Source organism: Numenius arquata, chromosome 7 (assembly GCF_964106895.1).
Source record: "Numenius arquata chromosome 7, bNumArq3.hap1.1, whole genome shotgun sequence".
Classification (NCBI taxonomy): Eukaryota; Metazoa; Chordata; class Aves; order Charadriiformes; family Scolopacidae; genus Numenius; species Numenius arquata.
The window spans coordinates 32987811-33059067 of NC_133582.1; the positions used below are offsets into that span (position 1 = coordinate 32987811).

At 41.5% G+C, this 71257-nt stretch overlaps 2 protein-coding genes across 3 annotated transcripts; both read left to right on the forward strand.

Moving 5' to 3' along the window:
* The first annotated feature begins 3736 nt into the window (after positions 1 to 3736).
* GPCPD1 (glycerophosphocholine phosphodiesterase 1) lies at positions 3737 to 44594 on the forward strand. Of its 2 annotated transcripts, XM_074150400.1 has the most exons (20): positions 3737 to 3822; positions 8649 to 8733; positions 9615 to 9699; positions 16036 to 16111; positions 17949 to 17990; positions 21220 to 21343; positions 24084 to 24330; positions 25427 to 25589; positions 25680 to 25812; positions 26016 to 26070; positions 27995 to 28087; positions 29901 to 29978; positions 31114 to 31153; positions 31924 to 31985; positions 33384 to 33449; positions 34425 to 34561; positions 35803 to 35938; positions 36246 to 36406; positions 39108 to 39208; positions 42821 to 44588. In XM_074150400.1, the coding sequence occupies exons 1-19, from the start codon at positions 3774 to 3776 to the stop codon at positions 39160 to 39162; spliced, it is 1887 nt and encodes a 628-aa protein (XP_074006501.1). In that variant the 5' UTR covers positions 3737 to 3773; the 3' UTR covers positions 39163 to 39208; positions 42821 to 44588. The 2 variants fall into 2 exon arrangements, with proteins under 2 accessions (XP_074006501.1, XP_074006500.1); XM_074150399.1 differs by lacking the exon at positions 39108 to 39208 and having other exon boundaries at positions 3774 to 3822; positions 42821 to 44594.
* Positions 44595 to 47601: 3007 nt separating this feature from the next.
* On the forward strand, positions 47602 to 60041 carry THUMPD2 (THUMP domain 2 tRNA and snRNA guanosine methyltransferase). Its single transcript, XM_074150685.1, has 10 exons — positions 47602 to 47697; positions 49039 to 49171; positions 50439 to 50857; positions 52634 to 52711; positions 54056 to 54108; positions 54420 to 54507; positions 55529 to 55600; positions 56215 to 56329; positions 58048 to 58165; positions 59723 to 60041. Exons 1-10 carry the CDS (start codon positions 47602 to 47604, stop codon positions 60039 to 60041), a joined length of 1491 nt encoding a protein of 496 aa, XP_074006786.1.
* Positions 60042 to 71257: the final 11216 nt, after the last annotated feature.

Below are 71257 nucleotides of genomic sequence, written 5' to 3' on the forward strand. Positions count from 1 at the left end.
TTTGTTTTGGAGTGTATGAAGGCAAGTAAGTGGGTTTCGGAAATTGCAAGATTCCCAGTTGCTTTTCTTCCTGTCTAAAGCCATGAGGAGAGCTTTGTCTTGTGGCAGGGCAACCAAGATTGCAATGACCCTACCTACCAGGCAGTTGATCTTGCCCCTGCTCTGGAAGCATTGCAGCCAGCCTGTTTTATACAGTGAGATGAGTTGATGGGCAGGGTTACCTGAGTCAAGCTTTTGAAGGCAGGTCAGTACAGCCCCAGGACTCAGAGTGCTGCCGCTGCTCTGCGGTCACCATCTCCTTGAGAAGTCTCCAGAGACTGTGACGGGTAAGGGTTTGCTTTGCGAAAGGAGGAGAGTGTGAGAGACTTGAACTGTGACATGGTGGGGGAAAGAACATGTTTCTGTTGTAAAACCAAGTATCTTTAGGTAGAGAAACACCTTTTTTTTTTTTTTTTTAAGTGCTGATACCATTGTGTGAATGTCTACCTGGGTGAGACCTCTCTTTCCCCATGAATAAGGACTGAGATCAAGTGTTCATTGCTTGCTTGCTTGCATGTAGTTGCAGTCCACAAAAGCTGACCCGAGGGAGGAGGTGGGACATAGGATGAAGGGCAATTGTTTGCACCCCAGGCTACCATTTGGATGCATGTAGTTGCAGCAGGTGTGAATTCAGCTTTAATATTTAGAACTCAAAGGTCGCTTAAAATTGGTCATCGCACAAGGACTTCTAATTCGTAAATCTGCTCGGTTGACTTGGTTAATACTTGCTGATTAGGAAGCGTTTAACATTTTTAATGTAACTGTTCTAACTGTTTTCAGTTCCCCTGAGCAGAGAATTATTACCCCTCTGAGCTGAGGGTTCTTTACTTTCTCCCAAAGAGTCCATCTTTACAGGTGTGGGTAGGTGAGGATTTTGTTAATTCTTTGTCAGCTTCTTTGGTGAGGTGGTGCTGGAAATCTGAAGGAGGGAACATAGTGTTTAAAAGATCGCCTGACACCTACTGGTCAGAGGATTTGATTGTCTAGGGTTTCTTGCCGTTTCCCTCTGGTAATTAAACTACTCCTTCTTCTCGGGAACTATCAGCAACTAGAGAGCTAAACTTGTGCTTTTTCCCCCTAAATGAAGGATTTTTTGTGTTGTGAGAGTAAAGAATGCTTTATAAGTGCATGATAAAATACAACATAGGCTTGATTCATTAACAAAAAGCAGACCTAGCTTTTCCTTGCCTGTGTTTAAATACAGTGCTCTGCCAGAAAAGGGGTTCCTTCAAAATGAGGGGTAGTATGTTCACCCTGAACGTGAATGTAAGTGCAATACCTATAGCTGCCTTTCTGCTAGAAAAATCATGCCTTTACATCGTGTTTGGTGATGTAAACTAGAGTTTTTCTTCTCCTGATATACATCCCTTGTAGGATGTAGAGTAGGTCTTTGAGATAAAATGCCTTTTGAACCGAATTTTGACAACTTTACAAAATCAGTTTATCAATCTCCTTACAATTAGCTACTGTTACATAGAAAAGTAATACCCTCTTGCTAGGCGGTTTAGAAAAGCCCACAAATGTCTTGCAAGTAGGCACATAGAATTTTTACAAGACTGGCTAAAAGCTTTATAGATTTAGCAGGACTTGAGACTTTTCTCTAGGAACGAATGGATAGTTAATTAATTTGGAGTAAGACGGACATGCTGGTTTTTGTCAAGTTTCATTTTGAGTCATGTTGCATTGGCTTTGGAAATAGCTCTTTTTTTTTTTTTTTTTTTTTAATACAAGGCAAAAGCCTGTTCTTGCTTTGGAGAACTAGGTTCAGGCTTTTGGCAAGGCTTTTTTCCCTAACGTTTTCCGTTAAAGGGTGTACAGGCAAGGACAGTTGGTGAACACAGCCATGGCTCTGAACTATTCAGTGTAATCATAAATGCACACTAGTTGTTTATTTTATTTGTTTTATTTGTTGTTATCTTTTTGTGTCATACTGGGCCAGTTTCACAAGTCCAATTTTAGTTTCAGCACTGAAACGTGCTGTGCTTCTGTGTCTATAAATAGCTGCTAAAAATAAATACTAGAATGTGTCACTGTTAACACACAGACCACCTAATGACATACAGGTGATGAAGTTCATAAAAGATGTGCGCTTCATGGAATTCCTGTTTATTAAGTGTGCTTATTTCTAGCTTCAGTAGTTTGGGATTTTATCATTTACAGATATTTTATTTGTAAAAGACAACGTGCAGAATTGGAATATATGACCAGAAACATCTATATTGCTACCATTTTCTTGCTCTCATTTTACCTCTGAAAAGTCATCTCCCTTGACTTGGAAGGAGGGAAATAAGGAAGGAGAAAAAGGAATGTAAAGTAAAGGCAGCAATAGTTAGAAAAGGAATAGATTAAGAGAGGAGGAGAAGGTCCAGAAGAAAAATTGTAGGTGTTTAAACTTCAGACCTTAACTAACTGCCTGGGAGGAATGAGGATTGACCATGAGCTTTTTCTTTTCTCCCTACTTGATATCTGACTTTAGATTTTTCTTGTTTTCAAGCATCTGTTAAAACTGTCCTGTGCCCTTTGAAGGCAAGGGCTTGTAGTAGAGCTAATGAAAGGTAGATTACTCTCTAATGCCGTTAGTTCTTCTTGTCATCAATCCTTCAGTAACAGCTTCAATAATAATGGCCGACATTGTACTGAAATAAACTGCTTTTGTCCAGTTCAAAAAAAGCAATAAAAACCACTTTACTTGCTTGGTTTAAAAAAACAAACACCACACATCACAGTAATATAAAGAAATGAATTAGTTGAGAACGTTGCAAAGTTAATTCTGCATATAATTAGTATGATGATTTTGCACCTACGTCCAAGGGAATATGCTTGAGTGATGACAGCTAGTCTAGTAAGATCTGGACTTGGACTTTGATATGACTACTACTTTCATAAATAATATAAAAGGCTATTTTATATCTATGGAGTTTATGCTGTAATGGGGAGAGTGGGATTCTGCCAGCTTTTTTTGCATTGAGTTATTGTGCATTGGAAGAGGGTAGAAAATTGAAGCAGGGTCAATCCTCCAACTCCTGTCCTGGCTACAGAGGCTGTTGGCAGTCCCCTCCTGCTCTGGTGGTTCCAGGTCTGCTGGTGCTCTGTGTGAAAGGCTGGAAGTGTCAGTGGGGATGCAGAGTCCGAGGTCACAGACAACTCACTGTCTGTAACAGTAGAGAGTTGTCATCTGTCATGGGTTCTTCCCCTTTTTCCTTCAGGGTGGTAGTGCTCATCTAGAAAACCTTTCTTGCGTTTTGAAGAGGATGCTGAAGAACAGCATAGGGAGACAGTCAGAAGTACTGCTTGCCAAAGGTCATAATCTTCAGTGTCTTCTAATAAAACTTCCAGTGGCCTCTTTGGGAGCGAAATTAGTCGAAAGAAGGCTTTTTGAAAAATCTCGCCTTAAGACTGATGAATGCTGCATGATACTGATATTTGCATATGCTATTTGATTTAGGAGTCTTTTTTTCTTGTGCCAGTGTTGCCAGAGTGTCTTCTGCAGCTGGATGCTATTTTCTGGATCTGCTGCTGGTTTTAAAGAGCTCTGCTCACTCTGACAGTAACATCACTAGTGGCTTGCTTCCTTATAAATGGCTATATATATATATATATTATATATATATAAATGGATACATGTTTCCTCTTACAACAGCAACACATGTAGCGTATTGTTCCTGAAATGTAGCATCTTTTTTTTTTTTTCCCACAGCAGATTTCAGCTATTCTAGGACAAAAGTTCTGCAAGTATGACCTCTTCTCAAGTCACTTTTGAAGTAAGAGGACCATCAGTACCAGGTACTCAAATCATGCTTTCTCCTTTTTGTATGGTTTAACTAGAAGAATGTTCAGAGACTGTCTTGTCTGTTTTCTTCTGAGGTAAAAAAACATGTCAGTTCAAATATTAAAATGATAAGGCATTGTAAAATGTGTTAATTAAGAAATTTCATGTAAGAATTTGAAAATGAGATTTGGGAACTAACTCTTACTTTTTTTTCTTCAAACAACAATTTCATGCTGTGCTGCAGATTTTCATGTGAACTGAAATGGTTATGATTGTTTTAAAACCAGTCTTCTGTCTCTACTAACTTTTTATTCCATGGGAATGAGTATTTACGTTCTGGACCCTCACAGTCAGGCACGTATTACTGTGTGTGTTCTGGTTTTTGATTTCTCTGCATCCCTGATGAAAGTTCTCCGTAACAACGTGACCTCTACTATAAGCAGCTTAATTCAATATTCTATCTGTGCAAAAATGTGTAAAATAACTTCTGTAATCTAAATAAGGAACACAAGGTGTCGGGTCATGTAGAACACCAAGATTTAGTGCTGATAAATTGTGCTTATTACTTTGACCTTTGTCTTTAGAAACTTTGAAGGAAGGTCACCAAAAAAAATAATTGGTGATTGCCTAACAGAAGCAGATGAATGTGGGAGCACATACAGATTGGCAGAATTCCTGTTACAAACAAATACCAGATGGCATAAGGGTCTGATGTAGTTAGGGGGAAAAATGGTGAAAACATTTATAAAGTTTTGACATCTGCCCCGTTTTAGACCTCTCTTGTGTTTCTCCCATTTGATATGGAATTTGGGAACTGAACATTGACGCACAATATGGACATAAAGCCTTTAGTAAGGAGTAGTGTTTTTGTAGCATTCTGGAGAAAACTTTGAAGGATAATTCAACCTTAGCTCACGTGCGTCTGTAAAGCGCTGGTGTAGCCATACAATGGAGCCATGCTCTTTTGCCCTGTTTACAGTGTTGCTTCCACTGTTGTGATGGCACCGTCACGAGCGAAACTGAAACTGTCTCTGTACCTTTGACTGGTAATATCTGCAGCAAAAATTAGGATTGGGGAGAACTAGATCCTGCCTCAGTGGCTGGTTACAGCATAAAGAGGTGACACAGAAGGCTGCTTCTGCTTATGGCAATACTGATGCTGTTGGTTTTGACGGGGGAGAAGAGCTTTGAGATGCAGCAGTGGCAAAATGCAGCCCTGTGAAAGAAGAGAGGTAGGTTTTTAGAGCTATCAGCAGTTCTACAAACAGCAAAATTTCCAGTTTATTTAGAAACGTCACGTACAGATGCTGCCAGATCACCACGGTGAGTACTTGGTGAGACAGGAATCCTCACCTTGAGCGCTAACGTGTTCCCTGTGTCTTCATCATTGTCCTTTCCTGTCAGTGTCAAAGCCAGTGGTTCTAGGCTTAACTGGCAGGACTTTTTCTGCTGCTTTCCCTCACTCCCTCTTGCCAAACCACTTCTGGAATTAACACTGGTGATAAAGCCTGATGCATTGACATCGGCTTTTACACATTTGTAACGTGGAGTGCTTTGTTTTTGCCTCATCCTAGCAGAAGGGAGTCACTGGCTGCGACTCCTTTAGATCTTCATCAGAACACAGTCCTGTACCAAGAGACTGCTAGGTGGCCAAAGATTAGCAATTAGGAAATTAAAAAACGGAGCTTCTGGCTCCCAACTGAGCTGGCCCAAGCAGAGAGATTACAACACTGGTGAGGCTGTTGCAAGCTTTGAGGCTGGGCAGAAGGTCTGGGGTAGGTTCCTCTCTGCTGTGGCTGGAGGAGCTCTGCCCATAGCAGCATTGGATTCCCCGTCAAGGGACGGGGGGAGAAGTTGGTAAGAACCCTGAGCTTAAAACACAAAACCAAACCCCACTGAGTTTGAAAAGGCGGTCCCAGTTTATCATGTTACACTCGTGCCTTTCCTGGGATAATTTAAACAGCGTTTTACAAGTCCTCATTCAGGCCTGCAGTTTAATCATTGAAGTGAGTTTAAGGGTTACTGTGCATCTTGTTCAAGTGTTGCCTTTTGTGTGTTGTACCTTCTTGAGTGATAAGTATTCACTGACTGCACACATTTGCTTTTAAAAAGAAAAAAAAAGGCTGCTACTAAGAGGCTGCTACTACTTCACCTACTCTGAAGATGGCACTTCAGAGACTGGCTGGCGTGTACACTAGGACGTACTAAATGCTGCTGTTTTAGGGAATTTTAGCTTCTCTTTAATATTTCTAGTCAGAAAGTTGAACTGTGTGGTATTTGGGTGGTCTTCCCTCCCCGCCCCGTTATCTCCTGCCTGCAAAACCAGCCACAGTGTGCCTTGGTACAGAGTGGCAAAGGCAAAGCACCTGACCCAGGCGGTTGTGTGTACTAATTCCATAGTAAGGATACTCCTACAGCTGATTTTTTCCTGCATTTATATGCTTACAGTGGGCATGCAAAAAACTTGATTATTTTTTTTTTTTAAATGAATGGGAACAAAAGCTTTTATAAGGAAAAAAAAAGAGTTGTAGCTCAAGATGTTGGATGAGAAGCTTGACATGAGCCAGCAGTGCACGCTGGCAGCCCAGAAAGCCAGCCGCGTTCTGGGCTGCATCAAAAGAAGCGTGGCCAGCAAGGTGAGGGAGGGGGGTTCTGCCCTTCTGCTCTTGTGAGACCCCACCTGGAGCACTGTGTCCAGCTCTGGAGTCCTCAACACAGGAAGGACACGGACCTGTTGGAACGGGGCCAGCGGAAGGCCATAAAAATGATGAGAGGGCTGGAGCACCTCTCCTATGAAGACAGGCTGGGAGAGCTGGGGTTGTTCAGCCTGGAGAAGAGAAGGCTCCAGGCAGACCTTATAATGGCCTTCCAGTACCTGAAGGGAGCCTACAGGAGAGATGGGGAGGGACTCTTGATCAGGGAATGTAATGATAGGACGAGGGGTAGTGGTTTTAAATTGGAAGAGGGAAGATTTAGGTTAGATACCAGAAAGAAGTCCTTTGCTGTGAGGGTGGTGAGACCCTGGCCCAGGTTGCCCCGAGAAGCTGTGGCTGCCCCATCCCTGGAGGGGTTCAAGGCCAGGCTGGAGGGGGCTTTGAGCAACCTGGTCTGGTGGGAGGTGTCCCTGTCCAGGGCAGGGGGTTGGAATGAGATGATCTTTAAGGTCCCTTCCAACTCTAACCTTTCTATGATTCTATGTTCTCTAAAATTATTTCAGTAATCTGTTTTTAGAAACAAATTGTCTTATTAATTCCTGGGTTTTGTAGATTTGTTTGCAATTCCTGGGTCTGCAGGTTTTTTTTTTTTTTTTCATAAACAATCCTGGTGGTATCTCTTACTAGATTAATCTGTAATCGCTGGAAAAAAGGACACAGTTTGAGCCATAAGGACTTCCTCAAAACTGTTATTTCAGACTTTAATGTTCCGGCTATAATATTTGCCTTAGTAAAAGGCAGTGTATCTGCTATCCCTAGCTTGCCTCTTTCTATCTTCAGGTTACTGTGGCTCTAACACTATTGCTACTGCTCTCTCAGTTTGAGGACAGGAAGTCCCCATCATCAGTACTTGTATCTAGCTTTTGTTATGACTCATACTTTTTCTCTCTGACTTCCCTCCCCCCCCCCCCGAATTAGGGAACAGATTTGACTTTAGCTAAATGTCTTCCTTACGTCTGCTTTGGTCTAAGGGTGACTTTGTTTGAAACATTACGTTTAGGTATTTCAGGTTAGAGGCTGAAGTAAATATCAGTATTTTTTTAGTTACATTTTATTTAAAAGTTGCTGAAATGCTCTGGTAGTTCTTACATTTTTCATAGCAAGATTAAAAGGTTAAGCATACTAACTATACTTTAAAACTTCACGTTTTCTCCTTCTGCAACAGTGTTGTTTTTTTTTTCCTTGCATCTAAAAATACTACTGAAATACTAATTTAGTATTAGCAAAATACTAATTTGTCCTTTCCATTTGTATTTACCATTGTTGTTCTTACAGCCATATACATATGAGACATGGTCTAGAGGTGGGCTTGGCACTATTAGATTAATGGTTGGACTTGATGATCTTAAAGTTCCAACCTAAACGATTCTATGGTTCTATATAGATTTTATATCAAGGATAAGTTGCAGTGTTAACTTTTAATTCCTGGATATCCCAGAATCAAGCATTCTTATATTTGGCTTCTTTCTATATGTATGCATGCATTAAGGTAGACAGCACATGAGTTTCATGGGGGTTTTGTGTAGCACTGTTATGTTTTTACGTCCAATAAAAAACTGAAAGCATAGCAGCAAAAATAAAATTATTTCTTAGGAATAAAATGAAATGGATGTGTTACCTTGGGAATAATACTACAACCTCCAATTTGTCTGTGCTTTCTAGACTGGTGGTGTGAATTTTAGAGAACTCCAGTTTTAGATGTTTATGCTACTCAGTAGTGTGTGTGTTTATCTACATTAAAAAAATACACAGTATATAAGAAAAAACTTGTTCATCTCTACAATAAGCATTTTACAGTGAAAGTTTGCCTGCTGCATTTCCAGAGATTTTTGAACAGTATTAGTGCAGGACGATTTGGAAGCCAACTCTTCAAAGGCTGGGGTTGTCAGTAGTCCCAGTCTCAGTGAGATTCTTATGATGGCAAAGAAAATGTTGTTGTAGTTTTGGATGAGGGAAAAATTCCTTCCTCAACCAAAAAGAGAGAGTTGAGATGGGTGATTCTGGTGTATCTGTTTAAAATACTTGAAGGTTTGACAGTGTAGGCTGTAATTATTAATTCCATATAGGCTTGAGTAATGATGATTGTGGGGTTGGTTTTTTTTTCTGTTTGTTTGGGTGTTTCTTAGGAGAGGTTTTTGCAATATGCGGGAGCTGCAGTGCTTTGGGAAATTGGAATCCACAAGTTGCAGTGGTCCTCCAAACTGACGATCGGTAAGTTGAATTTTTTTGTTTTTTATTTGTTCCCTTTGAAGTAGCTGGAGTTCTGGAGCAGGAAATTTATTCTGGCTCTGAGCTTGTAAACTATTGACCTACATGTACTGTTGGTAAAACTCTCCAGAACTTCTTGTGTTGCCCTTGAACATTTTGAATGCTTAGGAATGTGTCTATGAAAATGTTTAACTTGGGTATGCTTTTCTAGTTACAAATGATGCTTCAGCCATTGTGGTTGGCACGTTTCAGGAGTTTGGTTGTGGACATTTTGGATAAGAAACTGCTAGGGATAATTCTTAGTCCCATGACTATACAACAAGTTATAGGACAGGTTTATAGTGTTTACCTTTTAACCGATACAAGTTGTTATTATGGCTATAAAGAGGTGGGGAGAAGATTATTTCAAATGAGACCCCCATTAAAACTCCTTAAGTGGTTTGAGTGTATATAAACATGTAGTTTACATGTGTAAATGAAAAAAGTTTAAAAGCAGCTGAGGAATTCCTTGTTTTTTTTAAATGGTGCTGTTCCTATTGCTGTTTGTATGATGCAGGAAAATAGGGGTTGCAGGATGTATTTCTAATTCTGTCAGTGACTTGCTGTGTGATCTTGGATGAGTATCTGAATTATTTCATCCTGTTTTCCTGATCTGTTAAACAAGAATGAGAATTCTTGCTGCATTAGAACACTTCTGTAGATTAGAAAGTAGAATTTCACTTCTAAGTATTTATTGTGCTTTGTGTGTGTTTGGCTGAGTTACCTTGTGAAAACCTTTCTTGCAGCAATACAGAGCTTTATTTTAGAGTATCTTTTAGGACAGACATATGTCTGAGGTGGCTGTATTCTGAAACTGGTGGGTTGTTTTTTTTTTTTCCCCACAGTCAGTTATGGAAAGCTACCGTAGAGCTTCCTCGAGGAGTTCCTGTTCGGTATCGGTATTTTAAAGGATACTTCCTAGAACCGAAGGTATGTATGACCTTTTCTATTTCAAGTTGGCTCATCCTTAGTAAAAAAAACCACAAACACATATTTGAGGTAAAAAGGATTTTCTGAGTTAAACTTGAGTTTTTAGAAATAAATTGCAACATATGAAACATTAAAATACTGTGGAAATACAAGCAGTTCAGTTCTGCTAGTACGGGACCATATGCTGTTAACTTCAGTTATTTTTGTTAAAGTCTTCTCTCTTTTTACTGGTGTTAGTGTTTTAAAAAATCCAGTGATAGTGAAATGCCTGACATAACAAAGCTTAAATGATTTAGTGAAGTTCTTGTTAGTTATAGTGGAGATGCAACAACTTCTACACTTAAAATTGAATATGGACTTCAGTAGGGCAAGTATCTCTAGCATGGAAGCAGGTGATAGAAGGAGAAAAATGATTAGTGTGAGCAGGTGTAGTTAATTTTGCCTAATCTACTAGAGTTTTTAAAATTACTGCAGATTTTTTTTTTGGTGAAGCATAAGAAGTATTTAGCATTTGTGCTGCATACTTAACATGTGTTGATCTCTTGGAGTGAAAAGGTAAAACCAAGGAATGGGGCATCCCAGTGTTTTCTCTGGATTTATATAGGTATTTGCATGACTTGGGGGTGGGGAGGAACCCAAGAGACACAGAGATGTGTTTTTACAGGTATTGATGTCAAAGCTGCATGCGAGTGGAATGTAGGTGGCAGTATACTGGTCTGTAGAAATTGTACTGGGGTAAGGGGGAAGTTCTTCAGACTGGGGATGAGACTGCATCCAGAGAACAGTTGGACTAATTTGGGAAAATAAGGAGCTACTCTTTAACTGGTTTTCTTAATAACAAGTAATAACTGAAAGAAATAACCCATTTAAAGCTATCTTTGCTGTCTCTCTTACTCTATTAATTATCCTGTAGCTATTTACCCTAGGCTGTAGTTCTTCATTGAAATTGGGATTATGAAGGCTGTAGCTAAACGTGTAAAGGAGTTAGAGAATCAGCTGGTATATGCCTTTTAAATATTTTAAATTACTGTCAAGAGCATGTAAGGCTTTTTTGTCAGCCTTTCTTTCACTGAAAAAATATTTGACAGATGTATCATCTCAGTGAAGGATGCTAATTTTAAATGAAACTCAAGAGACTGCATTCTGTTTTTTCATTACAGGATGTGAAATAGTCTAATCTGAAACTGATGTTGAAGTTATTATTTTGAGGCAAAAGAAGGGAAGGCAATAATAGATTTCTTCTGAGCTCAAAAACAGAGGCCAGAAGTAGATCAGTTCTTAGAGCCTAGCAGTTCTGATGGGACTCATATATTTTTTTTTGCAAATGCCCATAAATTTAAAATGTAAGCAACAGCACACTAGAAAAAGCACACTTAGTGAGAACAGACTGGCAGAAAAGGTGCTCGTAGACAACACAATTTCCGTTTTAACATTTGAAAAAAAGTTTACAATGTGTATTGGTGAGTGTGTTTCTTTAAGTAGGTGCTCTGTATCGTGCACGCTTTATGTACCGTGTGATGCAGAGTCTGCCAAGGTAAGTGTAAATTTTATGGAATACCAGCATAATGAGCTACTGTATATAGAAAGGAGGAAAAAAGAAAACCACCCTCCAAAACAAAGTACGTGAATTGCCAGGCTACATCGTTATCCACTTAATGGTCTCTAGCCTGTACATGGTACGTGCACAGTACTTTATTTCTTAAAACATTGAAGTCTTTTGAAGAAAAGAATTCCAGCTACAATATTTTCTTCCTCTTCCTGTAAGTTTTGTGAAGAACAACATAAAATCGAGCTCCCCTCATTCTAATAGGATTATAATGCACAGTTTATTGCAAATGAGATAGTATGTGGAGGACTGGGGCAGTTACAGCTCTTGATAAGGAAGAGATATTTCTAAATTAAATTATTCTGAATATAAATAAATTCAATAATTTTTTTTATTAGGCATTACATGTGATTAATCTCCTAAATTTGATAGGCTTGCAATGTATGATGCACTGTAAATTTTTTATATCAGTGCAGTTTTGTGTGTCATGGTCTGTAGTAGGATAACTTAAATATATGTGCAGTCTTAAATATATGTTAAAGTCGGAACATACGAATTTGACACCACATCACTGAGTAAATTGTGCTGAAGACAGATTCAGCTGAAGTTACAGTTCCCTTCCCGTATCAGCTACATCTTTGAAGATGCTGGGGTTGGACATGGTGGCAAAGCTGGGGGTGATACATGTTTTTACAGAGAAATGATAGATCTCATCCAGAATATTGCCACAGACTAGATGCGAAAATAGATAAAATAATTCACATTTTGGAATAAAACAAATAGGAAAGTTTTTTTTTCTCGCCTCCCTTAAAAAAAAAAAAGTCATCATCATTTGATCTCTGTTAAATTATTTTGCTTGAAAGATAGTATGGTGTCATGGGAAGTTTGGCTTGTTTGCACTGAAGCATTTTGCTGTTAATGTGATTGCGGTTACATAAATAGTGTGTGTGTGGGGTTTATACTTAATATATTGAAATTTATAGAATAATTGTAGGGCTACAAATAAATGAATGTATATACAAAGAACATTTTACTATAAAATTGGTGCAACTCTTGGCTCCAGTATATCAAGAGCTTTTGCTGTGTTGTAAAAACGTAATGATAATGAGTCATCTTAAGCATTTTAAAAGAGAAGTAAATACGTACATTTCATGAAATAAGACAGTAATTTAAACTATTTTGCTCCAGGTTTGTTCTTGTCTTAAACATAACCCAATACCAGTTACTTTGAGGATCTTCCCCTGTTTTATTCTACACTCGCCTGCTGTTCGTTGGGGGTTTTGGTGTGTTGTCGTCCCCCTTGTCTGGAATTTAAGTTTCATGCACATCGTATGTTTTAGGAGAATGCTCTGATACGTATTGTTTGCACGATGCATATTTGAAAACCTTAGTAAGGTAAATACATACCTTATTCTGTTAAGTTATGCTGAGTATTTGTTTTTCCAACAGTAAATAAGCATGTGAGGTTAGGGTTATTACTTCCAAGGAAAGTGTGGAATAACTAAGCTATCTGTGCATGTAGCAGGACTCTTAAAACTGGGTTGGTGAACGTTTTTCACACTTCTGAGAATATCGCTTAATTATCGAGGTTTCAAATGAGACTTAAGTTTATTTTTCTAAAACAAATCAGATCCATTTAGTGCCTGGATTATGGAAGTAAATGTGAAGCTTAGGTCTAGGCTCAGTCATTTCTTGAATATCAGAGTGCCTTAGAAAAGCTTTTGCTAGACTAATAACCCCTGGTTAATCAGATAACAGCAAAGGTGCAGCTCTGCTGTGACCGCACTGAGATAGCAGGTTGTGTGTTGAGCTGTTACTGGAAATACTAGGGCTAAAAAATCTCCATTTAGTGACTCACATGTGCTCGTCTTGCAAAGTTAGTTACAATGTCTGAATGGGTTGGGTTGATTGATTGGTTTTGTGCTTAATTATTGTTTGTTACGTAGTACAGAAATCAGTGACAGCAGCGAAGTCTAATTCATTTAGCTGTTTCATGTTCTTCAAGTAGATTAATATCCTTGAAACATAGTTATAAGAAGTAAAGTGCGGTTGGATAAATGTAGTTATTTGTAGTGTTTTTAAGATTTTTTTGTTTTGTTTTGTTTTTCTAATGCCTCCTCTGTTGTGTTGCCTTGGATCAGGAAGCTTGGAACTGGCCTCCTAAATAATAATTTGAACATCCACAGAAGTGCTTTCAGTTTTTAATTATACTGAGCACCCAAGCACTTCACGCAGAGTACTTCATGCTGCTTTGAACCTCTGGAGTGTTGTGCCATGCAGGCATTTTACCCTTGTGTCTAATGACTGCTGGGGGACCCTCCAGCTTCTGACAATGTTAAGAGGACTTGATTTTTTTTTTTTTTTTTTTTTTTTTTTTTTTTTTTAGAAAGTGCTTGAGCGTCCTTTAAGAGCTTTAAAATTGCATCAGATGTTCAGCTAAATATAAATCAAGCAACATAATTCTTATGTATTTGCTTTTTTTAAAAAAAAATAATTCTCTAGTAGAGGGGGACCCATGCCATATAGTGTCACTTAGAGAAATCTTGGTGTGCTGCCTGCTGGGATGCCTGATGGATGTTTGGGTTGGTGGCCTTTTACCACTGTCCTGGCAGAGGCTGACTCGTTAGGTAACAGTACCATACTATGAATGTTGATGACACATCATTAACTTCCACTACAGCCTGATCTGAACTGGGCTGTTGTTCAAATGTCATTTCAGTGGCGTATACTGACCACATCAGTATTTTAAGCTCATTGTAACAATAACTTCTGTCAGATGTAATTAAAACATCTTGGCTGCTGATTATTTGGATGCCTATAAACACAAAGCCGGTCTGAGCAGGGATTGTGAGAAGGCTCTCAATCATGTCCATGCCTGATCTCTAATCTGTTGCCCCTTTTTTCCCAGATAGCTTTTTTTGGCTCTTCTTAGTACAGAAATCGTTGAGGGTTCCTGGGATTAATTGCGTAATCAGCTCACTTTATTCCTTCTGGGGGATGCAGTTCTGCTGAATGTATCCAGTGTATTGTGCTTACTGTTATTGTTACTCAAATTCTCATTCTTAATTCTAGAACCTAGAATTAAAATGCACAATTACAGTAGTAGAAATAAATTGGGATTGTTATTTTAATATAATATGTTGGGAGTTCCTCCAAGGAAAAACCTTTGCTTACCCTTTGAAGAAAACAGCTTAATCCATGTTGGGACAGGCTTGTGTTCCCCGGGTTCATGAGCTACAAGTTGTGTATGTGTTCATGCAGTCGCTGGTGGAAACCTTGCAGGGTGTATTATTTACTTTTCTGGAAGTCCATAAGAAGGATTATTGTGGCAGAAGACGGGAATTAAAACTGCCCTACAACAGGATTAAACTGCAAAAAAAGTATCATCTTATTTTATTAATATTTACATATATTCTATCTTCAAATCATAACTTTGAGCATATGTATTTTATTCTGACATGACTTAAGTATAGACGCCTCTTAATTCGTTAGAAAAATTTAATTGCTTTCAGCTGACTCACAGAGCAAACCCGTCTTTACTGAGCGCTTTTTAAATATTTGGTGTTTGCTGTTAAGTCATCCAAAGCATAGTAGATTAAATGTGTTTGAGATGTCAAGTAATCCCATCTGCCGCTAAAGAATTTATTCAGTGAGCTGTAAGATAACAAAGCAAATTGTGTAATTACATCGCTGAGTTTCAAGCTTGTCAGGATGTCCCTGTTGAGCTGAAATCTATTTAAACAAGAACCTGAAGTACTGGGAGAAGTTGGTGTTGAAGCTTATGTGGCTCTGGCAATAGCAGCAAGTCTTCTTGGAACTAAGAGTTCCTTATGACTGAACCATCCAGATGTCACACTCTGCAATCGTTTGACAGCGGCTCTTGACGACTGAGAGTAAGAACCACCCAGTGTCAAGCGGAACCCACAGCTCCTTAGGCTGATGGAGCTGGGAATCGGGCATGTTCCGGTGGTTACCTAAAAGCTGTAAACTAGACAGCAATTTCAACGTTATATTGTTATGAAAGAAGAGACTGAGTTACTGTTCTGAGTTTTATCTGTCTGAGTCTTGGCTGTGTTTGTCCACAAATGTAGGCTTTCAAGGGACAAGAATTGTTCTGTGGAAGAATCAAATTTATCCTGCTCCACATGGAATGGACTGCAGGGCCAGCTGCATTGTGTCGCTGTATTGTTCCTTCTGAGGCAGCAGAATTCTGATCATTTGTTTTAATTAGGTAGTAGATAATTTGCTTTTCTGTACCACAACAAAAATAACTGCATTTTTATAGACTTTAAATTAGTCAAGCAAATTCTGGGGGAGAACCCGCCCTTGCAACTGTTAACTGGGCGAGTAGATGACGAGTCCTGTTTGGAATCGGAGAGATGTGGGATATGTGAATTCTTTTTAGAAATTGTTGCTGTGCTATCCCCACTTAATGAGTTCAGGGGCACTGTATTTCGTGTATGGGAAGGAGAATAAGTCAGTAGTCCAGCAGAGTAGCTATAAGCCGTAAAGGTTTAATAACTTCATGTAACTTCTCCACCCTGTCAGACGTTGTCATACGTAGTGTGACCTGACCAGCAGTTGCAGGGGTAAGAAACCAGCCTGACCTGTTTTCTTTCTTTCTTTCTCTTTCATATTCTCTCTCTTCTCTCCCACCCCCTTTCTCCTTCATCTTCTTTCTCTTTCTTAAATTTGTAAGTTTAATTCACAACCATCCCAAACAGCTTCATGGGTAGAAAATCAGATATAACAAAAGAAATTATTGCAGAAATTTAACTTTTAAATTACAGACTATCGATGGTCCCTGCGAAGTCATAGTTCACACGTGGGAGACTCATCTACAACCACGATCAATTACCCCTTTAGGTATGGGCATCAACTGCATCTGTTTGAGGCATATGCATAAGATCGCTAATATGCTGCACATTGGTTTAGAGGGATTGATAACTATAGTTTTAAAATACTTAAATTTATTAATGTCTTGGATGTATAAACTTTTTCTTTGTATAACATGGGCCTTACTCTCAAAATATCTATATAAAGAAGTGACTTAAAAACGGGGTGGATGTGAAATTATTTGCTGCCATCCTTAAGATGATGTGGGTGGGGTTTTGTATTAATTTGGAATTGTAATGATTTTCTGTAAGTTTAATTCTTTGAGACTAAGGATCCATATTATTTTCTCAGAGAAAATGTGGGGAGGGGGAGGGTGTGAAGTCACTGTTGGTTTTATTTAGCTACTATTTCATTAGTAAAAATTTAAAGCAAAAATTCTTAATTACTTTTCTTTAAGTAAATGGATTAATGTAAATAGAAACACCAATGGGCTTATTTACCCAGCGATTTGGCAGAAATATATTTTGCTGGAAGAAAAAAAAGGTAGTGTGTAGACTTACAGACAAGTTCCTAATGCTCTTCTGAACAGGGGAAAAGTTTAGGTTTTTAAGAGTGGCTGAAGTAACCTTTGAATGTAGCTTGTAATTTAGCTCTCTTCTGATGCTATGGGATGGCATGTTTTATGCTCTGTCTTTCCTGGGATATGAAAAATGTTATTTCCTCCACACTTAAGAGTTTATAACTATTAAAAACCTTCTGATGCATTGAAAGAATATCTTTTAGAAAGAAGTTGGTATTAAAGAAATTGTTTGTTAATCATGCCTAGTACCATGGTCACGTTTCCCCTCCCCCTTTCTTTTTTTTTTTTTTATTTTTCATTTCAATTGAGTTAGTTAAGTGTTTCTATTCCTGTAATAAAATTATGTTTTGGTATCTGTCAGTAACTGATTGAGGAAGCAGTCTACCCTCTGTTAGGGTATAGACTTTTATCTCTAAATTTGGATAACTTCATTCCAAACAGTTAGGATTTTTTTTTTTCCTCCCAAGTAATACTCGATGCTTCATAACCAGTGTTTAAGAAAATGCAGCAAAACAATGCAATGTTAGCACTTGGTCATTGTGATCCTAAATTAAAAATTGAGGGCAGGCCCACGATTTTTCTTCTGTGGGGGGGGGGGGGGGAAGGGATTAATGGCTGTAGAGACAAAATTTTGTTAAGATTTATATTTTGAGAAACGTATAGTTTGTTTAGACTACTGCAGTTCCATTAATGCTGGTGAATATACTTAGCACCTTAAGGTTTGGGTCACTAAAACTTTAGAGAGTGTAGGATAGAACTGTGAAATAGCATTTAGAATGTTTCATCCTGGGTTGATTTCTGTCACACGGGCAGAATAAGCATTTTAATTGTGACTAACTTGATTTCGAAGCTTTAACTGTGAATGCGCAGGAGGACAGCTTTCTGTTATGTTTGCAAGAAACTTTAATGTTTTCTGACACTAACAAGAAAAGCATCTTAGATTCTAGTAGAATGTAGATGTTATCAGCAAAGTGCTGCAGCAAACTAGGAGATACGCAACCTTCTTGCTTTTCTCAGTTCAGATTACTTCAGGTGAAACATCTGATGGCATTTTGTGTGGTGATTGGTTTTTCTTGCAGAAACTAAGAAAAAGCATAAATTGGGAAAAAGCTTTATAGAAGGTTGCAATAAACATGCTTATTCTTTGTCTGTTTCAGTTTTTCCTACTTTTTATTAGATATACTTTTTAGAAGTGAAGTGGAAAAGTAGAATTAACTTGGCAATGATTCTTTATAATGTGAATGCTAATTAGTTTCTTTCATTCTTTTCCCTTCCTTTTAATTTTAGAAAATGAAATTACTATTGACGATGGATACTTTGGAATCCGTAGTAAGTGAGATATATTGACCTTTACTCTTTACCACATATTTAATTTTAACAAGGTGAAGTGTTGTAGTTGAAAAATATTTGAAATACTAAGTTGGTGTTGACAGGAATTGCCTGTAAGTGACAATTTTCTGTGCTTATATGGTTATTTTTATATCCAGCATTTGTGAATTCACACTCGGGCTATAATCCCTTCTAATGTTAATGAAAGGCTGCTAGGAGGAGTGGGGCTTCCAGACATCTCCCCCTCCATCTTAAATGTGTCAGGTATTAATCAAAGCACAGTTTTCTCCTGCGAACCTCACAACGTAAAGGGATTGTCTTCATCTCGGACAGCCGCTGTTCAAATTTTGAAATTGAAATGCTGTCAGTGTGCTGGTGTTTGTTGCGTGAAGAGGCAAAATAATTTTGGCAGAAAATAAACCCCCTTGCCTTCTAACACTCCTCACCGAGGTGGGAGGCTAGGGGCGGCTGGGTTTAAATTCTGAGTGATGCCCAATACACCGCTATCAGTCCAGTCGCGTTCAATGTATTAAACTGTCACGAGTCCAGATACAGTCATAGTGGACTGCACCTTCAGTCTAGTCGTCCTCATGAGCTAGCACGGCCGCACTCTAGTGTTTGGTCACGTTCAATGAGAAACCGAAACGGCTAGCTACTTAAGCAGCGCAGTTTATTTAAGCAACAGATATAAAGGTTCTTATGGTTTGCCGGTGATAAATACACTGTCTGCAAAGCACGTGCAAGTAAAAATATTGTTAATGGTACAAAGCGCGTGACAAAGTTCCAAACAATACAGCCTGGCTCTAAAAGTAACAGGTAACCCTCTGGAGAGATTTCTAAATTCCCTGAGGAAGCACTCGGCACAGTCTAAGTCTTACCCACAGGTGTCCCTATGGGGGGGAAGAAAGGCTCAGCCCCTCGACTGGTCCCGGGAGTCCAAGGCAGTCCGTGATGGGGTCCTCCCTGACTTGTTTACGATGGTGTCTTCCCCAGCATCCCCCCTTTCTTGGGCTATTTTTATACTATTTTTTACCTTCAAGGTGGAGTTTGAGTGACTTTAGTCATAAATACCTTTATTATGATTGGTGTAAAATTCTCTCTCCTCGCATTTAAAGGTAGAGTTTACAAAAAATTCAGGGCACAGACTCAAGGAGGAGTGGTTGCACCTTGGAGGTGGGTAGCCTTTGGGCTGGAGGTGTGTTTTGGTATTATAATGACATTATAATGAGCAAAGTTTGCACAAAGGACAGCATTTTATCAAAATTTGACAGACTGTTGGCTCAGGGTAGCGCATATGCAGCTTATCAGTTTCATAAGACTATCTCGTTCCCACATCTACTGTATGATCACAGAGCTTGACTGTGGCATCTTCACTCCACTCCATCCTCTGTTTTGCTTTGCAAGCAATATTGTTCAGGGAATCGCAGATGTAGTGGATTCCTCGCATACCAGCTGCCGTTGCATTCCACCCTGGAAACGTTTCAATTTTATACTTTTCTTTAATGTGTGAACAGTGCTATATTTTTAATATAATTTTATTTTAGGAATTCCACGGTGTTAAAGGTTGAAATTTTCGAACTTTAGATCATGAGCATGTATCTTTTAGAAATACAGAATAGAGGGCTTTGTGTAAAACCTAGCCTGAGAAAAAACTCTTCCTGCCTAGAAAAAATATTATTAGTTACACTAAATGTACACGATCTGCCTCTTCAGTTAGGCATATAGCTGCCAAAACCTCTCATAACCTCACACCTCGCGTTCTTGTGCATGTGTGTGTCTCACTTCTGGCAGTTCTAAACCACCAGTCATTTAACGCTCGATCCCTTGGTGCCCGAGGTGACTTTGTCATGTCTCATGCAGCTTGTTTTAAAGCTTTTGCATTTTTCTTCCTATCCTCATGGAATGATATCATGGAATTGTCAGAGTTGGAAGGGACCTCTAGAGATCCTCTAGTCCAACTCCCCTGCCAAAGCAGGGTTGCCCAGAGCACATTCCTCAGGACTGCATCCAGGCGGGCCTTGAAGATCTCCAGGGAAGGGGACTCCACGACCTCCCTGGGCAGCCTGTTCCAGGGCTCTGGCACGTAAAGAAGTTTCTCCTCCTATTTGAATGGAACTTCCCATGTTCCAGCTTGTGCCCGTTGCTCCTTGTCCTGTCACTGGGAACCACGGAAAAGAGTCCGGCTCCATCATTCTCCTTCAACCCACCCTTTAGATACTTATAAGCATTAATAAGGTCTTCCCTCAGCCTTCTCTTCTCCAGGCTAAGGAGTCCCAGCTCTCTCAGCCTCTCCTCATAAGGGAGATGCTCCAATCCCTCAGTCATCTTTGTTGCCCTACGTTGGACTCTCTCCAGTAGTTCCCTGTCCCTCTTGAATTGGGGAGCCCAGAACTGGATGCAGTATTCCAGTTGTGGCCTCACCAGTGCAGAGTAGAGGGGGAGAATGACCTCCCTTGACCTACTGGCCACACTCTTCCCTACGCAGCCCAGGATTCCATTGGCCCTCTAGGCGACAAGGGGGGTATGTTTTGCTAGGAACTCTTCAAAACTATGGGCTCTGCTTCAGCACCTGGTCTGGCAGCTTGTGCTTTCTGGCCAACCTCTTTGTAGGCTTTCCTTGTCTTGATGGTGAGGTGGAGGATTCTCCTCTGTCCTTTGTTTCCCCATCATACCAGTTGCTACATCCCATCCTGCAGACTTTTACACTGCATTACTGGCATTGGTTATGAAGAGCTAATTTGACATCTGTATCTCAGATGGATAAATTTAGGGAGTCTCAAGTTGGAGATGAATCTTCAGAGTTTCTGTCAGTGTTATTCCATGTATTGAGAGATCTGTGGACAAGGGGATGTCTTATCTACTGTTGGAGACATAACTTAGCCCTTGATAACATAAATAAAACTAACACTGGAATACTTAGTGCCCTCTTGCAGACAGTTTACAGGTGAAGATGGTGAAAACCATTGTTCCTATTTAATCCTCTTAAAAGCCAGCAAATAACCGTAGTATCTGTTGTCTGTTCTGGGTAGTTCAGGAAAGACAAGTGAAAGGATGCACTCAACAATTGCTTTGGAAATACTATCGAATAAGGCTGGTGATAAGGAGTATCGTCTGGAAGATGGCATCAGAGGAACTGTTTTTATTTTGCATATTAAACTGTCTAGACCTCCCTTTAGGAAATAAAATAAGTTACTAAAGTGTCTTCTACTATTTGTTTAACTTCTGATAGATGGTATTGAAACTGTGGATGCTGGGTGGCTGACATGTCAAACAGAAATAAGATTACGTCTGCATTATTCTGAGAAACCACCTGTAGTGATATCTAAGAAGAAATTTAAAACATCAAGGTTTAGGTAAGAGCCTGCTCATCACAGTTTGCAATTTATCTCATCTCAATGGTCAATGTTTTTAATTAAAGTAGCCTACAAATTAATTTTGCATTGCTAATAGGGGTGTACTATTGGGCTAACTTCCAGGTGTTCAAGCACTTTGTAAAAATACGGCAATAACATTAAATTGGTGTGTTCCAGTTACCTCATTTTATTATTAATGTGGTGTTGAAAGAATTTCTTCTGTTTCAACAGAGGAAGACAGTCAGAAAAAACTATTCTAGTTTCACTGCTGATTTAATACTTTTTAGTTCTTGCCTTTCTGATTGTTATTGAACTACTAAATATGAACTAAGCGGGTGTGATAGCACAGGTTAAGCAGTAGGTAACGGGTGTCTTTCACAAGTACTCACTCCATACTTGCCTTGGTGTTTCCTGCTTCTTGGCTGGAACAGAACTAGTTCTTTTGTAGTTCTCTGCTATTGCTTTCAGAGAGTTTTCTACTTCTCCTTTGTTCTTTTTTTCTTCTCAAAAAGAGCAGAATGGAAGTGGAAGTTGGGGGAAAGGAAAGGGAGAAGGCTTCGGAGTTTTTTGTTGCTTACTGCTTTTCTCCTCACCAAAGTAAACAGCCCTCTCCATTTAATATATGGCTAATTACCTGCTGGCATTAAAGACTTTCAGTCAATGTGGATGGTGGAGATAACAGCATTCTCTAATCACTTATGTTGCTGTTTTGATCAGTCTGATGGTTTTATCTGCAGAGGTGTCTCAAAAAACAGACATTATTATAACTGTGCAGTTAATTGACATTAGTGGGCATCTTAGTTCTGATGTTTTGAGGACTGCGCTGTTGCCTTCAGTGTTTGATCTCCTCCTCCTCTTGAATTTCTGGGATCTGGAGCTTGCTCTTTCTTCCCTGCCCTCCCTTCTCCGGCCCCTTTCCTTCCTGCATGTGTTTTTTTGGAGCTCTGTGGTTGCCAAACTTTCATCCCAGCAGGTGTGGTTGTAGTGTGTGGTGCAGGTTTGTCTTCTGCATCTTTCACAGTCCCTTTGTTGTTGTTTCTGCAAAACAATGAAAAAGAGTGCAGAGCTGTATAAAAACCTCTCCTCCTTAACTAGAACCTGATACATCTTTGAATGCATGATAATTGTTACTACTAACTATCCTCAGCAAAAGTGCTTTTTTACGACAGCAGTTTTTGATAGTGTGTTTGCCACGTGTTACTCTTGCCGATGGGAAAGAGGGGAGCAGGACTTCTCAGACCCTTTGACAGATGAACAGTGTTTCTCCCACTCCTAGCCTTGCATACAGCCCGTTGTCTTGTTTGGAAAGGATTATGGTTCCCTGTTTTCTTTAATGGAAAACATGAAAAAAACCCACAAAAAAACCAAACCACAAACAATTTTGTATTTAATTGCTAGAAATCAGATTTTGAGCTTGTAACACGAGCAATTTCCAGCACACCACTATCAAAGTGATTTACAGACAACTCAGTTAACTTGGGGGTTTCTTCTGTACTGTGTGCCTTATTTTGATGGTCTGACACTTGAGTTTTTTATTTTATTATTTTTATCCCTCCCCCACTTCCTCTCTTCTGATGAGGGGGAGGTTAATTCTCACTGAAGAATGTTGTATTAAATAAACACTGATGTCCTGTTCTCCAGAGCTTTGCAGTTTTCCCCTGTGTGTTATAGCAGGTAGTATTGCTATAGATAGCAATTTCTGAAGCCTGATCCTTGCCTAAATTAGATGGTTGAAATCCCAACTTGATAAGCTGAGTGCCTTCATTAGATTCTCTTGTTTTCTGTATTCAGCCTAAAAAGTTAGATCTGCCCAGGTAGTTTCTGTGACTGTCACCTGCTATGGCAGTGTCATTTTTCAAGTTTGTGGAGCATCTGTGTTGTGACTTCTTTTTTTTGAGAGTATTAATAATGTGGACTTAATGTAAAGGACTTCTATGATTGTCATTGTTTCTTTGAGATATGACTTCAGTTTTACTAGTGAATTGGCATCTAACTAAATGATAACCCTTTATCCCATCTACTGCTTAGATGATTCAAAGGGGATTTGCATTACTCATATGTGCTTCCATCACTGGTATAACTCTCTCTTTGTGGAAGGTTTGCTCTGTAGAATAATGAGTTCTGAGTCTTAGGGAGGCTTGTTCTTCTCAGTAGTCCAGGATTTTTCAGAAATTGCATTCAGTTTACTTTTAAATGATCATTTAGGAATTCTCAAGGGACTTACTAATTATGTTAGACTATCTTGTTTATGTCTAATAGAATACATTTATCTGCCTTATCCAGTGTTTGGAGAGACTTAAAGTTGTGTGTGTGTGCTTACCAGCAGCCACCAATGTTCAGATACTGATCTTGATGATTACTGTTATTTTCAGTGCTTTCCATTAGCCTTTCAGCATTACGGGTATCAATCTGTAGAGAAAGACTGTCTATTGGGTAGCCCAAATTCTTAATTAGTTTGGTGGAGTGCTGCTTCTCAGACCACTAGTGCAATTTTCACGTTTACCCAGGTTCCAGTTTTAGAAGTGACTTGAGCACTTAAATCTGACTAAAATGAGATTTAGACAATAGCTGCAAACTCTGACTCTTGTGAGGGCCCACTGGGTAGAGCGCTGTCCTGTAGGTGATAGTGTTGAGAAGAATTCTTGTATTGCATGAGCTTTTGCTTGAGCTTCTTTCTAATTCTTAGTGTTTCCAAAGATGCTCCTGTGACTTAACCATTTGCTTTGTATTTCTGGAATAGAGTAAAATTGACTCTAGAAGGCCTAGAGGAAGATGAGGATGACGAAGAGGGCCAAGAAAAAACATCCCCTACTGTCCCTCAGAAAATGGCAAATACCGTGGAGTTCTCCTTAATAAGCAACAATGAATATAAATGTCGACACTCTCAGCCAGACTGTGGTTATGCTTTGCAGCCAGACCGATGGATAGAGTACACGATACAAACCATGGAGCCTGATAACTTGGAGTTAATCTTTGATTTTTTTGAGGTATGTCTCTTTACTGCTAAGAAGCAACTCCAGTCTGCCCTTGGGAGTTAATCGATTACCGTGAAGATTTCACTGTTACTGCCTGTTATTCTTGATCTTTTGGACTTGTGTAAACAAGTTATGAGACTATTGGTGACTCCTGCATTATGCAGAAAGCTTTTGTGAGTCTTGTCAATATGGCACAAAGTTTTGCAGTTTCTGCTCATTTAGAAGTCCGTACAAATTAGACTCAAATCTTAGTGTGCAATGATGCATGTAGTTAAGTTGGCTTGATTTTTATCCTCTATCAGAGCTAAGTTTTACTTACCCATCTTGAATCTGAACTGTGTGTATATGAACTGGTTAAAAATTAAGATAGAATAATTGTAATGTAAGTTATAAACAAAAAAGATTTCTCTAACTAGTGCAAATTAAAACTGGATATTTGTGGATTCTCACTACTACATCTGTTACTTTGCACTCTATTTTTATCCATGAAAGATCTTAGTATTCAAAGACCTTTTTAAATGAAAACAACTTTTATCTTTTCATAGTGATTCTGCAGAAGAAAGTTTTAAGCTTAAGCATTGGTCTAAAAATGCCCTATCACCTATTATGATGACCTATGATCATAATTGTAAAGAAGCTTCACTATTTCCACTTCACTAGTTCCACTATAGTCAAGTGCGCGTTCCCCATGCTAGTTGCCTTCCTCCTTCCCTGCAAATGTTACTTTAAGCATATATATATTTTAAACATATATATTATTCCAGTTCATCTTTGTTCTAAACATGACTCGGGCTTTTTATCAGACAGACTATTCCACGGGTGCAATTTTGATCTGAAAAGCTTATCAAATCTAAGAGTTTTCAGGGACAGATGTGCATGACTTCTGTAGATTTCCATCAACAATTTGATATTCTTGATTGTAATTTTCAAGACACTGTTACATTAAATACTTTTTAGCCTGAAATTATTGTTTTCTGTAACACACAAGAAATTTCTGTTACATCAGTGCCTGTATATATCTTCCTGAGAAGCAAGGAAGAAGTTTTTTGTTTAGAATTCTCACCTACGTGTAACAGTAGGTATTTCCGATTTTTGTCTGTTTTTTTAGGAAGATTTAGGTGAGAAAGTAGTACAAGGTGATGTGCTCCCAGGTCATGTGGGTTCTGCCTGCCTCCTGTCATCCACCATTGCAGAACTCGGAAAGAGCGCTGGAATCCTTACACTTGCTATTATGAGCAGAAACCCAAGGAAGACAATTGGAAAAGTTAGAGGTACAGTTAATGATCTCTTGTTTGCATCAGCTTTACTGGAAGTTGTCCATTATCTATTGACGTGTGAAACATTTGGCATTTTTCTCATAGTGGACTACATAATTATTAAGCCGATCCAGGGATATACTTGTGATATGAAGGCTTCATATGCAAAATACTGGAAACCGAGAACAACTCTTGATGTTGGACACCGGGGAGCAGGAAATTCTACAACAACAGCTAAGTAAGTTCATTTGCATTTTAATCTGAGGAGGGGGTTATGTTTAGTTTCACTGACATCAGTTGAGGAAGCAGACAGTTTAAAATAAAAAGCTACACCCATAATCATTTAAGTCACATCAGTATCAAATGTGGGTGTTCTCTAAAACAAGGGACTTCTGTGCCGTGCTGCATCTGACAAAACCTTTTTCCTTGCTGTTATTTCAGGCTTGCGAAAGTTCAAGAGAACACAATTGCCTCTCTAAGGAATGCTGCTAGTCACGTATGTACGCACATCTGCACGCATATAGTACCTGTATAATTTAAACTAGCTTGCTTTGTGTGCTTAATTTCCATGATTCAGTACGATTGCACTAATACAAAAGTGCATCAAATCACAGTGGAAATCCTCTAAGAGACAGGAAGGGAAGCAATAGCTAGTTTAGACTCCCATTCTCAAGTTCCTCAAAAAACCCAAACTTCCATTTAATATGTTCTGGTGGTGTTCAGGGAAAATTTTAACCTGCAGAGACATAGGGTTGGAATAATACTGAAAAAATGAATAAAATTTTGGCTCTCTCTGTCAACTTACTCTCAGGTGGCAAAGGTCTCACTCGGGGGCTGCTGAGTACCTAACACTGGTGGCCAAAAATGAGACTTTGGAGCTGAGCTGGTAGAGTAAAACAATCCTTTGTTTCAATGCTTTGCTGCAATGAAGACTTGGAATCCTAAGACGAGACTTTCAGTTTGGGAGATACAATTCAGGTGCTTCAGTTCTGTGATTGAGGTGGTTGCTTTTATTCCTTCCAGTAATCTGGGTCCCTGAAGGGATCTGTGGTAAGCTTGATGTAGACAATCTGGTGAGCTGCTGCAGCAGAGCAGCTGGAGTCAGGAGCATGTCCAGAGGTTTCTCTTCTAGCTCCTCGCAGGGAGGAGCTGTGGTTACAGTCACAAAGATGCTGCTGTGAGATCATCTGCCGCTTAAGTTGTAGGGTTCCTAAGACTTTTCAGGTGGTACCTCACTAATGTAGATTCTTACTAAGCAACTGTTGAAGTTGTTATAAAGGGATGGGAACAGAATGTGAATTATTATGCTTATTGGCTACTGATTCTGGAGCGTTGTACTCCCCAAGAGTCGCAGCTGAAAGCTTTCTCTCTCTTGTTTGGGAGTTGGAGTGTAATTTGAATGCAGTGTCTGGAGCAGGCACTGACTGCAGAGCAAAACTGCAGCTACTAAACGCTCCTTTTGAACAGTAGCTCTTAATTTCTGGGTGGACGCTGCAGGCTTATGCACAGCTTTTAAAAAGCCCACAGGAAATTAGCATTGAGGTGGAAATCGACTGCAGAGCCATCAGCATCACCAGAAAAGGAATTTCAACTATTTGCAGATGAAAATGCTGAATGGCACCACTCTTAAAAATATTTTTGCTGAGGAAAGGGCTGAAAAAAAACTTCTTCTGTTTTCCTTCCTGTACTGATTGAAAGAGAGTATGCAAGTCAGGATGATAATTTGATGACATTTATTCTTGGAAGACTTTCCAAGGAATGATTTACAGTCAAAATAAGAAAGAAAAAATTGTTCCTGCCCATTTCTCTGTCTTTCTGGCCCTGCCTCTTCTCAAAAAGATTGTACTTAAAGCTCTTGTTTGATCTTTCTTCGTCTTTAAGCTTAAGAGAACAGAAAATACAGTTGAAAAGGATAGGAGAATACTGGATACAGCTATTTCTGCTCTTGCACGTGTAACAACACACTATGACTGTGTTATTCACTAGTGACTCCAGAAGCTCCTCCAGATATGGAATATCTCCCTAAAGCTTTGCCAATTTGTAGCAATCCCTTGACTCTTGGTGGGGAAGAGACAGGAAGGGCACCGTGAAGGCATCTATGTTTAAAAGCATCATCTTAGCCGTTCTCTGAAATCAAGTTCACAATACTTGAAATGTTACCAGAGGGTTTACAAGATTAAGCAAGCTCTATGTGTCAGCTGCATTATGGTAATCAAAATACTTTCCCGTTTGATTTTTTTTTTTTTTCATTCTAATCCACTGTTGAGAATTAATTAAACGGGTAACAACGAGTTGCATTCAACTTCTGGTTGATGTCCAGGACCTGTGAATACTTGGCAACCTGTCTGCAGTTCTGTAGTCCTTGTGCATAAATAGCTAACGCATCTTTGTTTTGTTCTCTATTTTTCAATTTTCTGTAGGGAGCAGCGTATGTGGAATTTGATGTACATCTTTCTAAAGATCATGTGCCTATTGTATACCACGATCTCACATGTTGCATGGCTATGAAAAAGGTAAAGAAGATAATATCTGTATTTTATCGTTAAATGTGATCATTCTGGAAACTAAAGTGCCAAGCTCTCATAGAAATAATTCTGGGCAATCAAGGGATGGAATGGGAATAAATAGGCGGCATTACTGTGTGCATGAAGTAGAACAGGGAAGTTGAGTTCTTCCTTTTGATGTTGTAGCAACAGCATTTCAGGTGTGTGGTTTGAGACTCTTCAAGCTTACATTATAGTTATTTTAGCCTTCTTTTTAATTTATGGTTTGGAAGAAAAAGGCAGACAACTCCAGTATACTCAGTAGCACTTGCTGCTTTTTTGAAGGAGAGTCATTGTGATTCTCAACATGACTTCTCACTCCTACTAATACTTAAATGTATACTTCTCTTAAGCAGTTATGTGCTCTTAAATGCTCTTTAGGTCAAACCAGTCTACCTTGTTTGGTATCCCAGTAGCGGCCAGGAGATGGAAAGCAGAAAAGTGGAAGAATCACAGAATGGTAGGGGTTGGCAGGGACCTCTGGAGATGACCTAGTCCAACCCCCTGCTGGAGCAGGGTCACCCGGAGCAAGAAAGAAGGATCTCCTTCATTTACGGAGTTCGATTACCCACAAATGGCTTGGCTTCCATTAGTTTTTTTAACTCTTTCTTTAACCCCTTTTTTAAGGCTGCATTTTGCTCTGCTCTTTAACTGTGAGGTAAACAATACGCTTCGTGTCTCGTTGGGACAGTAAGCGAGGCTGAAGAACTGCTTTTGGATTGCTTGGTGGAACAGAAGGAAAGGAGTTGAGACAGGCTCTAAGGGCAGGAAAATGGCTCTTAAAAGCAAGTGTTGTGTTCCTTTCTTTGCTTGCCTCATGAGGTTGCAGTTCTTCCTTCTTTTTTAACCAAAAACTATTTTCTGCTGTTTTTATAAGAGGCAAGAGTGCTATAACATAAGAAGCAGTGAACGGAACTGTTACTCATACATACAGTTAGGCATTCCTTAACAAGTGCTCTGAGCAGACTGTCACAATACCTCCTACATACCCGAGTTTTACGAAGCATAACAATTGAGTGTTTTCAAGGAATAAAGAGACGTGATGCTCCTTAATAACAGGAGAGCCATGGGTGTAAGGACCGGTGACCCAAAACCCCACTGAGGTGCTTTTCGGGCTGGTCTGTCGCGTGTTCTCTGCTGAGGCCAGAATCCTTGTGTTCAGCAGAAGCGCGAGGAGCTGGGACTCTGCTCCGCTCCAGTGGAACCGTGACAAAGGGAAACGCATACCCAATGTGTGTTGAATCAGTATTGTTTTGTTGAGGAAAAATTTCTTTATAGTGAAGAGGGGAAGAGAGAAATGGATTGACAGGATTTTTTTCAACACCAGATCTTTATTCTCAGTGTGTCTCAGTTTTACCAGGACACTTGTCTTTTTTATTAGTTTCTGAGACATCGGATAGACAATAATAAACTGAACTGCCTTGGATTATTTTTTAATGAATTTCTTTACTTGCAAACTTTTTTCCTTGAATGCGTTAACTGATCAAGTTTTTACAGAATAAATGTGCTAACCTTTTCTGAAGACGGAACACCGGAGCATGACTTGCATGAAAGACCAAATCCTGTTTTTTCAAATTGACACCTGTTTTATGCTTCTGAGTCCCTATGTTGTCTCCTGAAAACTGATCATCTTGCTTGTATTATAATAAGATATCACTTGTATCTTTATCAATAAAAGAAAAAAATAAGTTGCCTTTAATGTTACCATATTAAAAGCATGTAGGGTGGGGTTTTTTTTTGTATTTTTCAGTGATGCTTAATTATGTATTATTTCTCTTCAAAGAAACTGGATACGGAGCCTTTGGAACTGTTTGAGATTGCAGTCAAAGAACTCACGTTTGATCAGCTGCAGTTGTTGAAGGTATTGTTGCTTTGGCTGTTCTGTTGTGCCACGTGTAGAATTTCAAATTGTGTATGAAGCTTTAGATTTTTTTTTTTTGGAGTCAGTATAGATAGTTTGGGAGAGCACAAGTTTTTATAGTTGTACAAGTAGAACAAGTAGCTAATTCCAAGGATAGTACTTTTGAACCATCATTACAATTTGAATAAATTTCATTACTTCCCTCTTCTAGAAGGATGGTCCAGCAACTTGTGTAATCCCTATCATTATGCTACCATTGATAAATTCTTTTAACATTAAGAAGGGCTGAAAGTTGTGATAGGGTTCACTGAAAGCCAATGCTTTGGAGCCTTTGTTGAAGAAGAAAGATACCTGTCATATGGTCTGTCTAACTTTCAAATGTATCCCTGGTAACAAGGGAGATCCAGGTTACACTGAACTACTCTTTGGAGGTGCATGTGGAGGTGTAGAAGGGTCCGTGAGTCAATGGTATGGATTGGACAAACTGGCTAGAACTAATTGATTGTTTTTAATTGGGTATCACTGTATCTTCTGAACAGAAGTGCCTTGTGTACATAAAGGGGGGGTTAGGGGATGAGACTGGGCCACTGAAGACCTAGCTGAGATATCTCTCCTGAGTCAAGGAAGCACCTGGCTGGTCCAAGAGCTGTATGTTTCTTTTTACTTAAAATTACTTGGTCTTCTCCTTTTTGTGGAGAATTTGAATGGAGCGAGGGAGTTGGCCCTGTACCTGGCCTGATTCTACCTCAGTGCATGATTACATTATAAAATCGCTGCCTCTGTCCACACTTGATTGGAAATGCGAAGTCTGAACATTAAACACTCCTCTGTCAGATGTTAGACTTCTTCATATCTTAATGTTAAATTATGTTATGTGTGTTTCTACCCTTGAACATGTCTTCTGAATTTCTAGTAAGAATGCTTTTGAGGTTTCCTTGGAATCTCTCTTAAGGTTTGAAAGAAAACTGTGATGTGTACTAGGATTTCTTTATTCTTTTACAAATTACTAAAACTGTGTTTATGATGGACCTTTAAATTTAAAAACAATTTAGAAGGAAAATTTATTACATTTTATGTGTAGTAAGATTTCTGTGGGTGGAGTATTTGTTAATTTTACTCTTCTTATGCTCTTTAGCTGGCTCACGTAACTGCCCTGAAGGTAAAAGATCACAATGGTATGTACTAGTCTGCAAGAGTCTTAACATTTATTTATTTCCATGTGATGATATATATTCTGTGGTTGCAGGCACTTGTTCTAATCGCATTTGGCTTCTTCCTGAATATTTCTAAATACTTAAGTAACTACTTTAATTTTGCGCATGCTGTAGAGTTCTTTGCTGGGGAGTAAATACTTGGACAGAAGTTACCCCCTTGGGAAGAGGGGACAGGAGGGTAGAAGATGAATAATGCATGGATAAATATGAATTAGGAGTGACAAAATTGCCGCTTGTGTTTCCATCCTGTGCTTCTCTAACTGTACCTTTTTGGCAGCTCGTCAGAACTGCTGACAAGAACTTTGGTAACTGCTGTAGGGTGTCTTATTGGCCTTAATTCATCCCCTTTGTAGGGGCAGCAAACTGGCAAAGTGTCTCACCTTCTACCTTCTGGGAAAAGATAAAATAAATAATAAGCCTTGACAGGCAAGGCTGGTTCTACTGGATGTGATGCAGTGACTGAAACGTTGAGGGATGGGAGAAGCTGTTTCTGATAAATATTCTGGCAAGGTTTTTAATAAGGATCAAAAAATTTTCCCAGTGGCAAAGCAGGAATCGCCACCACCGTTGTTGGAGCATGTCAGTGACAGAGGGAAGGCTTAGGAAATCAAAGGATAGACCAGATTCTGTTCCTCACTCTTAAAGGCCTTATGATTTTGAGCCAGTCTGTTTTTGCTGTGATTAGCAGTGCTGCTATTTATTGTCATTCCATATTTTGTATTTCTTTTCAGCATCTTTTAAAGAAGAAGAAAATTCTGCTTTTGAGACGCAGCCGTTTCCTTCTCTGCAAAGAGTAAGCAGTGAATGTAGAGCAATCGAGATAATGATTGTAGAACACGAAAACATGCATTTTTGTCTCAGCTTTGCACACATAGCAAGGGATATTAATTTTTGGTTTTAGGCCTCAGTTACCAGTGCTGGAACTGAGAACATAGGCTTTATTGTTGGCCACTGGAGCTTTTTCAGTGCTTAAAAGTAGTAGTTTACATATCTTTTAAGCTTCTTAATTCATGAACCCAAGTTGTATAGCTGAGGATACTCTGTTTTACAGCTGGTTAACATATGGGCATTGCATTTTAATTCATGAACAATTGTTTGCTAACTTTGGAAAAAAAAAAAAACAAACCTACCTGGCCTTTGGCAGTTCATCACATACTCGTGGCCATCTAGCAGAGCCAGACACAGAAATGTTACCTGAATTTCTAGTATGTTATGACTGTTTGCCAACTCTGGGCTTTGTTGTTGGCTTGTTTTTCACAGAAACAACCGACAACTGTTGACCAAATACAGTTTGTTACCATTTAACGTGGTTTTTTTTCTAGAGCTACTATTTTTTTTTTTTCTCCTTACTGGTTTTCCTAATATCTGAACTGGTCATTAACATGCCTTTTAGGGACTGGTTTTATACAATAATACTGCTTTTTATGTGGATTATGGAGATGATTAATATCTAGTTGTTTATAGGCTACTGAATGAAATACCTGTCAGTCATATGCCCTACTGTATTTTTTTTTAACTGTCTAATCAGATTACTGCATCACTACAGAAAATAGAGAACTTTGTGTAATAGACTAAACTACTTGGGTTCAATTCCTCTACCTGTTTTGATTCCCCAAATTTTGTTTTCTTCCTATAAGATAGAGTATGTACCTGTCACCTTTATAGGGTTAAAAAAATCATCTACCAATGTGTACTTAACTTCATTAGCTGCTAGCTTTACCTTTTGGTTTGAAGTCACCTTGCAAATAATTCTTTACAAGAATTTCACTTACTTTTGTTCTCATCATCGTAATGATGATGGATTTCATGGATTTCATACCTAAGACAACGTATTACTTTTTTGCATTCAAAAAAACTTCCTGGAGAAGTAAAAAAAAAACCAAAAACGTTTTTTCATTAGGAGCATAAATGAGGCATTTCTCACACATGTTAAGGTCAAATGACTTGCATTTGTACCTTGTCAAAATGTTGTCCTTCAGATTTTATCCATTTTTATGTATTTCCTAACTTTAAACTGAAGTAGAAGAACAACAAGAATTTATCTTGTGTTAAATGTTAAAAACTTAGGGGTTTTATTCTACTGTTAGATCCCGTTGGCATTAAATTCTAATGTATTCTCCTGGTAATGACCCTCTGAGTGCTGAGTTGTCCTTCCTTGCTGTGGGGTCTCTTCATAATGGAATTTTTTCAGGTCCTGGAGTCTGTTTCTGAAGATGTTGGGTTCAACATAGAAATAAAGTGGATCTGCCAACAAAGGGTAAGTAAACAGAGATGTGATTTACTTTGATACTTTGCCATTTTCATGGCTAAAGATGTAATTTGACGTGGCAATTTGAGCTACAAATGCATAATTTGGGGTTTTTTTTTATGTCAGTCTTTTGTTTTATTATATCCCACTGGCTTTAAAACCGGGAGTATAATAGCACCGCTCTAACAAATGAACAAACTTACTCTTAAAACGATAGGAAGTATTTATGGGCTTGAGCTCATAGTGCAGCTCAGCCTGCTTTAGTAGAAGACCCTGTTTGAAGTCAGTAGCTCACTCTGGGTCAGGCTCGCCCCATGTGGGAAAAGCAACCAAGATGTTCAGCCTCTCCTGGCTCCTGCAGGAGCAGCTACAGTGTGGTGTGGGAACACAGGCAAGCGGTTCCTCCTGGCCCGCAGCGCTGTGGGCTCGGCTGGGTTGCTGAGTGCTCCATCTGGAAGGCAGTGGTTGTCGTGGCTGGGACTGGGGAAAAAGAACCTGAAGTAGAAGGGGAGGTGGAGGTCTGTGTGCAGAGAGAGGCTGGCGCTCCTGGAGGCGGGCCAGCTGCAGAACTACTGGTACCTGCTGTTCTCAAAGCCAAAGGGTAGCGCCTGTCTTTCTAGAAACCTTATTGTTGCCTTTTTCTATTTAGAAATAGTAATGGAAAATATCTGTAACAGTTTTTAGTGATCTTTCCTGGAATTCCTTTGTGTTTTCAAAATTAGAAAAGGCTTCATAGAAACTTTCTCCTTGGATGGGAAAATTGTGCATTTTTTCAGTGAATCTTACTGCTGTTAAATTCAGCTGCACCTCACAGACTGACCGTCCTGTAGCCAGCGTTCAGGGGACTGAAGGAGTGACTTCTATATTCAGACTTTCAAACTGAATTCTCCTTTTGCTGAGGTTGAATGAGAGACCACTGCTTGTTAAAATAATTTTAGTAAGCTTTAATTTAAATGGATGAAACTTGTCCTTTCTTTTTTCTAGGATGGACAGTGGGATGGCAACTTGTCAACTTACTTTGACATGAACCTCTTTCTAGATATTATTCTAAAAACCGTTTTGATGAATGCTGGAAGAAGAAGAATTGTGTTTTCTTCTTTTAATGCAGATATTTGTACAATGTAAGTTAAGAAGAGATAAAGAATGCATTTTTTCTTTTTGTTTTTATTTGGTGAAATTTACTTTGGACATAAGAATACCCAACAGGAAACAAATAACACAGGTTTTGATAACACCTAAACTTTGGGTCCCAAAATAGTGGGGAATTCAAACAGACCACTTTGCCATCTGAGCCACGTCAAAAATAAAATAGGAGAATAAAGTCACAGTAGGTATTTTTGTCAAGTGCCTTCCTGAATGCTACAGGCTTTCTTGACACATGAAAAAGGACCAAGATTTTTTTGGTATCATAAAGTCTTTCAGTTATACTTGAGGGGTACACAAGCCTAAGAAACAATTTCTTGTTACAGTTTTTTCACTGCATCTGCCTTTTAAAAAGGACAGAAAATGGAACAGCTTTGGATTCCCGGTGTTTGGATTTTTAGGGAGTTTTGGTGGGATTTTTTGTTGGGTTTTTTTGGTGTATGTGTGTTGGGGGTCGTTGGGGTTTTTTTTGTTTAAGTAATTTGCTTTCCTCTTGTGGATTGTCATATTGAAGGTATTGGGGCACAGGAAAAGCATAGGAGTTGAGCTGGGGAACAAACAGTTGGGATACATAAGAACTAACAATATGCTGTAGGATTTTGTACCAAGAAGTGACTTAGCACTGTCAGTGAAAGGCTTTGTGGAAATCTCCTTTGGGAGAGTGCAACTGATGAAATGCCGTTGAAGGGCAAATGGGCAGAACAAAACCAGATCAAGGTACTGATGAAAGGGTTAAGAAGCAAGTGGGTAAGAGCGCACAACGGGCTAATCCCAAAACTTTGCTTCCATTTGCTGTTATTTCATACAGTTGTACTGGTATCCACCTCGGAAAAACCCTGAGTAAGGTTAGGTGGTGTATATTGACCACGTTTAGAAATTCTTGTCATGAATCTTCATTTTACTCTAATGTGCATTTAAGAAGCAAATTACAGAATTGAACAGTCTTTGAGGATTTTATATAAACGCTTTGAGGATGTGGATCTGAGTTGAGCTTGAAGTCTGGCTTCCCTTAAACTGTGTGTTAATCTCCAATAGTGGCAGAAGGAGGAGTTGGAGCAGTTTGTCACATGGCTTTATACTAAACTGTGGTACCACCTTGTTGCCCCAGTTAGGAACTAGAGGAACATGCAGTAAAGAGCTTAATTCTCCTCAAATAGTAAGATTGAATTCTCCTGATTTTTAACACATTTGCTATTTGTGAACTTTTCTTTTCAAACAGGGTTCGGCATAAGCAAAACAAGTATCCTGTGCTATTTCTCACCCAAGGAGAATCTAAACTCTATCCAGAACTTATGGATCTTAGATCCCGTACGACTCCAATTGCCATCACTTTTGCACAGTTTGAGAACTTGCTGGTAAGCTGACACGTTCTGGTATTACTCTGCCGTAAAATTATTACTCCTTGTTGTAAATCTCTCGGTTTTGACACTTATGCTTAAAATTACAATGAAGTCTCATAAAAAAAATACACTGATATCTGGTACCTGCCGAAATAATGTCCTTTGTTTCAGAAGTCTGTTGAGTAAATAGTGCTATTAGTAAACTCTTTAAATGTATTAAATTATTTTTGTTATTATGGATGAAATTGTCAAAAGATTAAACAAACCTGATGGGAGAGTGTTTCAGAAACATGGATTTTAATTGAAGTTTTTTGTATTTCAGGGAATTAATGTGCACTCTGAAGATCTGCTGAGGAATCCATCATTTATTAAAAGGGCCAAATCTAAAGGCCTAGTTATTTTTTCATGGGGTGATGATGCAAATGACCCAGATAACAGGAAGAAATTGAGAGAATATGGTGTTCATGGGCTAATATATGACAGGTACTTAATTTTGTTTTAAAAACAGTAGTTTCTCAGCTTTATTATATCCTGATTCTTGTGAAATTTCATGTTGCTTTTTGGTTTACTGGGTGCAGAATGTCTTCCTTTTGTATTATAGCCCATAAGAAGCCCATAAACCCAGCTCAAGAACAAGACTAACGCGAATCCCTACTCTTTCAGCTGCGTATATAAAGCAAAATAACTTTTGTTTCTCCTGAGGTTAACATAAATGTAATTTGGTTCTTTAAAGAACTAGTGCATGGCATACACATTTAACGTGCTATTAACGTTCCTGATGATAATTTGTACGTGGTGTGATGAGGACAGTGTTATTTAACTCTTTGGCTAGAAAGCTGAGGATTTCACATTTAGTTATGAAAATGGTTAACACAACTCGAATGAATGATTTTTAACTTAATATTTTGCCGACATTCTATTGTGTTTTTCAAAGCTGTGAATTCAGCAGTGAGTGATTCCCAGGGCAAGCTGCCAAATTAGTCACTTCAGGAAGTAGTTATTATATCCACACAATTCAGGTGGACATCAGAATACTGTGGTTAATCTTTGAAAAAAAGTTAGTTCCTTACAAAACCCAAAAGTTTTAGCTCTTTTAACATACAAGATGTGAAAATCATTATTGCAAGGTGATGATTAATTTGGGAAGCTGTACTGAATGAAAATTTCTGATGGACTACAAAGAATTTGTAATTGGGAAAGCATTAAGTGCAACTGAAGTGTCAAATTATAGAAAACTTTCAATATTGAGAGTCCTTCCCGGGTGGTGGGTCCAGTGCTGCTCTGGTTTGCTGGAGGTCTCCCTTCCTCCACGGTACAGAAGGTTTCTGTCTTTTCAGTGGCAGTAAAAAGGAATAAAAGACTTTTATATTGGGGATCAGCTTCAGACTGAAGTAATTGAGACATGAGTCCCCTTTCCTGGTACATCAGTGCTACATCATGTTGTACCTCTCCTGCAATTGGGGACGGGGCTGCAGTCGCAGGTGACAGATCTCTCTGGGGCAATAAGGCAGCCAGGAGGGCGCTCCGGCTCTCCGGTGCGGTCCCTGTGTGCTGGGGTGGAATGGGATCCTGTGGTGTGCCTAACTGAAGTGATGATAAACTATTGCTCTATAGACAGGGGGGTGTGTTTTAATCAAATACTGCTGCATGAAGTGTTCCTGTGAAATGTCTGTTCTCTGTCTGCTAATCCAGCCTTCTGGAGTTCTTAATTACTCCTCAGGCAATAGATAGGCGCTACTATGGTAAAATAGTAAGGCGGGTGATGGCCTTATATCTGACTTCATGTTGCTTTTATTACTTTAGATACTTAATTGTTTAATGCTACTTAAATAATGTGGCTGGATTTATATGTGGCAATAATGTCAAGGCTGCAAGTCTCTGAGGTGTCATGTGCCCTTTTGTAGTGCTGAGTGTGTTTTCAGTTGCAGTATGACAGCAGAACACCTTCAGCCTCACCTTTGGATGAGTAACCAATTCATTGGAATTGCTTGTAGGCTGAATTCCCTTGGGGCTTTAACTGAACAAAACATTCTTACCCTTCCTGCGCTATTTAGACCATCTAGATTCTCAGCAGTATTCACCTCTCCTCTCAGTGCCTTCCCCCCTATCTCTTCCACCTTGTTGACATCCTTCCACTTTGAGAGGAACCCCCAAATTAATATTAATTCCAAAGCTTTTTAGAAAAACCAGTAGTGCAGTGGTGCATTTTTTTCTTTCTTTAGCAAGTTACAAACTTCAGTTGAGTAGCAAACAATTACCTCCTTTCAGTGTAATTGCTGCAGGTTCCTTAAGTCCAATTTCTAAATGTTGACCATGTTTTTTTCTTCTGTAGGCCACACCAAATATTGGAATGTTCCTTTACAATTCCTAAGTATTTTTCAAAATTAACTACTTGTCTTAATAGAATTAAATTTAATCTTAATGTAGGTTCCTTAGAAGGAACACGACGCTTTGTGCAAATTCCATCCGGTATCTCAAGCTGGACATTTTGAAACGTGGGTGGTGCCTGCGAGTCCTGGATGGTAGGTCTCGATGTAAGACCTGGCACCAAGTGTTTCCATCCACAGCTGGAGCTGCTGGGTGAAGAGACAGTCTTTCAAGTCAGTTGAGAGTAAGAAGTTAATAGCAACAGTTTAAATTGTCAAAAGTTTAAATGGGTACGGTGTGAGCATCTGTATTCTGTGCTGTTTGAAGTTTAGAAATAGATAAATTCAAGACTGCTGTGAAGCAGAACTCCAGAAGAGAGAGAGGTGTGTGCCTGGTTCAAGGTGGAGGGGTAAGCGGGGACTGCAGTAACCTGTTTGTGAGTGTAAAGCCCGGTTATGCTACGGTTGCATCTTCAAATTCCAGTGTATTTCCGGAGATGAATCAAGACGTGCTTCTTCCATGGCTTCTGCAGAATTTTGGTTCTATGGAGGTAGGGCCAAGTCCAGATACTTACCAAAAATTGCTGTGCCTGGTGTTTTGAGTTGCCATTTACTAGACCTCTACTTAAACTGTCTTAAGTGTTTTTTATCTGAATGAGTTAGGAAGTTAACACAGGAATTTTATTGAATTTTAGGTTGCTTGGATATGGCCCTGAGTCTTTGTTACTGCATGCGGTAATTATTTCAAAGACTATAAACTGTCTGAGTAGAGATGATTTCTATAAGCTATTTTTTCCAAACTTTAATCATCCATGTAGAATTGAGCAAAACATTGTAGCCACTTGTGAAGATGGCAGAAAAACTGTGTCCTGAATACCAAAACTTGCTGATACCAAGTGTCGGGCAAAAAAATATGCAGGTAGGGGGTCTGCCTTTGTTTTGCATGGAGAGAAAGAGTGCAAGACTGAATCTGGGAAGCTTATAAATGCCAACGCTATTAAAAGCACGATCTCACTGGGGCAGGGGAAAGAATATTTTTTCTTTTATTTTCTTTTTTTTTCCAGTCCTTTCTCCACTTGGGGCTGCAGATGGTTAGACACGCCCAAAGTCATTAAACCAAATGAATCATCTAGTGCAGTTACCGGGACAATATTCTGGTTTTTTTCCAATGTTCATCTAGCTTTCATCTTGGCATCTAAAATAGCCAAACTACTTGTGTAGTTTGTGCAGAAAAAGTGTGCCACCTCTGCCTCCAGGCTTCGCTCTGGGCCCTAATGCAGAAAAGTACTTTAAATGCATGACTGGGTATCTTCTGTTCACACAGGAAACTAAATCTCGTGCTTAAAACGCTTTATTAGTTTGATGTTTATTTTATTTAGAGAAGAATCTTTAACCTATTCTAGTGAAGTTCTCTGGATTGGCAAAAACTATAAATTCTCAAGTAGGATTTATGAGGTGATTTGCCCGGTATTTTTCTCCTGGATAAGCTTTGTAAACAGTCCAGGAAATACTTCCGTGTTTGAATGTACTTAACTCGGTAAGAACAATGCAGTCTTAGGTGTTTACACCAGTTGGCTATATGTTCAATACCAATGTGGAGATGGGGTGGGTGCTAAATTACACTTGCATTATCTTTTTTTTTTATTTTATTCACTTTACACGGTCTGAGTTCTGTTTGAATAATACATGCAGCTGCATGAAAATATTAAATTGGTAATCCTCAAACATTTTTGCTGAAAGCTTTTCCGTGAGAATCTTAAAGTGTGTTTGTCTCCTCTCTAAACACTGCAATTCCTTAGGGCTGCATTTGGCTTATGGCTCCTTTCGGTTGCATTTGCAGACTCCAGAAAATAGCGCTATGCTCTATTAGCGACTTCCCAAAGCTAACACATACTTAGCTGGCAATAAAGGCAAAAGCATTCAAAAGACTTCTCAAAGCTAGAAGACTAAGTCTGTGCCGTTTTATTTGCCTGAAATAGAATGTTACTTAAATAACAGCATGCACATATGTAGGAAGTTAACTAGCATTGATTTATAATGTAATCTACTCGCTGGTTGAATGAAGATGTTACACAATGGCAATCTAAGTCCTGTTTTGCAAATGGCAAAGTAAACTCAAGTTTACCTTGATGTAAAGAAAAACAATAAGTTTCAATCAAAAGCTTCAGAAAATCTTTTTAACGCGGAACCAGTATTCTGGTGCTGCTGCCTGAGACTTGCTGGATGTATGTGTTTTCAGAGGTTGCAAAAACACTTGATAGGCACAAAGCACATCAGTTCGGTGCCCACTGCATAACCCCGCAATTTCCTGCAAAGCTTTTTGTGGAAAGTGCTAATTTAATGTAATACAGATGGGCTTCCCAGTCCTCTGCAAGGCTTGCTTGTGAACAGGAAGTCAAATGGAGGAACTTTTGTGTGTAGTTACTTATAAAAAAATTGTCCTGTTGAGGAGTGAGGGATAGGGAGATGAGAGTTATTCTCCTCTCCCTTATTATTCTTATTCTGGCATGTGAGGTTAGAAATGATTCATACCACAAGTCCTGGAGCCATGCTCTGGTTTTGCCAACTGCTGGTGTACTTTTGTGGAGCCAAACGAAAAGCAGGGACAAGAAATTCTGAGGTATGAGGACAGCTGTGCCTCGAACTGTCTTCTCTACTTTCGAAGAGTCACGGTGTACCTACTGGAGCGGACTGGTTCCAGCGCACAGTCTGAGAGGAGCTTGGAGGGCTGGACTTGTCAAAAGTCTCAACTGAAAAGAATTGAACATGAAGGAAGAGTTAGAGGATTCCTGCTTGTCCCAGTAAAGAACTAATAAAATGGCTGCCAGAAGCTTGCTTAGAAACACGCTTAGCCATGTTAGCCATGTTTTAGGAACCAGGAGCTCAGAAACATGCTGTTGCTCTTCTAGTGATGAGAAGGACTGGACATTCGCCCTTCCTGAGGTGTGCTGCTGTACAGACTGTCTGCTCGTTTCAGTGCTTTGTCCTGAATACACAGAGAAATTTGTAACATCTGAGCCTACTTAACTGAGGAAAGCACAGGCCATACCTGCATCCTGGGAGGGAGGAAGGCAGGCTGGGCTTTTATTTTGCAGAGAGCTTCTATTAGGCAATTTTGGGTCATATCTTAGGCCTGTATTGGATTGTAGGTGCTGTGCAAGTAATTTAACGGCTGTACCTTCTGCTCATGTTGCATAGAACTGGAAAGCATTTGTCCTCACTTCCAGGAATTTCTTTACAGAAACTATCTTTTCCCTTACTGTAGGGAACGTCATCCATATCTCTGTTTCCTGCAGAAGTGTTTCCTCATTTGAATCCTATTTACTCTTTGAGCTGCATATTATTTTTGATGTCTTGGACTTGCCAACAGTGAAGTTGTGTTGCCAGGGTAAACAGGCACCTGGCACTGTATCACGTAGCACTCCCCTGTTTGGGTTGTGGCATTGTGTCCCTTTCGGACATACTGGAAATCCTGGTATGAAAGAGAAATGATAATGCAATAAAAACAAATCACTTTCTTGAGGGAATCATAAATGAAATTATGAATATTCATAAGAGATGACTTAAGGGAGAAGCTACAGTAATTTCGTCCAGAAGTTTTCATTTGAGGGAGATAAACCTGGAGACCTGCAATACCTGAACCTGTGTATGTGCAATAGCTACAAGTGAGGGGAACTGGATGCCAGGATTTAAATTTTGGATATAAATAACATACTGCTACAAGAAATTAAAGTTGGGAGATCAGAATATATCCTTGTTACAGTTAGTGTTGTACCAAAGTTAGGTTACAGGAACATGAATGCTTTTGCTTTATAATGAATTACACCACAATAGTATTTGAGTTCTGCTCAGTGCCTACACTGTCAAACTCAAAATGTCTTTTGGATTTGGAGAATCTGGTACAATGTTGACAATTCGAATCCTGGAGCTTTGTTTACATGAGTTGGAACAAGAAAGTGAAAGATGATACACGACTTAAAATAGTGTAGATGGTTAAATTTGCATTAGTTATGAATAAAGATCAGATTTTCTGTTTTTTTCACTCTTCACCTAATATTGTAATAGTAACTTCTAAAAAAAAAATGGTTCTGAATTGGAGGGTGGTGTGAAATACTTGAAAACAGTAAGTATAAACTCCCGTCAGTACTACGTACAAGCAGTATATCGCAGTCTGTTCAAATAATCTCTCTGAAATTTCTTAGCTTTTAAGTTTGAAGCCTGGAACTCTACTCTTTACTGCTTAGTGCTGCCTGTGAAAATCACATTTTTCATGAAAGTAAGGGAAATGCCAGTGGGTAGCTTTTTAGTATATCCAATGAAGCATTAACCATTGTGTAGAAGGAATACCATGTTATATTAGAAGATGAATGGTGAAACTTAGGGTGCTAACCTTGAGCATACTGTTTTTATAGGCTTGCTGATACCTGATGTTACTGTAGTAGGGAAAAAACCCCAGTTGCTTTATCTGGTCTACATTTCTGTGAGCTGTTGGGTTATACTGATCAGTGTCTTCTCTTTTCTTGTTATTCAGGATATATGACTCGAATCCTGAACAACCAAATATATTCCAGGTGGAGCAGCTGGAACGTCTGAAGAAAGAATTACCAGAGCTGAAAAGCTGTGTGTGTCCCACAGTCAGCCACTTTAAATCCATATCTCCCTGTAAATGTCATCATAGTTGCCTGGAAGAGAAAGCTGTAGATAACTTGAAGAGTGTTCAAATGCAGAAGGACTGATTCTAGGCAGAATGCTGGTTTGTATCTATTTAACTTTCACCGTTGGAACAGTGCTGTCTATGCCTTCAGGTTTGGTTGGTTTGGTTTGAAGTCCCCAAATAGCAATAACTGTGTTCCTTCTTTCTGACAGGACTTGTTAAAATTTCAAACAGCGTTAAAATATTCAGCCAGCTATAGCTATTGTTCCAGTTTACATATACAGTTTTAACTTTCTCCTATAATCAAGTCTCAAATCTTGAAAAAGAAAATTAACACTAAGTGTGTGTTTTAAAAATAAAAAAAAGAAAGGCAGTCTGAGGAGTGGAAGCTCAGAAACTAAATTGTAGGGAAATTACAATGATCTGATACGCTGAAAAATTGTTTTTGCTTTGATTTTACTTTGATGCTACAGTTTGTCAGCCTGTATCTGGCAACAGGAAATTAAGAGAGTGATTGTAAGATACATATAATTAGATCTGGCCTGGATAAATTGGTACCTCATATATATGTATTTGCACTGATAGATCCACCTGTACAAAGCTTTGTGCCATTAGAAAATATCTATATATTTTTAAGTCATCTGCAATGCACATTTACCCATTTTTCCCCACTTCATTGGACACATAGGCTGCTGCCATTATTTCCTGACTTGCCAATCCATCGGTACAGTGTCTGTGTACAGCAATCAAGGGTGAACCACAAGTGTAACTTTCTTTTCCTTCATTATCTCATACAGGCCTGCTAAACTTTAGAAATGTTGCACATAATTTGAACAGAATTACAGAAACATCGTCAGTGGTTGAGAATCTTTTTTGCACAGTAACCTTAAACAAATATGTAACATGCACAACCTCTACAAAATGCATGCTTTAGTTATTAAGCATGAAATTTTAGGTGTTTGCTGAGGTCCTTGCATCCTTACGGTGCTAGTTATGTGTGACAGGTGCAAGGACTAACTCAACTACTTAGTCCTCTTTGCCTAAAACCACAAGCCTATTTTTGAAGAAAAGGCTAGACCATACACGGCTTGTCTTATTTACATAATACAAGCTACTGGCTTTTGTATTTTGCAAGATTTTTTTTTTTTTTTTTTCCTCAAGAGCAAGAATCACAAATGTACTGAATTCAGATAAGGGGTATTATGTTGGCTGGTATCTACCCTCTGTAATTTATTACAAAGTCATAGTTTAGAGTTCTTAATAGATAGGTATGCATGTCCTTTTTCCTCCTGAAGTTGCAGGTCATGCCAACACAACAGCTGTAACTTTCTACTGAAGTGTTAATGTATAATAAGAATGGAAAATATTTATTTTTTCTCTTGTAAATTGACAATGAAAACAATAGCCTGTACTATATTCTTTATATACAGTCATTGCTACATAGAACCGATTGTACAAAGAGTTAAAGCCATTGCAAATAAGTGCTTGAGCCTGCACCGCTGAGCAGTTTGGAACAAACAGCTTGTTTCAACTTGCCTCGTGCATTTTAGTATTTAAAGTTCGTTTGTCCTGCACAAACAGCACAGTAATGATTAGGTATCTGGAAACCGTCTTTTATTTAAAAAAAATATTAAACCAAAATTTGAAAGTGTGTGAGCTGTGTTTTTTGGGAGGGAGGGGGCACTGAACCTAATTACTGACATCAGGAATCTGTGGCTGTTATCTGACCCAGCAAGTCTGGATTCCTCACCTCTGCGATTAATTCTTAATTTTTTTTCTTCATTTGTGTACTTGGTGGGGTTCTTTTGACAGGTCTTGAGGGCTTTGCCACCTGCTGTGCAACACCTACCGGAGCTACACGTCACTACTCATGAACGCTGGGCAGTGGGTCCACAGAGATGTTGAACACGGCAGTGATTTTGCGTGAAGGTGGTTTAAAAGTTGTGCTGTCTGAAGCGTGACACTAGTCACAGTGTGATGCTGAGAAGGGCTTGGCACCCTTAATTTGTTTCCCAACCCTCAGATGCTCAGAGAATAGCATTTGTCTATTCTGTTTGCTAGGGTGGGGAAATAAATACGCCTACCGTGGCGATGATTTTACAAGATGTTTTTTAGCAGCATTACAATTTTAACGTATTCTTGCCCACTCCTATTTATGAGTGAGTAAGTAAGTAGTAACCTGACTAGGCTTTTAATAATCTCTTCTGCTGTGTCTCTGCTTAGAGTTGAGCTGGCAGCTCTGGCTGTTCTGCCACAGCCGGCAGGGCCATGCAGCGGGGATACAGGGAACCCAAGAGCAGGCTTGGGGGGGGACTGGTGGGGGGAGTTATGTTCAACTAATACCCTACCTGTTGAGTGGACCTTTATTTTCCACTGAGTTTGATGGGTTTGGGTAACTGTCTTCAGATAAAGACATGCAGAGAGCTCACAATTAAATAGCCTAAATTGGTGGCTGCTTCCAGCAGATGTTGGCCTTGACCACTTACACTGCAGGTGGACTCATGTTCTTCCTCAGTTGCCCAGCCCTTGGCTGGGCTCATGCTGCAGGGCGCTCAGCTGGTCCACAGGTGGCCTAGAGTCCATCTCCAGAGAAATAAAAACACCTGCCTGACTGAGGGAATGGAATTGAGACAGTATTTTTAAGTCTCAGTTACCTCTGGCTGGTTTGGATCCTGCCACCTCTGACTTCCAAGGGCTTGTTGGAGACCAGTGTGGGGCTATCACAGAATGTCAGGGTTTGGGAGGGACCTTCAGAGATCACCTAGTTTGGTAGTGTCACCCAGAGCAGGTTGGACAGGAACGTGTCTGAGGGGGTTTGAGTATCCCCAGGGAAGGAGACTCCACACCCTCTCTGGGCAACCCATTCCAGGGCTCTGGCACCCTCACAGGAAAGAAGTTTTTCCTCATGTTCAGATGGAATTTCCCGTGTTCCAGTTTCTGCCCATTGCCCCTTCTCCTGTCACTGGGCGCCACTGAGAAGAGTCTGGCCCCATGCTCTTGACACCTGCCCTACAGATATTGCTCAGCATTGATAAGGTCCCCTCTCGGTCTGCTCTTCTCCGGGCTGAACAGTCCCAGGTCTCAGCCTTTCCTCAGCAGAGGGATGCTCCAGCCCCTTGATCATCTTCGTAACCTCTGCTGGACTCTCTCCATTAGTTCCCTGTGCTTGAACCTGGGAGCCCAGAACTGGACTCGGTGCTCCAGATGTGGCCTCCCCAGGGCAGAGCAGAGGGGAAGGATGACCTCTCTCCACCTGCTGGCCACGCTCTTTTTAATGCACCCCAGGAGACCATTGGCCTTCTTGGCCACAAGGGCACATTGCTGACTCCTGGGCAACTTGTTGTCCACCAGCTCTCTCAGGTCCCTTTCTGCAGAGTTTTCTTTCCTGTACTGGGGCATGGCGTTATTCCTCCCCAGGTACAGGACCCTACACTTGCCCTTGTTGAACTTCCTCTCTGCAGGTCCCTCTCTGCCCTGCTCTCCAGCCTGTCCAGGTCTCGTTGAATAGCAACTCAGCCTTCTGGTGTGTCAGCCACCCCTCCCGGTTTTCTGTCATCAGCAAGCTTGCTGAGGGTACACTGTCCCCTCATCCAGGTCCTTGATGAATATATTGAACAAGACTGGACCTGGTACTGACTGCTGGGGGACACCACTTGTTACGGACCTCCAAATGGACTCTGCGCTGCTGATCACAACCCTCTGAGCTCTGCCTCTCAGCCACTTCTCCATCCACCTCACTGTTCTCTCATCTAACCCACACTTCCTAAGCTTACCTATGAGGATGTTACGGGAGACTGTGTCAAAAGCCTTGCTGAAGTCAAGGCAGACAACATCCACTGCTCTCCCCTCGTCCACCCAGCCAGTCATGCCACCATAGAAGACTATCAGGTTGGTCAAGCATGATTTCCCTTTAGTGAATCCATGCTGACTACTCCTGATAACCTCCTCTTTCTCTGCACGCTTAGAGATGACATCCGGGATGGGCTGTTCCATCATCATCTTTCCATGGATGGAGATGAGGCTGACCGGCTTCTAGTTTCCTGGATCCTCTTCCTTGCCCTTTTTGAAGACTGATGTGACACTGGCTTTCCTTCAGTCCTCAGGCACCTCTCCTGTTCTCCATGACTTTTCAAGTATGATGAGGAGCAGCTTCGCAATAAGATCTGCCACTTCCCTCAGCGCTTGCGGGTGCATCCTATCAGGGCCGATGGATTTGTGGGTGCTCCCACCAAGGCACAGCCACAGTTTTAATTAATCCAGAGATGCCTCAACCATGGTAGGTGAGACAGAACCGTGTTGGAGGGTTTGCTTTTGGGCCCACCAGAAGCCCACCTTCTGGACTGACTCAGGAAACCTGTGTCACTTCACACTCTGGCTCTGTCCCCTGTAAGTAAGCGGGGAGGGGGGATGAGAACCTCTCCCCGTACGACAGAGTAGTCTGGAGAAGAAAAGCTCCTTCAGCAGAGAAGGAGGCCTGTGCGAGGAGCTGCTGGCACCCACGGTCCCGCAGGCCGCCGCTTCCCACCGCGTTGACAAACACATGCATCGGCCAAGCGGCACCGGGGAGGCGAGCGAAGATCTATCCCCGGGTGTACAGACACTGCGGAGCAGCGGGGCGGGCTGAGGGCGGGCGGGCCGGTCCCGGAGGGCGGGCCAAGATGGCGGCGGGGGGGGGGCGGTACTTCTGCACAGCGGGCCGCGGCATGGAGCCCTTCTTGGCGCGGGAGGTGCGGGCGCGGCTCGGCGCCACGGAGGTGAGGGGGGAACGGGAGCCGGTGCTCGCCCCGAGCGGGGAGGGGCGGCCCGGTCCGCGTCGGGACCGGCGGGGAACGCGGCCTAGTTGGCTTGGCGCTCCGGAGCCGTGCCGCCGCCTGCGTGAGGGGGGACCCGGCGGGTCCGGTCTTGGTCTGGCTCGGGAGGGACCACTAAAGACCGTCCGCAGGCGAGGGGACATCAAGCCCCCTCCAACCTGGCCTTGAACCCCTCCAGGGATGGGGCAGCCACAGCTTCTCTGGGCAACCTGGGCCAGGCTCTCACCACCCTCACAGCAAAGAAGTTCTTCCCCAGATCTCAATCTTCCCTCTTTTAGGGTCAAACCCTTCCCCCTCGTCCTATGGCTCCCCTCCCTGATCCAGAGTCCCTCCCCAGCTTTCCTGGAGCCCCTTGAGGGACTGGAAGGGGCTCGAAGGTCTCCCCGGAGCCTTCTCTTCTCCAGGCTGAACCCCCTCAACTCTCTCAGCCTGTCCTCACAGCAGAGGGGCTCCAGCCCTCCCAGCATCTCCGTGGCCTCCTCTGGCCCCTCTCCAACAGCTCCGTGTCCTTCTGATGTTGGTGGCCCCAGAGCTGGAGGCAGCACTGGGGGGGGGGGGGGGTGTCTCCCCAGAGCGGAGCAGAGGGGCAGAATCCCCCCCACCCCGCTGGCCACGCTGCTGGGGATGCAGCCGTTTGTTTTATTCCAGTTTTGGTTTTTTTTTTTTCCCCCCAGTTACTTGTTTTATTCCAGTTCTGTGGAATAAAAAATTTTCTGTGCAGAAAAGGGTGCTAGACGATCACTTGCTAAGCCAGCACACCTGCTAGGAAACACGTAAGGCCTTTTGTACAAAAAGGTAATGAAGGAAAATCACATCAAAATAGATGGTTGGTCACTGGCAACTATATAACAAAAACTCATTTGCGCGTGTCCTGATTTCTGTCTGGCTCGTTATACTAAGGTGGTTTTACATTTACATGTAAATCTCCTCCTAGAGGTATGATTTTTAGTATTAAAATTATGTAAGGTAACTAGAGGCTATACCTTCATCCTATCAGTTACTGCTGGGTTACTGTTTAACCTTCTATTCTGTTGGGGCTCCACTTGGAACAATGGCTAACTTCAAGATTGGATTATTTATGGGCTCTTTGTTTTAGAGACTTTCTGTTCTATTGCTATGGTTTCCAGTAAGCCGTCACATCATGGCCACTCAATTAAGTGGATTTTTAACTCTTTTTGACATCAAAGGGGCGAGTGGGTGTGAGGGGCTGTGGGGCTGCTGGAAGTGCTCACCCCAAACACCGTCCCGCTTCGGGTTGGGTCAGTTTCTGTTTTTCCCCCCAAGGTGGACTGCGTCACAGGAAAGGTCTTCTTCAGCACAGAGGCGGAGGTGGGTGAGCTGAGGAAACTCAAGTCTGGAGAGAGGCTCTTTTTGCTGCTGAAGAAAGGCGCCCCGATGGCAGTTTCTCGAAATAAAGGTGCGGCACGGGCCCCTTCCCACGGGCATCCCCTCTGGCCTACTCACAGCTGGGCATGCAGAGATGAAGTCCCAGTTCCAGTCCTACGTATAAAGTTAATACTTCATTTACCTTATGTGCTTACTAATGGCCATAGTTCTAATTGGCAATAATCAATTCTGAAGTGTCTTTCACCCGGATAAGTTTTCAATGCTTTGTTAGTGCTGAAAACAGATTTAGAAATGTTTTAAATAGATGTTTTACCAGCCTGTGTTCTGCTGGCACTGTACATATATGTGCATGTGTAACACCCTCCCTCCTCCCCCCCCCCCCCGAAAAAAAAAAAAAAAAGAAACTTCAGTCCAGTTCTGGACCCCTTTTATGCATTTTAACGAGTCACATTTTCCTTTAGGCAAAGTGGATTGAGATGTATATCCTGTGTCACTTAACTGTTCAGTACAGAGATTTATTGTAAATCTCAGTTACTCAGTTCTTGTTCTTTGTCAGTGAGAACACGAATAAGAACTTTGAGTAAGACAGATTGATATCTGCATGCTGATGGGGTTTTATTTGGGAGATCACAGGTGGCCTTCAGCTTTGAGGATCAGTTAACCATGATTCTAAATGAGAAAAGGAAATACCTTTCCTTTTCACAGCACCCCCCCAGCCTTGACCAGCTTCAAGGTTTTTAAGTGAATTGGCCTGTGTATTCCTTGCGTCTTTCTTACCGTTGCAAGCTCAAGAGGACAACTACCCACAGGTGTAAGTTTAGGCACGTGTAGGAGACCTTGCAGGATTGAAGGCAGGTTGATGAATAGCAAGGAGAGATTTCCTTTCTAAAAGAATAAACTTGTGGGTTTTATTGTGAGCTGAATCAAAGTGATTCCTGTTCATGTCTGTCTTTCAGTCCTGGGAAGTGTCCCACATCTCTAATCCTGGACCAAGGGCTTTCTGGGGAGGATGGCATGGGAGGCTGGTCCTCTGTCCCTGGGAATGACTCTCAGAGGTGGTCTGGTTCTCTAGAGCTGCTGAATTCTTCTGCAGAATCCAACCCCTGCGCAATTGAATCTTGGTTCTGTAGAGCTTGTAATGGGAGGGATGCCTGGGCCTCTGCTGGTGGTGTGTGTGGGTGTTGAGAGCTCAGCTGTGCCTGTGCTGCTGCTGGGTTTCCTGGATTTGCATGTGAATGAAATCTGAATGTAGTCTCTGTTAACAACTCTTCTCAATCTGTAGGAAAAATCAAATGCTGAGACTGAACTACTTACCCTGGAACTGCTTTTTCTTCCAGGGAAAATGCTGCATGAAATTAAAAGCCTTGTCACCGAGGAGCCAAAGTATTGGCTGGATGTTCTCTCTATTTGGAGAAACTTTCATGGGAATGAGGGGGAAAATGATAATGTCTTTCAAGAAAACCGATTGCCTCTGAAGAGAAAATCAGAAGAAGAGACAAATACTGCAACTAAAAGGCAGAAAACAGAACGAGTGAGAGCAACTGTGTCTGAGGAATGTCAGGCAGGAGCTGGAGAGAGGTGTGTGGTACCAGAGAGAAAGAGCGATCAGGACTGCTGGACTGAAAGCGAGACTTCCTTAGAAGACCCTTCCCAAAGCAGTGGAGAGAAGTCTGCTGTGAATAATGAGCAGCTCAGCTTCACTTTCAGAGTTTCTTGCCGTTGTAGTGGAGCGATTGCCAAAATACTTCCTTCACAGGTATGCTAAAGTATCTATGTTTCAAAGGTGAAGGGAGATGTGCAGTTTATTTGTCATTTCAATTGCGTGTTGTATGTTTTAGCATAACAAACTGATCGAGACTTTTTCTGTATTTTCTCAAAAAAAAATCCCTTAACCTGCATTTACCTAAAACAAGTGGAAATAGAAGGCCTGTTGTTAATTTCTGGGCAGTGTTACCCTAAATATTTTTCAAATCAATGCCTTTTATTGAGGATAAGTAAAGGCTGAGGTATCTGGGCCTGTGAGACCTGGTGGAGTCTGAGGAGCAACCTGATAGTAGTTTATGGCTACTTAAAGGGTCGTGTCAAGGGCAATGGAGCCAAACTCCTCTTAGTTGTGGCAGACAACTAAGAAGGGACAAAAGCCAGAACTTGCAGCTTCAGTGGGCTCTGGTTGGGTACTGGGGAGAACTTGTTCCCCTCAAGGGCGGTGCAGCCCTGGAATGTGTCCTGGGTGAAGTGGGAGAGAGTGGTGGTGTAGAGACTTCCAGGGGCACTTTCCATTCATCACTCTTCTCATCTATAATTTCTTTCTACTGTGAGGAAAATAAAAAAACCCAAACCCCTGTGTAACTGCAATTTATGTAGATTTCTCTTACTTGAAGGTAACAGTATTTTCACTAGATTCTTTTTTTTGTTCCTTCTAAAGCTAATACTTTACTGCACTTTAGTACAGTCCCAGCTTTAGTACTGAAAAGATGGGATACATGAGCCTGGCAACACAAATGGTTAGTTAAATTTGTGCTGTGTATTTGAACTCTCACACCCTGAAGGTAGTCAAAGCTTTCTCGATGCCCTAAAAGCATTAAAACTGAATGTTGTAGTTGTGCGTTCTCAGATTTTTCTCTTAGTTAATCTAGTTTACAGCCATATTTTTTGCGTGTGATATATAATTCTACAATGATGACAACTTTTGTTTACCTTGGACAGGACTTGAACTTCAGCCTCCCACGCTCCATCTGAGTGATAGTCATTTAATCCTGTGGTGTCTTTGCTGTGCCCCTCACTGACCTGCTCTGCCCTGTTGTACCTCTTGTGGGCTTTGTATAGATTGTTCTCCTTGGGATAAAGAGAGACTCTTTTTCAGAGGTATTTGTGAGGATTGTGTAGTCAAGGTGTCACCAAAATCAAGAGTAAACCTCTTAACAGCAGTGTAGTCTTAAGAAGCAGGCATTGTCTTTATTCGGTGCCGGGGAAATGGGGGATCTCTCCACCCAACATGTCCACCGACTGTGAGATTCACAGAGACTTATATCTATACAGAATATGTATAGTCATTACGTTTCCCAGAACTCATTATAATATTCACATCACCCTGGCACATGTGCATTAAGTCCGTTAGGGGCTGCATGGAAGGTTTGGGTGGTCCCTACTGGCGTTCAGTGGTTCCTCAGGAGTGAGCTCTTGGCAAACCTTTGATTGTTCTTTCCACATGAGGACTTGACTTGGAGCGTCGTTCTGTTTGACCACTATGGCCGGTTTGAGCTGATAACTCTTTTGAGTGGACTGGGGAACATAAATGCAGAAGCTTTTTGCAACTCCTCCATTTGTTTTGCAAGCTTATAATCTGGTCCTTTCTGATGGTATTCTTCACTCTTTGTTTTTGCTCATATTTGCGAAAGGTGCCCTTAATCCTTTTAGTTACACATTTACTTATCTGCTAGACTCTCAGCTCCTGATAGTAACAAAGGCTGTGATCCGTAGTTTTCTTAATTCTGTTATTTTTACTGCCTGTGACTGTTCTTCCCCCTTGCAGGAGATTGGAAGAGCCGTTGGTGTAGCACTCATGAAGCAGTGTGGGTGGCGGGCTGATCTGCGGGACCCCGATCTAGAGGTAGTGGTGCTTGTCTGCCAGATGGCCTGTTGCTGCTTCCAAAATTGCCCCCAATATCTCTTGTTTTGTTCTCTGCTCTCTTTGCGCATGGGACTGTGGCCTCTCCTTGTTTCTTTCTGCTGCTGAATTTAACTGGAAATCATCTGGTAGCGCTGAGCAAAACTTTCCGGTAGCCACTAGGCGCACACCTTCCAGAACACTTAAATACCAGACCGGCCAGCATGGGCCTGTATGTCAGAGGAAGGATCCATATGGGACCCATCCTCATGTCTGGGGATCCAGCATGCGTACAAACTGCTGGACCCTGTTGGAAATGGAGATCACCCAAGCCGTTGGACAGCTGGGTCAGCCTCTGCAGGGGAAAGGGAGCCAGCAGCAAGGCGGTGTTGTCAAGGAAGTCGACTTGAGAATGCTGTGTATGGAAGAGCCTCCTCCCAGGTCCTGTCCGTGACAAGCAGCTTGTTTAAGGCACCCTCCACGGTGCAGAATGTTTGGAGTCCTTGGAAAGGACTCCGTGCACTCGACAAGCTGTTTCTCCATCCCTCTGCTTGAGGTATGGAAGCTGCTCTCAGCACTGATGCTGGGAGGTCTGAGGCCTTCTGTAAAAGCTCTGGGTTCATCTACTGGCTCTGGTTTTCCCAGGCTGTGTATCAAACACAGCATTGTTGAGACTCAAATGGGGCTTTTTTTCTTATCCAGATGTTTGCTTTGAAACCATTCAAGTGGTGAGGACTGGGATTTTTCAGCAGCAACATGTTTCTCTTTGGGCTTCCTGGGGAAGGATTACAGGTTCTGCAAGACCTGTTGTGGAGCTCAGTTGTCTTTTTGGGATGCTCTCTATGGGACAGGAGGACAATTTCTTTGAGCTGCCTTCATTTCTGGAAAGATTAATCATGTCTGCCTTCTATCTAAATACTGCTTAGTGAAACTTGTTTGTTTGTTTGTTTGTTTGTTTGTTTGTTTTTAAAGTGTTTGTGTGAATAAATGAGTGATAGTATACAGTGAATAATCTTCTCCTGCTTAGAGTAAATGGCTTCATAATTAAAAGTATCCATTCAGTGTTACAAAAATCTGTTCCCTTAAAGATTCAAGTGCCTGCTGCTGGATTCCTGGCTGACAAAATTACCCTCCCAGCTTGCTTAAATATTAAATCCTCTTTAAAGTGGCATTCAGATTACCTAGTATGATTTCTTCCAATTATTCATAATTGTCTAAACCATGCGTTTTTGTTCTTAAAAACTAGGATCAGAAGTTCATAGGAACATCTTCTATGTCTGGTTTAATGAGTTAAAGCTATTGTCATGCCAGGTTGAGGGTTTCTAATGCTATTTTTTTCTCTTTCAGATCTTTGTGCATCTTAATGACATTCACACTGTGGTGGGGATTCCTCTTTTCAGGTAGGCATTCTTCTCACCAGATTTGTCTGAGCATTATCAGAACAGGCATAACTTCTAAATAGTCTTGCTTTCCACTGTGATGATTTATCTTCTGGTTTGATATTCACTGGACTGTCACATTAGTCATGAAGTCTGTCTGGAGCTTATCTGAGCATGTAGGCCAGATGTTGCAGTGACTTATGGGCAAAAGCAGACTGTGGTTTCTATCTGTCTGTCTGCAGGTGTGTCCAGTTCACTTGTTCTTTCATATTACGTGGGCTTTTCTGGGAGGTTGCACTGTTATCTTACATTGATTTTTTTGCTGTCTGCAGGCTTCCGTTGGCAAACAGAGAGTATATTAAAACAGCAGGACTGAGGTCAACAGTTGCATGGGCCATGGCATCTCTGGCTGAAATCAGTGTAAGTGAATGTTCGTGGCAAACATGTAGAGTCCCGAATGAAGAGGGGGTCACTGCTCCTCAGAGCTGGAAGCTTTGAAGAAGTGTGATGATTTTAATGCTCCATGCTCTAATGCATGCGGACAGGGTTTGCCTTATCTGTGATCAGAGTGTGCTGTCACCTGCTGTTCAGCCAGACAGCTGCTGTAATCCCAGATGTTATTCCTTGTATGAATATCTATGTCTAAATGGCAAGATTTTTTCACAGTCCAGGCTTTAAACCTTTGTTGTGATTGTTCTCCCAAAGGAAAACAGAAGCAAGCGTGATGTTTGCCACAGATTAATTTGGTACCAATATCTGTCTGCAGTCACAGAATCACAGAATGGCAGGGGTTGGAAGGGACCTCTGGAGATCACCCAGTCCAACCCCCTGCCAGAGCAGGGATCACCCAAAGCAGGTTGGACAGGAACGTGTCCAGGCAGGTTTTGAATGTCTCCAGAGACTGAGACTCCACCACCTCTCTGGGCAGCCTCTTCCAGGGCTCTGCCACCCTCACAGGAAAGAAGTTCCTCCTCATGTTTAGATGGAACTTCCTATGTTCAAGTTTGTGCCCATTTCCTCTTGTCCTGTTACTGGGCACCACTGAAAAAAGACCGGCCCCATCCTCCTGACGCCCACCCTTTAAGTATTTATAAGCATTGATCAGATCCCCCCTCAGTCTTCTCTTCTCCAGACTAAAAAGACCCAAGTCCCTCTGTCTCTCCTTGTAAGAGAGTTGTTCTAGTCACAGTCCATTCATAACTTTTTTTCCCCTAAATGTCACATCAAGGCCAGATGCATTAATGCATTGTCTTCTGTGAAACTGCGAGTGCTTTTTACTCTGTTATCGTACAAGGAAGTTTGGCCTGGTAAGCCAGTGATTATTGTTACCTAGGTTGGATTCAGTGGGAGTATGGTGGTGATCTGCACATCCCTGAGTCAGCTTCATCCTGGGAAAGGAGCCTGTCTTGCTTGGGATGCAATAACCCCTGTATTTCTGTAGGCAGGTGCCTTTGTGCTGGATCCTATGTGTGGGCTGGGAACGATACTGCTGGAAGCTGCCAAAGAGTGGCCCGTGAGTATCACAGTCGCAACAGGCAGGGCCTTTGCAAGATGGCTTGTAGTTGCGTCAAGAAAAATCTGTACCATGGTTACAGCAAAGTCCATTACTGGAAAGCTGGAACCAAACTGATCTTTCTGGGCAGTTGTTACAAGTGTTTTAGTACAAGTGTTCCTTCACAGGAATGTAAAAGAAAGTCCTACATACTTGGGAGGCAGGTGCTGACAGACCTGGATTTATACCCCAGGGTTTGTGTGAGGCAGCCATGGGCTTTTAAAACTGCCTGGACATACCATGGGAGCTGAGGTGACGCTGGGACAGTGCGGTCAGTTGTCAGTGTTAGAGGCAGCATGGCTGGCTGTAGCCAGCTGGGGTCTTGCTGTTAGGACATAGTCTCAGTATTTTAAGTTACAAGTGTCTTGAGCAGAATGTGAACGGAGTGAAGACAGCACAGACTTCCTCCATTCTTGTGTCCTCTGGGTCTGTGTGTTGCTCTGTGTAACGGTACGAGATCTCCCAGCAAGGGGTTTGTGGTGGAAGAGCTGCACAAGAAGGCAGTTCTGAGAAGGGTTTATAAAATAAATACACCTGTTTGTCAACTAGATGACTTAATCTTTTTCTCTGAACAGGAAGCCTGTTACTGGGGCGCTGATATAAGTGAATCACAGTTAGAGGGTGCAGATGTGAATATTAGGACTGCAGGCCTGATGGATAAGATTGAGTTACTTAAAGCCTCTGTGAAAGGTACGTCTGTCGGCTTTCCAAGTGAGACACGTGAAGTTTTTTGTGTTCTGGGATTATACAGGTCATGTAGGTTCTCTTGAGGTGGTGTGTAGTAGAGCTAATTGACAAGTAGCTGAGCAGTGACTCTATAGTGCTAGCAGACGGGTAATTGTTCGTTCTCTCCCCCTCTGAACATTGGCAAGAATAAACTTGGCAGAAGATCATGAGAATAATTGTCAGACATGGACAGCAGTTGTCTGTCTTAATGGTAAATATGTGAATGCCACGAAGAGTACATACCATGTAAGATTTTTTTTGTGTCTAATGGGAACACAGCAAGGACAAATCCAGTGGCTTGTAACTTAAATGTACCAAATGAGTAATAGTGGAGACTCACTAAGCTCAGTGTTGAATTGTGGATGTTTTGCAGTAGGAGTATTTTAAATTATGATACCTTTCTCCTGCCAGAGGGAATCTGTTTGCTGGCTTCATGAGCTAGTCTGGGGAGACTGTAATAATTTTATGACCTTGTTCTGGACCTCAAAGCCCAAGTCTAAATTAGTCCTTTATGAAATTAATGACAGACAAAAGCTGAGTGTTTTTACCTGTGCATGGGTGATGAAGCATGCATATTTTTTTATCTTGCAATATTTATTTCTTAGCAGGATCGTAAAAAATATTATTTCTTTTTTATAAGAATATATATAGCTTTATTTCTTACTCAAAAGCTGTGATTGGCCTTGGCTTTTAGGATAATGGAAGATACTTTGTTGAAGCCTTACTAACACTGAACTGAATTGCTGTCTTTGTCAGATGCTGTTATTTCTGCATGTTTTGAGAAGGACCGTAGGTATCTTGTCCTTCCACTTGTAAAGAAAATTGTTGTGCTGCAAGTGTTGATCCAAGGATGGTCCAAGAAACATCTCCAGCTAGTTCTGCAAAGGCTGGCTTAGAATCATGGTAGGGTTTACGTGAGACCAACCTGACCCAGCTTTGGGGTTAGCTGGAGGTTGTCTGCTTGGAGCCGGGCTAACCCCAAAGTGGGGTCAGGTTGCTCAGGTCCTTGTCCAGTTGAATTTTGAGCGTCCTGAGGGATGGAGAATTCATAGTCTTGTCCTTTCACATGCTGGCTACGCTCTGGCCAGCACAGCCTGGTATATGGCCTGCCTTCATCACCACAAGGGTGCAGTGCTGCATCATGGACAAGAGAACTGACTATTCCTAGGATGCAGAAACTGGGGAGATACTTCAAAGACACTAGCTCTGACAGAATCCAAGTGATTCTGGCTGTAACCAGATTCTTATGGGGGGGGGAGAGAGGGGCGGAGGGAAATTTAAAATGCTCCTTGCCATTCAGAGGTGTGTATCTGAACATTTGCACCAAGTAAAGTGCTTGCAAGCTTAGCTCTTCTTTTGCATTTTGCTTGTAAAGATGTACTGTGGGTTCAGAAGCAGCAGTTAGTTTAGTACCATGCAGTCGTGCTATTCAGGGCAAACATATCACCAGTAACAGAGGTTCTGCAAGCGAAGCCACGCTCTCATGCATTCGTTTCTTCCCAGTCTCCATTGGGTTGGTGGCTTCATAGTGCTGTTTGTGAGGATAAGTACAGAAGGAGCTATGAATCTGGGTGTATAACTGATGAAAGAGCTGGCAGAGAGTTTTGTCAGGTGAATGGGGGCATAGCTGCTGTTCCATTTTTCACACAATCAGATTTAAAGACCTGCCTTTAATTCTGCAGCATTGCCATTGCCTTCAGAAAGATTTGATGCTGTGATTTCGGATATTCCGTTTGGGAAGAAGTTCAAGGTCAAAAAAGACATACAGCTCCTACCAGATATTCTACAGGAAATGGAAAGGTATGTGTGGCCTTTGACATGCTTGGGGTTTGGTATAAATATCATGGTGGTTTGCGGTCTTAAGCATTGAGTCAGTGTCAGGTTTGCTTTATACCAAACACTCTCCAGCTCTGTAGTCTGATCTTGTGCAGGCTGTGAAAGTCTGAGTCCTTTACTTGTCCCTTAGAGGCTGTTGTGGCTTGTCTTGCAAGCTGTGGACACGCTGATGGAAGCACAGGCTGACAAGGAATGAGCTTGTTGTCTGAGCCACACTCACAAATATTCTTTACAAGGCATGATGGTGAAATATTTGTGTGTCACACTCAGATGTTCTTTACAAGGCAGAAAGAGGAGAGGATGTCCTAGAAAAACTTAAGAGCATGGCCAGGCAAATAAAGCAGTAATCCTTTGACAGCTGAGGTCTGCTTGTGTGAAATCATAGGCTTTCCTTTTGGGTTCACAACCAAGCTTTTACCTGCGAGAATGATCTCAGACCAGAAAATGGTGATATGCATTTTCCTTTCTCTTAGTGTGCACTGGAATATCCAGCTAGCCACCTGCTCTGCTTTTAGATGCCTCCTTTTGTCTCTCACCCATCATTCATTTTGTGGCAGAGTTAAGCCAAGCTAATAGCAGGCTGCTTCTAACAGGCAGTTCAAACCGTCTGCCCCTTTATTTCATTTCTTGGCTGAAAACAAGCTCTTTCTGTGGTCTTCAGCAGGTGTTGATCTTGCTCACCCAATGCAGGAATGTGGTGGAAAGATGGTGAAGAAGGCGAGGTAGCTCCACAGACTGACAGGGCAATGTTATGTCAGCTTGCGCTGACTATCCTCCCTTTGGCCGTGCTTGTCTTCTGGTCTTACTTGCTCTGTTGGGCCATCCTAGGCAAAATACTGCCTTGGGAAGGTGGGACCATTGAGTGAGGAAGGGACCATTACCACCGTTCAGTCCACTTGCTGTGCACAGAGCCAGGATAGTCTTTTCTATTCCCTCTTTCAAGGCCAAGTGTAATGTTTCCTTATGTACTAAGAAAAATGGATTGCAAACAATGGTTAATTTTTCTCGGTTTCCTGAGTTTGAAAGCCATTAAGGATCAGTGGAACACAGAAAGGCCAGACTTAAAGTCTTCAGAGGGAAGAGTCAGGTTCAGAATTGCCTTACCAGCCTGAAAAGGTCTTGCTGCCCTGGGAAGCTGTTCCTTTGCAGACTGGTGGAGGCTCATGCGACCCAAAACCAGGGTTTGAAGGCGATACTGCCCTTGATCCTTGGAAGAATAGCAAGAGCAAAAAAAATGAGTTCATCTTCCCTGCTAACCCAATAGAAAGAAATCCCGAGGTTGGAAATGTTTGTGAGTCAGGATAGGGCCCAGTTCTCCCATTTAGAAAGAGTTATGAAGATAGGGAATTTAAATTCCATTTGGAGATGTAGGTTACTGAGCTGAGCCATGACCTGTAATGTGCTTGGGTCCTTTATCAAATGCAACTGGCATCTGAAGTGTCAGCAGCGTTGAGTTCTGCACAGATGAATGAATGCCAGGCAGGGTGAACACCTGACCTTTCTTTTTCCTGCAATTGCCAGAGTACTTCGTGTTGGAGGCATTATTGTATTGCTGCTGAGCCAAGATCTCCACGAGCTCGTGAACAGCATTACCAACGGTGCTGAAAGTGACTCTCCTAATGCCAGTTCTGGTGGCACAAGTGAAACCATCACTGCAAAAGCCCTGAATGTTGGTGGGAGTTCTTCCTCTTCAGTGAATGGCGCTGAAGAACCCTGTCTCAGCAGCCAACAGACATGTTTTGGGTCTCTGGTGCCAGACGGCATCTATGGAGTTAGTCTTGGAAAGACGGATGCTTTCATACACAAATACAAGAAGATCTCTACTGCTGGGAATAGGTAGCTTTCTTGCATTGTGCCAAAGTGAACTTGAATCCTGAGGAGCAGCACGGAGTGATCTGGTGGAGCCCTGCTAATAGTCTAATTCAAGGCTTTCCCATGGCTGCTGAGCTGACAGGGAAGTATTTTTATAGCAAGTGACTGCAGATTGTTTTCAGATGCTATTTTGGACAGGCATTTGCAACTTGGCAAGCTGGGACGGACTCATGCACTGTGTTCCTCTGCCGTGATTACTATGGAGACAACAATCAGTAATGTGTCTGGGTTTGTTTGGGCTTTATTTGCTTTTGTCTTTTTCTTTTTTTTTTTATTGAAGTTTGTTGTGTGTAGCCTTTTGGAAGCACTACTTTTTCCGTGTGCTTTCCACAGCAGAGCCTCTACTGTGGAGATCTTAGAATTTGAAGAACGAGCCTGTGGTGCGGACTGAACTACGGAGACTCAAAGGGAACAAGGATATATGGGTCAGATTGATACAATCCTGTTGCTATGAGTCCTGCTGGACTGATAATTCCCACTGGTCTCGGGATCTATCCATAACCATCTGCTTGGAAATTATTTGCAAATGCCAGCACTGCCAGCATTGCAGAAGAGTATTGCCACACCAAGAAACACACACCAAGTGGGAGGTTTGAGACTGGCTGCACTAGCAACGACCTGGGTAGATCTCTAAACCCAGAATTACACACTGCATTTATTTCCAGAGTTTATTGCTGGCTATTTTTTACAGTCTTACAGGTTTATTTCCCTCCACTTGTGGTCTCACAACCAGCTCTCAAGCTGCCATGTTACCAGTCAACACCTTACAATATTCAGTGAGTTTCAGGGCCAGTCAATAAAAGGTGTGAGCCATTTTACTCCTAAAATGACTTAAATGAGACCATTAGCCACTGTAAAAGTGGACACCTGTCTGCAACTTCTGCAATTCTGGCCTTTTTGATTTGAAAGTGGATGGGGGGAAAAGGCAGAAGCAGGACTGGTCTCACCTTCTGTGCCCTGTTCAGGGAGTGGAGCTGTCACAGCATTCAATGCAGGGATGGTCCAGCGCAGTGCAGCTCTGGGTGGCAAGACTCTCCTGGGGAGAGGAGAGGCTGTAGCTGAACATCCTTCAGGAGCTACTGCTTCAGCGCTGGGCTGCAGCTTTCCTGCCCCCTCCCCATAGCTGGGTTCAGGGGCACAGAAGTGTCCTGAAAGCACTGGGTAAATGGCTACTTGGTTTTTAGTTAGTAGTCAAATGCAACAGTTCTAGAAGAGAAATCATTATTATCATAATTTATGTTGCTTATTAATGGGTTTTAAAAGATTTAGCTTCCTTGTTTCTCAGTAGACCATAGGCTTTAGGACAAGAGCCCCATACAAAATGCAGTTACGCTGCTGAGTAGTTGCTGCTGAAGCTGGCCACAGAGGTGCTGTGTAGAAAATAAATCCAGGATGAGAAGTTTTGTTGGAAGAGTGCTCACTACAAAAATGTACTGGGGAAGAGCATGCCAGCTGCAGAATTCTTGCTGTTTTGTTCACTGTCATTAAGCGCAGTTGTGTATTTAAATAAGTGTTTTGGATAGAACAGAACTCAATAATGACGCTTATCTAATGAAAATACATGCTACAAGCCCAATAAAAAATAAAGGCATGGTGTATCTAGGGGAAAAAAATTCTTGCATGAAAAAAAAAAACTTGCATGAAATGTAAATATACAAGATGTTTTAATTTATTGGCTCCTCCTGAGGTTGTTTTTGCTTCAAAACCAGAAATCTCAAGAAGAGGTTTCACTGTGTTAGACCTTGTGTATCTCGGTTGTTCTTTGATTCTGTGTTGTGAGACAATGTCAGGTTGAGAATGCAGAGCTGGTTGCTGTTTTCTGCGCTCTAAATTTTCTTTCTTTTTTTTTCTTTTTTTTTTTTTTTTTTTGTAGGCTCAAAATGTCAACCCAGGTGAGCTACCAGCAATTAAAGTGATAAAACTAAAACCAGGTAAGTGTTTCTCAACTGAAATAGGCCACAGAAACTAAATATTTTTATGCTTAAGAAATAATTGTACAAAATCAATTGAGTCCCCTTATTGAAATAAGGGATAATTGTTACTTTTTAGTGTAGGACAAAATACACTCTTCTGAAGAATAACAAGCATGACAAGCAGAATGTGAGAGGAGGAAGGGTAACTGGAGAACAGTTAAAGGAAAGCTGATAAAAATTGCAGTGAGAGTTGTGTTTTTTTGTCGTAAGTACTATGTTTTTAACCCATGTGATATAAAAAACTGTATAGAACAAAAGAAATGGGGAAGACTGAAAAAAACTCGCTTGGAGGGAGAAATAAAAAGAAGGAAGGGTGAAATAAAAGGTGAGCATTAGTATCCAGGAATTGAGCGTATTTCCTGGAATACTCTTGGAGACTGATTAGGACTTCATTGTATGCTAAATTTATGCTTGAACTGTGCTTATGTTGCAATGTCACACAGTGCATGTGCCCCACAGACCAGTTATCAGCCTGCGAGGGCTGGTCTATCAATATGGCTAGACTTGTTGAACCAGGGTACAGTAATCTGGGAAGTAAAATGCCCAAGCTTTTTGTTTAACTTGTAACTGTTGAGGGTGGGGAAATATCTGAACTGCTGCTTGGTTTGATCCTTAAGATCTATGCAGACCATAAGGGAAAGAAGTTGCTACTTGTTTCCATTTTTTCCTCTTAAAATTCTGGAAGTGATTAGAAATGTTGTGTTTATATAATGCATGCACATGTGAAAATTCAGGACAGTATGTTACAGTATGTTACTATGTAGTTCCAAAAGCATATGTTCATCACATTTCTTTTATTCACACTGAAGGCTGTGGTCTCAGGTTATTTTGTCTAGTTCTGCTGCTTTGGCTTTTTATGTCAGTTCCCATTGCTGGAGCGCTTGGCTGTGCACGATGTGGGTTACCACTCCAGCTGAGATGAGCAGCCGTGCTGTGTCTCCCTATGGAACTGTAAGGATAGAACGGAAAAAACCATAGGACTCAGCAGACTCAGATGATGTCAACCTTTAAAATAATGCAGCGGTTTACTTAGCTACTTCCACTTTCAAAAGTGTGAAGTGGCTTGGTTGAAAAGAGTGTTGTATGGATTGTGCCGAGTAGGAATCAGAGAATCGTGCTCTGTGTGTTCTCTGAGCTGTGGCCAGAGCCTGGGGATGCACTGCAGCGGGGGTAAGTTGCTCTGGTGCTGTGCTGATGGGGCCGACAACTGGCATCTTGCAGCTGAATCTAGTATTTGTAGCAGCCTTGGGATGGCGCAGAGAGAATGCGCTCCCGCTACCCTCTGTTTGCTCAGAGAGCTGGTCCCCTCTGGAGTTGTCTCTTCCAGTTGCGGTAGAGGCTTGACTCAGCTTCAGGTGGGCAGTGTCCACATTCCAGAAGCGTGGCACTGGCTTCCTTTGCCAGTTTTGCAGATTGGGGGAGAATGTGAAGACTAACTTATAACGTTTAGGCACTTACTCTAAAGCTGATGCTACATTAATATTTTGGATGCAATGAGAACACTGGTCAAATACTGGAGGGATTGTGTCCTTTCACAGAGGTACCTGTCTGTATGTGAAAATAATTTCTGGTTTGCTCTTCAGTGTTTGCATGTTTAAAGGTCTACCCATGATACAGCAATACACCACAGACAGTAGACAGTCTGTTGTGACGTTAAACTTACACTTGTGGCTTGAAATTTGCTTTCAGTTAAATAAAATATAGGCGAATATCGGATTTCTGGTTAAAATGTACCAATGGTTAGGTCACCAGTATGATGTATTGGGAGAAACTTAAAACATGTTTTCTTAAGTAGTAGCTTGGCTAATTCTGTTGGAACTTGTTGTGTTACATTTGAAATTTATTAATGGCCATATTTGAGAAGTGATTTTGGGTTGTAAAAGTTGATAAATATGAGCATAGTATCTATGTTCAACTTTTTAGGCAATAACTTCTGGTTTAAAAGCTCATTTGAGTAGTGCTGAAGTGTGCTACAGCAGTACACTGAAAGCCAGATTTTGACATATTTTGAATGTTCCTGTTTTTTCAACTTGCTTATAGAGTTTCTTAAGTTATTAAGTTAAATGGTTATTTTAGACCTTCAGGCTTGTTTTCATCTGTGAAGTCCTTGAGGTTAGTAAGAGTAAGTTGTTTTATGTGAACTGTGTATGTCTAGTAAACAAACTTCAGAAGAACTTCTTTAGCAGTAACGTACTGACAAGCTATAATTTGTCCTTACAACTTAAGAGATTTCAGAGGAGCCCCAGTGTGAGATACTGAACTGCAAAAGAGCACTTGACATGTATTACCTAAAAAAAAAAAAAATAAATTAAAAAGGGCTGATGAAGATCTGTTACCAACATTCACTCAGATTCGATACCTTTCTCGCCTTCTCTCTTTAACTTACCTAAAAAAAACCCCTGCACAACACCCCCAAAACAAAAATGTGTCTGTTGCATTTTCAATTTCATACATGATTTTTTCTATGTACACATCTGGTAAGAAGCTTTTATGGGAAGACAGGTACAACCGAGGTACCAGAGAGTAAGGCTCAGATGAATGCCACATCCACGTCAGTGTTTTATCTGGACATGAGTTATGCACAGTCTATACATTCCTGTGCTTACCAAGTTCACTGAAGAGTTGCAGCAGCAGCTACTGTTGAATGTTTTTTGCTCAGGAAGATGATCTACTGAGTGTTGGACACGTGGCCCAAAATAGCAAAGTTTCGTCGTGTTTTTGAGAACCTGGGCTATTGGCAGGGCATATGCAGATGGACATGGTGGGATCTTGTGGGGAAAAAAGACCCTCACCCCAGGGGCTTGTTTCCAGAGCACTTCAGCGCAGTGCCCTGGTTTTTTTGGGAGTTGCTGCCTTCAAGGAAGCAGCCCAGGAATTTTGTACTCATCAGCTTTGGGGGTGGGGGTACAATGCTTTCCACGTGCTAACAGAAAATGTGACTTGTGCTTCCAGTTGTAAGAAACCTGCCTGGATCCATGACAGTTCATGAAGATCTGTGGTTAGAGATGAGGTGAACATCATGTCTGATAACGTGGGCCGGGACCGGTGAGCCTGGCTGTTATACTAGTACATGGTATGAATCACACAGGGTGCTCTCAAAGTGGAAAAATCATCTGAAAGAAATGCAACTAGCTGTGTCCTATGAAACAAAGAGTAACTGGCTACATCATTCGTTAGCCTTTACAAAACAGTTCTGCAGAAACAGGTCCCGGGGCTGCGATACATGACAACTGAATGTGCTTGGGCTGTATTTCAGGAACAGTAAGTTACAAAAAGTAGTCCTAGGGGCATGTTTTCTTACCCAGAGGGGTGTAGGGTATAACCACTCAGCAGGGCTTTATGTCTTCTCAGAATGGGCAGCATCTTGGCTGGAGCTTTGTTTGGGCCATGACCCTGTGAAAAAGGCTCCAAGAGCATCAGGGATCGGACGGTGGGACAGCTGGTGGGGAGAGTAAAGGTGGTGTAGTCCAGGGTGGGGAAAACTGGGGGAGAAAGAGGAAAGAAATAGAAGGTGCTGCAGAGAGACAGGTAATGAGCTTCTGGTTCCTCTGTAACTAGAGGCTGGGATTAAGGCCTGGAAGGAAAACTGGGTGAGTGCTGCAGTAGGGGTCTGAGAGGGCACAGCTTTTCATGAGAGTCTGGAACATGTGCACTGTCGGCACTGGGCAGGGTACTTCAGTTGATTCTCTCTCCTCTTGAGGAGAGAGACCAACTCGATGGTGTCTGGGACATCTCTTTCGTTCTGCATTTATGATTCATGAACAGATGACGGTTTTGTCCCTACAGGAAAAAGAGCTGTGGAGAAAGACAGTGACAATGACGCTGCTGATGAACCAAATGAATACAACCTTAATGACAGCTTGATAGGTGATGAGGAAGAGGAGTGCGAGCCTGGGGCTTTTCAGTTGGGTGGCACCTTGCTCTCTGCAGCTGCCCTCCAGGGCTCCGGCCGGTGCGTGTTCTGCAGCTCGGCCCCAGCATGACCAGCGATGCCACGGGCCAGGCCCTCAGAAGCAGCAGACCTTTGGAGCTGCCCCTTCTGCTTACGGGGGCTGCTGCACAGAGTCTTGGGGCAGAAGGACTTTCTTCACTCTGCTGCCAACAGCCTGTCCCGTTGCCCGCTTGCATTTATTATGTGTGAAGCCAGTAAGGGTGCAGGGGTGCGTGTATGGAAAGAAATGGGCTGAAATACAGGAGGCTAAAGATCAGAGGAAAGGAAACGGGAGAAGTGATGTGGAATTCAAACCGTGAACCAAATCTGAGAGCACTTGGCAAATATTACTGAAAGGCTTTTGGCTGCAGCAGACAGCCATCGTGGAGAATTTCAGCTGGAGTTGCTGAAGTCTAGCACTCGTAAAAGTAACTCAACTTGGCATCTTCCTGTTATGAATAGGGTCTAGCAACCTTCACAAGACACAGAGCTACCATGGCCTACCTATATTGTCCCCATGCAAACAGAAGACATGAGAATACCTGAAAGGAACGAGAAGCCTCTGCCATAAAGAGCATCACAACTTTTCAGAGCCTTTTAAAAACTTTTTATTGCATGGAATGATATGCCTAAAATCATGACAACATTAGAGTCACAAAATCCAGCATTAGAAGGTCAAGTCCTTGAATATCAAGCAGTTGCTATAGCTAAGATGATAAAACGCTTGTCAGGATACATTAAACAGAATTATAATAGCCAATATAATGAGAAGTTTTCTCAATACTGAGACTTTATATGGAGTACAAGTTTACTGTACTTGTAACAAGTAAGCATAATACCTTACAAAAGGAATTACACAAGAGAATAATGAGCCAGAACAAGTTACAATTAATTAATATAAAATATTAATAATATAATATTATACTAAAATATACAGTTATACGACAACAAGTGTCCTACACAACTCTGCAGCTCAACAGAAAAAAGTGAAGATAAAAGACAAATCCAAACCACAGATCACCACTGGGCTTCTTAAAGGCCACATGGTTGAAATCCCAGGTACTTCAGTGTGAAACTCTCCTTCAGACTTAGCACCAACGCTCTTAAGCAAGGAAAACCCCAACAACTCTTTTCCTCCTTATATCCCCAGAACATTCAATTTTGAGTTGAATCTCACAGCAGCAGGTAATACAGAACATTTCTGAGACCTCCAGCTGTATGCAATATTTATACTTCCTGAAGATTTTCAAATCTATGAGACACTTGACTGAACCTGATTTTAAAGAGCCACAAACCCAAAGTCATGTACTCGTCGAGGGCTACACGGTGATGAACTCTGGTAAGAGTCAGGGAGCGAAGCGCTCCAGAAGATACAGATGATGAACAGTTCACCAGAAAAGGTGAGAGGTGAAGCATTCCAAAAACCAAAAGGGTGAAGATCAGCTGCAGGGAGAAGCATTCTGAAAATGCTGGGTGTTGAAGCACTCCAGAAAAAAGCAAAAACGATAAAGGGCTGCCAAAATGTAAGAATGCAACCAAGGGCTCCTGTGGGATGGCGCAGTGAAGGACTATTGTGTGGTGCTGATGTGAAGGGCTCCTCCGTAGCGGGTAAGGGCACCTCAAGCACGGCACAAAGAACGTCTCCTGCGGGGTGGAGCAGCATGAAGGGCTCCACACGGGCGGCACGAGGAAGGGCTCCCCTGGGGCAACGCGATGCAGGGCTCAAAGAAGACTTGGCAGGTGTGGTGAAGTGCTCCTGGCGCGTTTATAGACTCTGGTAGAAAATAGTGCACCGTCTTACAGCACCATACACCACGAACCACAGTACAACACAAGCCATACAATACATAAAACACAATTGGAAGTAGGATACAATAAGGACATTCCCTTCAAAAACACATTGAAATACAAAAACAGATTACAAGACAACATACAAGACATACAATACAATAAATGCCACCCAATACAACACGTACAGAAACAGAAAAAAATACAATGGATAAAATACAATACAGACAAGGAAGAAAACCCAATGCAATAGGAGAAACATGCAATACCCAAGAGAAAAGACGATACAAAGTGCACATTGCGATCCATAAGCTGTGATCCAGACACTACCTGAAATACAAAACAATATATCCCATACCATACTATACATACAATACAAAGCAAAGTGTCAATAAGGATACAAAACAAACCACAGTATAAGACAGTATAACACACTACAGCACAATACAAGGCATACAATGTCATACAACACATACAGTATAATACAGTACAATCCCTACCCCACAATCCAAAACGCAACACAGAAAATACAGACCAAAATACAAGAGATGCAACCCCGAGGATACACACAACAGAGAGAAGACAGTACCTACAATATGACACCCCATATCAAATACAATCAAAAATACAATACAAGCAGTACAATACACGCCAGACATACCATACCCTAAAATGCAGACCATACACAACAGACACCGCAAGCAAGAATACATAGATCATCATAATATACCCTACGATACAGACTAGAGAATAGAATCCAAAATAAAACACAAGGAAGACAACACAAGCAACACACACCAAGCACTACATACAATAAAACAATACAATACACACCAGAGATACGATACAGCACCGTCAATAGGATACACAGGTCACAACGCGAAACGCGAGACGCAAGACGTACAATACAATACGCACCTCACCTCACAAGACAAGACATCAAAACCAATCCAAACACAACGCGGTACTTACCAAACCACACTTACCGCCACGAGGGGCTCCTCCAGGGCCGCACGCAGAACGTCTCCTCCGGGCGCTGCGCTGAAGGATGCCATGAAGGTCTCCAAGACGAGCCAGGTGGTGTGATGAAGGCTTCCAAGAAGAGCTGGGTGGCACAAGGAAGGGATCCTCTGCTGTGACACACTGAAGGCCTCTTGCAGGGCATAGCGCGGAAGGTTTCAAATATGATCTGGGCAGCATGATGAAGGGCCCCAAGGAGTGGAACCATGAAGATGAAACAGAAAACAGAGGAATTAACCATGACAGGGACGTATATCTCAACCTTGGAGGGGAGGAAAGAAAACAAAGACTTGCCCAATTAGTGGAGGCGGGCCCCAGCCTTGAAGGAACACTTCGCAAGCAAATGGGAACATCCTGATTGATAACAGGAGAAGATAACCAGAGACTTTACGACCCCTGCCAGACCACGCAGAAGACAAGCGGAACATCCTGATCAATTACAGGGAGATAGCAAGAGACTTTTACGGCCTCTATCACCAAAACAATCGAGTCGGTTCAGTGATCGTGGAACTTACTCCCTAAGACGCCCCCCCAAAGAAAAACATCAGGAGAAGATACGCACATGCCTGAAGGATGAGACTTATTATAATGAGGCTCCGGAAATAATTAACATAGTCACACCTATTGTTAGAACTAATTGTATTAGCCCATCCCATAGTTTGCATATGTATGATTTACCTTATAAATAACTACGGGTTTAGCCTAAGGGTGTGCAAGTTTGGAGGAGCGATCCCCCTTGCACCCAGCGCCGCAATAAACATACCTGCTTTATAACTCTCTGCGAGTTGTAAGGTTTGTTTCCGCGCGTCAATTTTGGCACCCCAGATGGGACCCTCTCTGTCCGGCTGCGGGACCTGCTGAGGACGGGACTCCTCTGGGCGCCCCCGAGATTTCTCAGAGGGACTCCCTTACTCATCCATATCACCGCGGGGACAGACAAGGACCATCTATTGCGGACCAGGTATGTTTAGAGTTTTCTTAGGGGGGGGACCTGTAAGCCGTGAGGAGACGTCCTACGCGTGGTAAAGAGTCGGCGTACTCGCCCTGGGGTATGCTCAAGCTTGGGCTAATGGTTGGGTTGTGCTGGTGTGGGATCCCTTGGTTTTAGATTTTATGTTAGTGCTTGGAAGTGTAACCCTGTGATATTGTTGGTTATATGTTGAATTTATCATAGGGTATCACTACCGTGTTATTACTTGTTGTATTTGTCATAAGGTACCACTACCGTGTTATTGTCTAATATAAGGTGGAAATTATTGTATGAGTGAACTGAGTGATTGAGACGCGGCACTGCTGCGAAGCGAGTGCGGAGTTCTGATCCGCGGTTCCGTGTTCTCCGCGAGGAGAGCGGCCGGAGACGAATGAAGCGTATGACGGACTGCCAAGAAACATTGTGTGAACCTGATATTGAGAAGATTGAGTGGCAGTGTCTTGGACACTCGGATAACGTTTGTGATCCTATTTTTATCCTAAAGTGTTTTGCTTGTAATACGGAGGTTTGGGTAGATCAGGAAGACGATTTCTGGTGTCCACAGTGTGGAAGCTGGACTGAGTGGGAAAAGATCGAGCGGGCGGGAGAATTGAAACAAGTAATCTGTGGAGACATAGCCTACCCCTGGAGATAAAGGCAGCGACAGGGATATAGTTGTACTATTTCCCGGGAGAGAAAACAGGAATAACTCCCAGGTGACACACGGAGATCAGGGTCACCTCTTAATCAAGGGGTAGAAAGAGCATAAAATGGGCAATAAACAAGGAGGCGGGATAATGAAAAAGAGTCCTCTAGGATGTATCTTAGCACACTGGAAGGAGATCGGAGGCCCACCAGGTGGCAGCGTGGACAAGAAAACCTTAATTAAATATTGCAATCAATGGTGGCCTCTTTACAAGTTAGATGATCAGGAGAAATGGCCCGTTAACGGGACCCTTAATTACAATACTGTATTACAATTAATGCTATTCCTTAGAAGGGAAAGAAAGTGGGATGAAGTCACATATGCGGACATGTTTTTCACCCTTCGAAATCACCCAGAATACCAACGGGACTGTGGGCTATTACCTCCACAAGACCCTATGGTATTAGCCTTGGAGAAAGAAAAAATGAAAGAAATGAAAGCAGACATAAAAAGATGTTGCTCAGCCTGCAGCATAGGGCAAAGGTGCACAAGACCTGAAAAGATTCAGGGTTTTGAAGAAGAAGATTTACTTAGAACTTATTTACCACCGGTTAAGGTAATTGGAGACGAAAATGTTTCCCAAGAAGATAGAGACGCTGATTCCAGAATTCCACCTGATAGCCCAGTATCGTCCCGTACCCGAAAGGGAACAGGGCGAGCATTGATTCAGGCCCCCTTAAGAGTAGCCGTGGGCCCGGAAGGGCCAATATTGATAAGAGTTCCTTTTTCCTCATTTGATCTAGAAACCTGGAAAAACGTGGCGAAGAATTATCGGAATGATCCCGTAGGGGTCACT

Coding starts and splice junctions, on each gene's coding strand:
- THUMPD2 (XM_074150685.1), top strand. CDS start 47,602: ATGGCGGCGGGGGGGGGGCGGTACTTCTGCACAGCGGGCCGCGGCATG. Junction 50,858..52,633: donor CCAAAATACTTCCTTCACAG/GTATGCTAAAGT, acceptor TCCCCCTTGCAG/GAGATTGGAAGAGCCGTTGG. Junction 54,109..54,419: donor GTGGGGATTCCTCTTTTCAG/GTAGGCATTCTT, acceptor TGCTGTCTGCAG/GCTTCCGTTGGCAAACAGAG.
- GPCPD1 (XM_074150399.1), top strand. CDS start 3,774: ATGACCTCTTCTCAAGTCACTTTTGAAGTAAGAGGACCATCAGTACCA. Junction 16,112..17,948: donor ACGATCAATTACCCCTTTAG/GTATGGGCATCA, acceptor TTTTAATTTTAG/AAAATGAAATTACTATTGAC. Junction 31,154..31,923: donor GAAGGTAAAAGATCACAATG/GTATGTACTAGT, acceptor ATTTCTTTTCAG/CATCTTTTAAAGAAGAAGAA.